We start from the raw sequence: 71,810 nt of genomic DNA, 5'->3' as shown, positions 1-71,810 counted from the left end.
GCAAAGTGGCACCCACACAGCAGCAGCACATGGCATGATTTTGGGAGGCAACCAGTGGGAACATTTTACAATCACATATCTGTTTTCAGGTACAGTCAAGAAATCGACAACCGGCACATTCGATAAATCTTCAGTTTGCCATGGAAGTGCCTGAGATGTCGCAATTACTGTCTGAAAATGTGAGCCAGCCCAGTGCTGCCTGCAGCAGCGAAGGGGTTTCTGCAGATCCCTCTGCAGGGGGCATTTCGACCAGGGCTCGTTGACCCCAGGCCCGTGGGAGAACAGTCGATAGAGTGACAGGGCAAGCAGGCGTCAGGGCCACGCTGCCTGAGTTCAAGTCCCTCTCCCACCAATTTACTAGCCGTGCAAAGGGGGCACATTGCATTGCCTCTGCGCCTCTTTTTTCTCACCTGTGAAATAAACATAAATGTCTACTTCAGTGGACTTTTTGGTGAGATTTAAATAAAATCAAGTGCAGGCATGCCTCACTTATGGCACTTTACAGGTGTTGCATTCTTTACAAATTAAAGGCAAGACCCTCCATCAGCAAAAGGGTGACTTGTGCGCTGGCCGGTACGGCTCAGTTGGTTGGGCGTCGTCCTACTAACTGGAAGGTCACCTGTTCGATTCCCTCTCAGGGCACATGGGCAGGTTTGGTCCTGCGTTGGGGCACCTACGAGACGCAACTAATCAATGTTTCTCTCGCACATCGATGTTTCTGCCCCTCACTTTCTCCCTCCCTCCCTCACCTTCTACAAATTAAAAAAATTAAAAACTATGGCTCACTGTATTGTGGTGGTTGGAAGCAAACTTTCAGTACCTCCACGGAGCCTCTGTGAGAAGCCTGCACCCCAAAGTCGGGCACATGGTTGGTGCTCAGTAAATGTGAGCCGTTGGAGGCGAGTGTGTATCAAGGACTTTTTCCCCCGAAAGAGAATGTTTCGGTGAGTCACTGCTGCGTAACAAACCAGCTTAATCAAAACGTCAAGGCTGGGGTGACGATAGTTTATTGTTTCTCCCACTTCTGTGGGTCAAGAATCCAGGGAGACCCTTGCCGGGTTGTTCTCCCACACTACACAGCGTTGCCTGGGTTCCTTCGTCGCGTCCACCGGGCAGTCAGGTTGCGCTGGAAAAACATTGTCCCACACGTGCAATCTCTCCAAGTAGCTGCTCACTCTTCACATGGCAGCTCCTCCTTCAGCAGTGAGTTTCCTTATAACAGGCAGCCAGGGCGACACTGGGTACCACGGGGTCTCTTAAGGCATAGCCCAAGACCAGGCATGGCAACGCTTCTGCTGTGTTCTGCTGGCCAAGGCCAGTCCCAAGCCCAGCTGGGATTCAACGTGTGGATGGAGGGGCAGGCGTGTTCAAAGATGACAGCCTCCTTGGTGGGTGCCCTTGGAGGCCATGTCCCTCGGTGATGCCAGAGCTTTCCTGCTGATCCAGGCTGTGCATGCGGTCCAGGCCCCTGTCACGCCATGCCTCCTCTTCTCCCAGAGCCCTGTGAATCCCACTCTGGGGCCACGCCCCTCCACAAGATGCTCTTTGCACAAGATGCTCTTTGCAGGCCTGACACGTCCTCATCCCCCTTTGGTCCTAACGGAGCCATTGCTGTCTCCAGGGAGCTTGGCATGGTCCCCTAGGTGGTGTGTTACTTACCGTCACTTAGTTCTCGTGCATCCAACACCCGTCCTTCTTAAAACCCATCACCCTGTAAACAACTATAAACGTGATGCCTGAGGTCCTTCCAGACAGGGTCCCGTAAGGGCAGAGACCCTGTGCACCACGTTAATCGCTTCATCACCAGCTCCTGGCCGTGCCTGGCACCTAAAAAGTTCTTGCAAACTGAGCAAGGATGTCCCCAGTGAGCAGAGGTTCTGGCACTTAAGTTCCAGCCTCACCTCGGTCCCTTTCACCCTGTGTGACCCTGGCCGTGCAGGTTCCCGGGGGGAGCAGACACAGGGATGAAGACATTCATTGGGGATGGGCAGGAAGGCAAGAAATCAGGGTTGCGTGGCAAGAGAGGTTGTGTTGTGATGGGCTCAGACCCCATGGGACTTGTGAAGAAGGGATGGGCATTCTACGGGGGCCGAGGGGCTAGGCCTTAGATCCCCTGTGTCACCAGTCTCGGGATACAGGCTGTCCTTGATCTTGAACAAGATCGAGCTCGGCCGTTGAATGCCATAGCCAGAGTGGGCAGGGAACGAAAGGCACGCAGCTGGCTGAACTTCCAAAAGCCGAGAGAAGTAAGACTTTCAGCCCTGCAGTGGATCGGAGGAAAACATCATGCGTCCACGGCACTTGGCCTTGACCTTTCTGCGTCTTTCCTTCATCAATCGAATAGAGGTAATGACACCCTCTTCTCAAACTCCAAGGAAGGACCTACAATAAATAACGGGTGTGGAACTGCTTGGAACAAGGGAGGAGAAGTCGAGGACAGGAAGAAAGAGCAATTCAGCAAATGTCACAAGCGAGCAAAGCAAGGAACATTCTCAAGTCTCTGATCAAAGTTTGTCAACAGTGAAGCTCACAGGCCTCCAACGCACCCCTAGGCTGTTCAAAGCCGAAAAGGCCTCGCTGTGAGCCAGGTCTCCAGGCCACCAACACCCAGTTCAACGCTTTGGAGAAGGACTTGGGCGCAGCCTTGGCCAACTCTCACCGGACCTCAGGCTCATCCTCCTCGTCCTCGGTGACTTTTCCCAAGGAGAAATTCCGATGCGGATTAGTTTGGCAACTGAATCAACGTTTATGTCAACAGGCCCCGTCTGGCCGGGGAGCCGTGACTTCTGGCCCAGGCCAGAACACCAGATGCTGGGGATATGCAGACAGGCATCTGGATTATATGGAGATTTATCTTGATGGGAAAGACCCCCCAGTGTGGTCTCAGCGGTTCCTCCAGGTGCCCCACTGGCAGCCAAGCCCCGTAGGAAGGAGCAAGGCATCGAATCTCAGACCTGCAAATGTTTTGCTGTTGTTCCCCCTCCCAAGCGAATGATGCAACCAGGAGGTTTATGTTTGGGTGTGTTTGTGGCAGGCATGAGATCTCTAAAGGAACCAAGCCACAGAATGGCATTGTTCCCCAGGAACCAAGATGCCCGTGGCTGTTGGCACAAATGGGGAGGCTACTCCCTGGCTCGTCCATTCTGGCCGCAAGGAGGGTGAGCGGTTCCAACTCTGGGGCGGGGCCTGGGTAGAGGGCGCACGAGTAAGAGGAAGAAGAGGGAACCACAGGTCTGAAAGGATGGTCAGGGTCCCAGACTCAGCTCTCACGTAGATTCGATTTTATGGATCGCTTACGATGCGCCAGGCACCAGGCGAAAGCACGCTGAGTAATTCACCTTGTCGGATCCTCCTGGCCACCTTTTCTGCCTGGTGAAGGAGGAGGAAACGGAGGTTCGGAGAGTGAGTGATTGCCGAAGGGTCGGAACTCAGGCTCCGAATCCCCAGCTACGTGGGGTCGCCTGGCCAATTTCCCCGGATTGAACAAGTTCTAAAGGAAACTGAATGTGATGCTGTGTCCGGCTGGCTGTCTTTGGGGCGTGAGGAGGACATTATTCGGTGAACAATGTAGCTCAAGAAGCCACTGTTCTTTCTGCAGCCGCTGGCTCCTATCTGTTGCTTTTTCCTTTCTTTTCTTTTTCTTTCTTTCCACCCTCACTGGCTGAGCCCCTATATCGTGTCGGCCATTGGGATGGGGAGAAATTATGCCACTGGTCCTGCCCTCTGTGCGTCTCCCAGAATCTTCTGTTTCCTTCTCTTAGGAAAGCCAGACACAAAAGCAAATGACGACGATACAGAGATTCAAAGAGAGGCCCATGGGAACATGGAGAGGTGCCTTAGATACCTGGAAAGAGTCCGCAAGGAGGAGCCATTTAAATGTTGACTTAAGGATGGGGGTGGGAGGGGGCAAAGCTGGAGGAAGGCACAGCCCCCACAAAGCTATGTAGAAGGAAACAGTGCGGGTGGGTGGAGGCCTAAGAAAGGAATGCCAGGTGACAAGCCTCCAGAGAAGGCCCGTTCGACTGTGAGAGGCCTCGAATGCCACGATCGGGTGGCCAGACTCATCGCAGAGACACCGGCTACTAGGACCCCCACCCGTGCATGGCCTGCGCATTTCAGAAAGATCACTAGGCAGGGGTGTACAATTTGGGCTAACAGACTGGAAGATGGAGAGACTGCATTGAGAGGGACCAGCCCAGAGATTGCCCGAATTGTCCTGGCAAAGAAGACAAGAGTCTTCTGGTCACAACTTCCTTTGGGGTGTCCCATGCATCTGGTAGGCTCGCAGCCTGCTGCCAGGGAGACGGCTTGCCTTCTCCACCACAAGCCCCAGCTTCTGGCTGGTTGACTCAGCCAGGACGATGCTCAGCTGAAAAGAGTGATTGAAGGGCAGAACTTCAAGCGGATGCCAGAGAGTTATTTCAAAAAGCTTTTAACACTCTCGGTGCCTGCCACTCTCCCTAACCTGACTTTTCCTTGGCTAAAGTCTCCCTGGTCACCCTAATTTCCGTCTGAAGCCTCCGTGGACCTTCAACAGCTCTTGGCCGAGATCTGGACCCGGCCTGTTTTTTCTCCGAACCACCCCCGACGGGTTTTCTCCCGAGACCCCAGAGCAGCGAGGAAAGGGTCTGCCCAGGCAGCGCTCCTGTCCCCCAGGCTGCAATAAAAGATGATTTGGCCGCTGCGCTCAGCTCTCAATCGCTGCAGCCTCGCTCGCCAGCAGCCCAGTCTCCATTAATACTATTACTTGGGATGACATTTCCTCCGACTCTCGTTGTCTCTTTTTTTTCCTCCTCCTTAATTCTCTAATTTGTCCTAATATGCCCATTGCCTGCGTATCAAGTCATCCGCGAAGCCGCCCCATTTCCAGGTTCCTTCCTCCCCATCGGCCGAGTCCCCCGTCTCCCACAGAAATTAGAGGGAGGCGGCTGCTAGCCCGCAAGGGCAGGAAATAGAATTAGGGGACGTATTAATTGGGACATCGAGTCGGATTTCGTTCCAGGCACTTCCTTCCGTGAACCACTTTGAAGCTTCCCTCTGTGGCTCTGTTTCTTATTAGATGGAGCTCTTAATGGTGAGCGGTGTTTGCGCCCGGCACAAATATGTCATGCCCCGGCCTTCGGACTGGCAGGCCCAGATGGGTGCCGGCCAGGGGGAGAACAGACCAGCTGGAGGAGACCAGGTGGTAACGGGTGAAAGGGTGACTTGGGGAGGATGCTGTACCAAAAAATAAAAAAAACATGTTGGTGGAGCGGGGGGAGGGCTAAAGAGAGAGATGCCACCCAAGTGCCATTCTCTTAAACTTTCCCTGATGTGGGACGCCCGTGGTCGGTGAGATCACTCGCAGGAGAAATTTCCTTCTTCTTGTTGTTCTCACTGTGCTTGCCCCAGGCAGCCCTGGGTTGGCTGCCGTCGGGATTCCCAGACACCTTTGCCAACACCTTGGAAGCCCACGGACGTCGAAGTAAGTGGCCCGGTGCAGAGAGAGGGGCCCGAGGCAGCTGGGCCCCTCTGGGCCCTCCCGGCTCTTGGTTTTGACAAAATTTCCATGAAGAGACACTCAGCGTCCCCTTGACCTCCAAACTGCTCCGCCCAACCCATCCAGCCCACCTCTCGGAGGCCCTCTCCCTTCAAAGGTGTGGTTGGCTTGCACCTCTGTGGAATCCCCACTCGGAGGTGTTTTTGCCAACACTAATTCAAGGCTGTGAGAAGAACTTATTTGTGGAAGGGTATTTGTTTTTCCACGGAGGCAGCCAAAACCGCCAGCCCTCCTCGCTGGAGAGAAGAGAGGAGGGAAGAAGCCATGCTTCCCAGGGTCCCGAGCGCTAGCCCCCCCAAAACAGAACACTCCTGGGAGACTCTGGCCAGGTGTGACCCACGGACACCAAATGGGGGGCAGCGCATCATTTTTTTCTCTTCCCCTGGGCAAGGCACCCCAGAAAGGAGCCTCCTTCTGCGCACCGAAGGCTGAGGTCAGGCCCTGCCACTAGCCCAGCGGCTCTCGCAGCCAATACAAATACCACAGGCCTGCCCTGGACACCCTTCAGTCCTCGGGAGCAACCCCACGCCAAGATAAAGCAACCGAAACCCTCGCTAAAGGCAGGGAGGACAAACCTCAGCCCTGAATGGAAACCAAATCAAACAGCCACCCCCCGCCTCCTTGCAACCAGCTTAAAGTGATGAGGGTAGAGGTGTTTCATTTGTCTTTCTTCTGTTTCTTTCTCTCTCTCTCTTTTTTAATCTTTAAACCCCAAGGGACGAAGAAGTGGGAAGGGAAGCGAGAGCAGTAGCCGGGATGCCGACAGACCCAGCCCTCGTCCTGCACAAAGGCGGTGACGCCCAAGCCGCTCGCCCTGCATCTGCGTGACGAGCGTTTGGGCTGTAAGGACACAGCTCAGTGTGTGTTAACTTGAGGGGAAGTGTCGGGGCTATTGTAAAACTTCGGGGCTGTATCTAGGCACTGGAAGAATCTTAGGAATCCGGGAATTTCTCTCTCCCCAGTTTCTCTCCTCCAGGCCTCTCTCTCTCTCCCCTCTCCAGTTCTGTCTTTCCTAGGGAAGATATTTTGATTTGTCCCATTGGGTAGAGAGAAAGTGCCCTGCGAACCAAGGAAACCGATAGTCACAAGAAGACACCGAGCAAGTCTCCCACACAGTTTGTCTCAGGCATGTGTGTCCTTTCATCCTCAGAAGCACTTTCCTTCATTTATTCATTTTCTTGCGTAGGCCTGCCTTTATCCATTCATCAATATTGGTAGAGGAGTGACTATACATCTATCATCATTTGTTCTTTTCCCTTTCATTTATGTTTCCCATTTATGCAATCCCTATTTGATAAATACACCTATAGTGTTCTTGAGGTTGCTATGATTTGCGCCACACACTAGTAAGACACTAGTCATTTATAACTTTTTTGTAGCAAAGCAGCTGTAATCATTGGACTGAGAAAGAAAGTTACTTTCTTGGGCAGGTTTCAAGCTGGAACACCGAGTCTTGTATCCCCTCCATCCAAAATGACTTGACCAGAGGAAAAAGAAACATTTTTTCCCATTTAATGTGTCTCCTCACTAAACCCCCAACTGCGGGGATTCTGTATGGTAACATGACGGGGTCAGCCGGGCGGCCCCGAGAATCCCGTGGACTCCGGAGCTGAAGAATGTTACACCAAGCCCATTCATCAGGCTAACGACAAAAACACCAGCCAACAAGAAGACAGACCCATCTCGGCGGAAACCAGAGACCATCAGCCACTCCTCCGATGATCCCCGTGGAAATGCATTCGGGGTCAAAGTCGAATAAATTCATAACCTCTTCCCGTGGGAGGGAGTGGTGGACGTGAGGCCCCCGCCTCCTTGTTCCTTAGCTCTCCCGGGGATCTGACAGGCCAGGCACCCGCACGAGGACTGGCATCTAACAGGTGCTCCTGCGGCGTTTAGTACCCGAGCCCCGCAATGTGTTTTTCCTCCTGGCGGATCAAAACCAGGCTCACGGACACAGGGAGACAGACAGACACCCCTTTCTTCCGAAAGTAAAATGAGTGAACAGGACAGAACCTGTAGAGAGTTAGGGTGGACCTGAGGTCTCCAGACACACACAGAAATGCATCCAGCCAACCTTGGTCAAGCATCTACTTCGCCTGTCCTCCTTTGGTCCAGAGAAATTTCTATTTCCCTGGGATAGGGAGGGTCACCGTGTCAACCTCCCAGCCACCACGCAAGGGACCCTCTGCTGGAATCGCGGCACCGCAGAGTGAGTCCTCGGCCACTTGCTTTTGGTTTGGGGATCTAAACTTCGCCTTACGATAAAACAACAAAAGAAAGCCAACAAAGGAGCCAAATCCATCCAAAAACTGTGCACCTTAAAGGGGGGAAAAATTCCACCGAGCGATGGGATTTTCAGCTGTGCTGTAGGAAAAACGACTTCCTCTCTTCCCCTCTGTAGGGCTTCTTTTTTTTCCATAAACCCAGAGTCATGGCAAAGTGACAGCGAGACTCCAGCCACCAGGGCAGCAGGCGGGGTTCGTTGCTGTTCACGTTTAACCCTTACCTGTCCTTACTGCTCTGGGTCCCCTGTCCTCTCCTGAAGCCCTCTCCACCCTGGAGACCTTTAAGGGGGGAAGTGGCGGGGCAATGGCGAAGGAAGGCCTGACCTGTGCAGTTGGTTGTGGTCTTATCACACACCCTAATCACAAGCGTAGCGTTTGGCTTAAAGTCTACTTCACGTCGTGTAAGGTCCACACAAGTCCTGACACAGGGCTGAACCTCGCGGGTCCACTCACACACGGGGCGCTTTGAATAAACGCTACAGACGCCGCGTTTTCCTCTTCCCTGTGATTTTCTTTTCCCCAACTTCCTTTACTGGGAGAATACAGGATATAATACACTAACACACAAAATGGATGTGGCTTGACTTTGTCCTTAGTAAGGCTTCTTGGCCAATAGGAGTTCGGTTTGGGGGGAGTCTGATGTTATACTCAGATTTTCCACGGTGCCAGGGGTGGAGGGGGTGGGTGCCCCAACCCCTGCCTTGGTCCAGGGTCAACTGTACTTGCCTTATGTACTGATGTGTTCTCAGAGCTCGGCACCGTCGCTGGCACCTAGCAGACAGACGCTCAGGAACCCTTTGTCGCAGGAGTGGATCTGTACGCGTCCAATCCTTGCCGCAAGACCACGTGGTTGTGTTCCCATGTTCCCGGTGATGGGACGAACTGACTCCTCATCTCGGGGGTGTGAATGGCCTCATGTTAGGGGCCAGGAAAGCCAGGCTCAGAGAAGTGAAACAACTTCCCCGGGGCCACACCGCGTGGAAGGAAAGCGACGGATTTGCGATGCTCTGCTTGCAGCGCCTAGGACACTGCCTGCCATGCAGAGGGGACTCACTGAGTAATTTTTGATGAACCGAATGAATAAATTCAGTGTCGTGGGAGTGTCGTTCCACCGCACCACACCGCCTCCCACCCTGGGTGCCATTTCTCTGCAAATACGCTGAGGGTGCCAAGAGCCACCGAGTGTGCGAGGGGCTCCACACCCCCTCAAGTGGTGGACGCTGCCCAGGGCTCAGGCTCTGGGAGCCAGCAGGTGTGGGTTCAAGTTTAGAGTCTACCACCAGACGACATTGGGCCTGTTGATTCTAACATCATCTCTGCTTCTGAATCGTTCCGTGTGATGGGAAGGAACCCAACTGGGATTTCCCTGAACTAGGTGGTGAGGCTGCCTCTGGCTTTGGAGACTCATCATGTCCCCAACGGTGAAGAGGGTTCCGGGGCTGGCAGGTTGACACGGTGACCCTCCCTATCACAGGGAAATAGAAATTTCTCTGGACCAAAGGAGGACAGGCGTTCTGGTTCCCAGCATGAGCGAAACCCTAGGGATGTCCTGAGTGTCTCTTACCGTCCCCCCCACCCCCACAGCCGGGTCCAGGAGAAAGAGTTCATGACCATCTAAGACCATACCCTATATGCAAGGAAACCAAGGCTTTAATTCCCCGAGAAACAGGTTCAGCTCCAACCACCTCCCCTAGAGCATACGGACTGGGTGCTGTAGGAGTAGTGAATATTAGCCACAACTTTAGGAATCATTACTGGAACCACTTGTGGTTTTTTTTGTATCAGATAGATATGTACATATCTTAAGTAATTTTGTTTCTCTTTATTCTCTCTTTCATGGCTCCCTCCCTGGGGCCCTGGTATACAATAGTGATGAAATTTACCGTTTCGTAGGTGGCAAGCTGCTGAACTAGAAGACTGACGTGATTCTGGAAGCATCCCCTTCTGGCTAAATGACAAGATACAGATTCAGTCCCTTCAGGCAGAAGGCACATTCGTCTGTTTGTACATGGGTGTTTACATCAAAAAGTGCACGTGTCGAAAAACCTCAAGTTGGGCCAGGAAGAGATGGACCGTATTAGTCATAGGTTTCTGACCACTTGGTATCCCCTATTCCTTTCTAGATGTGTTCCATCGGAGGTCAGTTTTCCTAACCTGGGGTGAGAATACTTGAGCAAGCTATGTATCCAGGGCGTCTCTCAACCCAGAAGGGAGGGAGGGAAGCGAGGTAGGGGAGGGGAGAAAGAGCAAAGATGTTTCCAAATGCAGCGTAGCCTCAGCAAGATCGTGTCGGGTGTTCTGGAGTATAAACTGAACCACAGAGTCAGCCCTTCTCTGAGATGAGGGAGGAGGACCTTTGGACCTGTGATCCCATCAAATCCGGGGCAGGCCACCCCGGGGGTGAGGGAACTGGGAAGGACAGACCTCCCCAGGCGCCGGTAAGAGCAGTGGCAACAGCCAGGTGTGGGGGACACTGTTCCATGTGCCTGTAACAAAACAACAATGTATCCAAAGCTCAGCCACCTAAAGCAGTGACAACCATTTACTTTGCTTCACAGTGTTGTGTATCTGGGAGGGGCTCAGCTGGGTGGCTCCGGTGTAGGGTCTCTTGGGAAGTTGCAGTCGGGATGTTGGCTGGGGCACTGGTCTCATCTGAAGGCTGGACCTGCCTCCTCTGTGGGTCACTCACATGGCTGTTGGTGAGATGGGGCTGGCTGTTGGCAGGAAACCTCAGCTACTCCTCGCATGCACCCCCCCACCCCCCACGCTGCCCAAGTATTCTCATGGCAGAACAGCTGCTTGCCCTATAGTAAGAGAGCCAGGGCACCAAGGAAGGAGCACAGTGCCCTTTATGACCGAACTTGGAAGCCAGACACAATTGCTTCTGGTACAATCTACTGGTCATCCCGACCGAGAGTGGTGGGGTATGGAAGGCGGGTATGGAGGACACAAGGGTGTGACCAGAAGGAGGGGCAGAGGACAGTTCACCATGGGCCCACTCGGAGCCTGGCTACCACAGGCATCAGTAAGTGTCCGCCCCAGCCCTGACCGGTGTGGCTCAGGGGGTTGGGTGTCAGCCCACAAAGTGAAAGGTGGCCAGTTTGATTCCCAGTCAGGGCAGGTGCCTGGGTTGTGGGTTCAGTCCCCAGGCAGGGCACATAGGGGAGTCAACTGATCAATGTTTCTCCCTCACATCGATGTTTCTCTCTCTCTCTTTCTCCCTCACTTCCCCTCTCTCTAAAAATAAATAACTAAAAATGTCTTTAAATGTGCTCCACTTCCACATTTGGTCCTGAAGGGTTATCTTGGCCTTGTTCTGGGTTCCGGCCAGGTAACTCTAGGTGTTCACCTTTCGCTACAGAAGCCAGGAGATACAACCGGGAACCGGCATGTGACATCGGCCCAGCCAACTGTCTGCGCGCTCCCGAGGCTTTGCATCCCCTGGGTATCGGTTTGTCGGCGTTACCCATAATGCAATAGGCTTGGGGCTTAAACAAGAGACCTTTATGTTCTCGCACTCCTGAAGGCCAGAAGTTCAAAAGCACGGTGCCTACAGGGTTGGCTTCCTCTCCTTGGATTGCGGATGGTCATCTTCATGCTGTGTCCTCACGTGGCTTTTCCTCCGTGTGCACGCGTCTCCCTGGTCTCTCCACGCGTGTCCGAATTTCCTTTCCAGAGATGTCCGATTGGATGAGGACCCACACTAGCCACCTCATTCCAACGTAATTGCCGCTTTCAAGGCCCGATCTCCACATACAATCATTGTCTAAGGTATTCGGGGCTTGGGTGCCGGCGTAGGAATTTGGGGGGGGCATTTGCTCAATCTATGACCCTTAGTGAATAATGCATTAGAAAGAGTATTTCCAGGTCATTTCAACACACACGTGCTGACCTGAATCTCCCGTCCACAACACCATCCGCAGTCCTGCTCCCCGCCCCCCGGCGCCCACAACCCCTCCCCACTCTGCAAATCCTGCCAATTCTGACGGGTCCAACGTACTCATCGAATACATGACCTTTTGTTTAAGCCAGTCAGAGTTGGCTTATGTGTCTTCACGGTCACGTGCCCTGGCTGATGGATAGATATACTTGCTTGTCCCATATTTTCTGAAATGAATGTATCCATTTCTTTTATTCTCAGGCGGGGGGGGGGGGGGGGCAGGGCGCGGAGACAAGCGATTTCTTAAGTACGAAAGTCCTCGGGCTAAATTAAAAATCTCCCTACGCACCTCTTTCTTCTTGCCTGAATAACATAGTTCTCACCTCATTCCGACACAGACATACACAAATCCACAAAGTTCAGAAGGAGGAGGAAGGCGCGAGAGCGGCCGGGGTGTTGGCAGGGAGTCAAATCACCATTCAGTCGGTCGACTGTTTCCCCCTCCTTTGCTCTTTCTGACCCCGGGCAGCACACGGCTCGCAGTTGGTCGGCTGAAGATGGAACGTAAGATCTGAGACACGCCAACGGCCTCTCACCTCAGCGACTCCCTCCCGCTTGGAGACGCCTTAAGGCTCAGGCCGGAACAAGATCATCCCAATGCAGCTGTAAAGCCCGATTCCGGCTGACACCTGGGTGATAAAGGATTCAGTGTAGTGACGTGGTCTGAGCTCTACAGGTAGGATAACACTCAGCTCCACGCTCTTGGACAAAGAGGGTCGGGGAAGGAGAGAGAACTAAAACATGAACACGCGCTCCCAAGGGAGAGTGAGAAGCGAGGCCCAGGTACAGCGCCCCGCCCCCCTCCCCCCAGGCACGTGGGCTCCCCGGAGTTGTCCTTCTGGGCCCTAGATGTAGATATTTTCATCCACTGTGCCCTTCAGCACAATCCGCTACTTTTTCTGGTTGTCAATAGGGAAAAAGATCTTCAGTAGTGAAAAAAAAATGGCTCTACTGAGTTCAGCTGAAAGAGATGATGCTGGAAAGAAGCGATGCTGGTTCTCTTTATTTTGAAAGACTTTATTTATTTTCCAAGAAAGGGAGGGAGAAGGAGAGGGAGAGAAATAATAATGTGTGGTTGTCTCTCGCACGCCCCCTATCGGGGACCTGGCCTGCAACCCAGGCATGTGCCCTGCCTGGGAATTGAACTGATGACCCTTTGCTTCGCAGGCTAGCGCTCAATCCACTGAGCCACCCCAGCCAGGGTGATACTGGTCCTGTAATAAAGCAGCATCCTAAGAAAGACTCAAGGATAGCTTTCCCTGCGGACATGTTGCCTTACGCCCTCTGCACACAGTTAGCCCATGGAAGAAGCAAACCCTCTATATGCTGGTTTTCTTTTTTCTTTTTTTCTGATCTGCCCCAAACTTGTAACATGACATTGCCAAGCCTTCGGAGACCACAGACCCAAAGAAGACTGCACGAGTATTGGGTTTCCCCCTCCTGTGCCCCCAGTTAATTTAGAGCGGTTTTTCCTCTTTTCTTTAGCAAGTTCACAATGGACCCCAAGAGGCAGGTGATCTTGAACCTGATAACAAGAGCCATTCTTGCCTGCTGGAACGACAGGCTACAAAAATTCAACAGTGATTGGTGTAAAGAGAGACAATAAAGTTCAATTTAAAGAGAGAGAGGGAGGGGAGGAGAGAAAGAGAGAGAGAGAGAATAAAAACATCCCAGGGCAACTGAAAACTGTCATCCAAACATATAAAAATGTTCCAGATAGTTTAGTGATAAGCAGGAAATTGCTGGAAAAACCAACAGTCCCAGAAGGAGAAAATTGCAGTTAGAAGGGGGGGATTGAATTGAGCTAAGTGTCTGTGTCATAAAGTTTATTATTTTATTAGTTTTAATAGTTGGGCAGATAAGCTAATAGCAATAGGATTTACTTTAAAGATCAACACCATAGACTCTGCTGTTTATTATTCGATAGTAATGTGTCTCCATTGAGGGAATATTCAGTCTCATTAAGAGCCCTCCCTGCGGTCAATCCGGGCCCTTTCGGAGCCGCAGGCACACGGGTTGGCCCCTATTCACTCACGTCCTTGGCAGGGTTCTGTTTGGGTAATGCTCCTGGGGACATAAGCTCCTTGGGAATCTGTGGGAGCCGTTTCGGCCCCCCATTCGGGCTCCAGGACCAGAGGAGGGGAACGGCGTTGCCTTTTGTCAGATTTCTGTTAGCAAGAGGTGATTAAGCCATCTGGATTCTGAACATATCGGGTCATGTAGGTGAGTGTGATCGATGGGGCCCGCACAGCTCCGAAAAATCACTGTGAGCGCTTAAAGAAAGAATGCACTTGAGTCAGCGCCATGCCTGGCGTATTCTGAAAAAACGCCAGCTCCACGGAGAGGTGGTAAGTGTCGCCTGTGACAATGAGGTCTGGAGTCAGACAGCTGGGTGGAAGTCCTGGCTCTGCCCTTCACCGAGTCTCAAAGCGTTTCCCCACAAGATACCGATGACAAAGGGAGAAACGGCGCCTGGACCCAATCGTCAGAGCCAATGTCCGCCCTCATCGGGCCGATCTCCAGGTCATGCGCCTCCGGCTAGGGTGCCCCGAGAAAGCACAGCCTCCCTTCTGCGGTGCCCCTCTGACCAGCACGTAACGTCAGTCTCACGGGCGAATCCAAATTGACGAACATTCTACCCAATCCCTGTCCGATTCATGAAACCCCAAGAAAGGTGGAAGGACTCTTCCAGATCGACAGAGACTCAAGAGGCATGGCTATTAAACGCCCTGAGCAATTCGGCATTTTTTCTCCTTTCTCTTTCTTTCTCTCTCTCTCCCCCCACCCCCCAAACTCTTTTCTTCTCTCTTATTGTTCTGCCATCAAGGACACGATTGACACAACTTGTCGATTGGTGAATCAGAAACCAAGTCTGAACAACAGGTAGTAACGCTGCGTCTGTACCAACATCAACTCCCTGGGTGTAATAGCTGGGCTGTGATTCTGTAAGAGACACCCTTGTTTGGGGGAAATAAACACCAAAGTATTTAGAGGGAAAGGGGCATGGAGTCTGCCACTGAATTGCAGATGGCTTTTGAAAAAGAGGTGGAGAGGGTAACGCAATCGTGACAAATTATTGACATTTGGGGCACTGGGTCAAGAGTATACAGGGATTCTTTGCTACTTCTGGGCAAGTCTGAAGTCATGTCAAAATAAAACATTTCTGGGGGGGGGGTGAGGAGGGAACAGCAACTCCCCGCTGCCAGTTTGGAACTCCACGTAGGTTGATTTCTCTGAGCCTCAGTTTCCTCATCTCAAAGTATGGGTTTTAATACCCGCAGGTAGGACAATTTCTCTGGGGCAAGATGAGCAAAGCAGGAAAATATTAAATCCTTACATTTCTCCTTGAGTAAGGAGGTGGGTACGGGAGCCAGGAAGAGGGTAGCGGTCTGGGGCAGGCACCACACGTTTCCTGGTAATGAGAAGCAGGATTTTACACTTGGCCATGGCTATTCCCTCAAATGAGCTGTGTCAAATCAGATACAGCAAAGGATCCTTCTTGAAACCAGGCTTCCCTTTCAAGGTTGTCGTGGGAATTAAATGAGATCATCTATAGAGGGGGCTCACGGCAGTGCCCGGTGCAGAGTGGGTTGAGCCGGGGGGTGCCAACATTGCCACCTCCATCGTTGCTTTCCTTCATTAACCCGCACCGCGCTTGTTTGATTGACGGTCCCTAGAGGGCGGGGAACTTCCGCTGCGCCTCACCTCTGCGCTTGGCTCTTGCCTGGTGGTCAAGTGGATGTGCTTTCCAGAAAGTCAGGTGTGCTCAGTGAATAACGCTCTGGCCCCAGTGTCGGCCGCAGGACACCGGCCACCACCAGCCTCATCAAAGCTTCCGATGGCTGGCTTCGGAAGCCCCGTCTAGAGCTCAAGGCAGTTTTCTTCCACCGATGCCCCTGGTGGAGGGGTCATGGTGAGCAAACAAGCCAAAGGAACTGGGAAAGGGAAATTGGTGTGAAATTAATAAGGTCATGATCTAGCTCTTCCACACCAGAGCTCCGCAATTTTCTGCCTTTTATAAGCATTCCCCACAGATTTCTTCCTGCCTCCCCTCCTCACCAGCTGTCTTCCTCCCCTGCTACACCATTCACACGAACACCCCAGCTTTCCGTGCTCTGAAAAAGCACTCGCTCGCTCAACTCATCCAAACCCTGATTTCTTTAGTTGCTATGTTTCCAAAACATCCTCTTAGATCTGCCCTCATTCACTGGTGGCCGTCCTCCCCAGGCCAGCCGGGAGGGTAGTTCAAGGCCTCAGTGACTTGGTCTGGGGCCGTCGGGAGTGCACATCCGATGGGCAGAATAAACGGTGTCTGCGAGGCCGGGCCCCTTGCTGAGACCAGGACTTCTGCAAGAGCCAGGAACTCAACACGGCTCCGGCTCCGGAGGCACCAGCGGAAAAGCAGCCGAGCGTTCAAGCAAAGGGAATGTCTGGCGGAAGCGCGCGGAGGCCCGCCGCTATCCTGCGCCCGGCCCCGTTGCCCCTGCCTGGAAAAGACCGGCCCCTTCCTCCCCTGGCTGCCCACGCTTCCCCCTGCAGGCTCTTCTTCCTCTGGAGAACTTTTTCTCCTACAGCCTGACGCGGGATGACCTCCCGCTGCGGGACACCGCCCCTCCCCCCGGCTACCCCATGGGGACACACCTTGTACTTCATTGCAATTGCTCATGTCCCTCATTGACCCAGGCTCACATTCACCCTGTGCCTGCCATGCGCCGCATTCAGCGCTCTCGGTCTGTATTAACCCGTTCCACCTCTCAGGCCCCCTGAAGTGGGTGCCGTTGTTACGGTCCCACTTTATGGATGAGGAAACTAAAGGCCAATAAGGTGACGGGCTCACTCAAAGTCACAGAGACAGGAAGGGTCCTGACGCCAGGGTCAAGGCCAGGCCGCCCCAGTACAGCGCTGAGTGGACACACCGCTGTGCCCTCTGTGTTCGTGCACCCCTAGGGAAGTTGCCCACCCCACGAATCGAGAAGCAAACAGCGACGTGAAAACACGTGAAAGAACCTCTCACTTCCTGGGCCCCTGCGTTTGGGTGGGGTCATGTGACTAGTTCTGGCCAATGGACAGTGAGTGGAAATTCCACGCAGCACGTCTGTGCCAGAATATTTAACAGCTCATGTTCAAAACTCCCTTGCTCTCTGCCAGGAGAGCCGGAGACTTTGCAGACAGGGACCGCTCGGCGGGCCTGCTTCTGAGTGACCCCAATGTTTGGAGCCCTTCCCCGCGCCCCCGAGACCCACGACAGACCGGGCGGATGAATATCCAGGAAGACTGTTGTTTTAGGGCCCTGAGTTGTTTTTTTCGGTCAACACAATCTAGCGTGCATCCTGTCTGACACATGATGAAAGCGAAACGATATAATTAAATGATAGCTAGATGCTTTTAATTATATTAAAGTTAATACAGTTATATTGATATGAATCTTAAGCTTATGAACCCAAGCTCTGCTCTCTCTTTGTCAGAAAGGGATATAGCAAGTTAGGACAGCCACCCCTAGCACAAAACTCCCTTGAGTTATCAGGATGATTCCATGAGCATAAAAAGGAAATAATTCTCCCACTTGGGATTATAGCTTAAATGGTATAGAGACTAAATCCCCACAGAGAGGGTCACACTGACTCATTACAATCAGGACCCGCCCCCAATTCAGTATCGCGTAACCCAGGCACTGAGGGTGACTCAGCCTGTGGGTAGAAACTGAGGAAACGAGGACATTCCTTGTATCTTCCTCACTCTTTTCCAAAGGTTCCCTCAAAACCACTCCAGCAAACCACGATGGGAAATCCAGATGGAATTTTCTCATTCCAAGAATTCAAAGGTAATCACAACACAGGAGCTTCTACGGTGCCATAACATGAAAACTCTGCCCTTTGGGAGCCCAAGCACTTCCCTGATGGCTGAGGGCCACTGCTTGAGTACTCCTGAGTTGTGGGACATCAGGTTTGCAAGTCCCTGAAAGGGTGACACTGGACCATGCAAAGTCAACATCGCCTGGGGAGGTTATAAAATATGCAGATTCTCTGACCTACCGAACCAGGCCCTTACAGAGACAGGAGAATAGGATGTTCATTTTTATCAGGTTTCTTGGGGGGTCTGGTGCAATTAATGGTCCAGAAGTCCTGCTCTGCCCTATGTTTGCTAGGGAACCGAAGAACCAAGCTCCTGGATATTTGTAGAAAAAGCCCAGGGTCCAGCCCATCATGAGGATATTCTGAGGATTCAAATAGACTCCCCCCACCCACACATAGGGTCCCATCTCAGCTCCTGGACTAGACTGTACAGTTCAGCCAATCAACACATGACTTCTTCTGTCTACTGATATCGGGCCAGAGGTGGACAGTCAACTCAGCTAAATGAACGAGAAAGATTTATAGTCAATGCCTGGAAGAGAAGTTTCAAGATTTTTAATTCTCTCTTTCTGGATGGAACAATAGGACACAAGGATCCCCTTGCTATTGGCAGCCTTGTTGTAACCAAGAGGAGTCAGAGGACTTGGAGATGGAGGGAGAGGAGAAGGGAGAGAGAAGGAAAAAAGGAAAGGAGGAAGGGAAGGATCTCGCTGGGCAAAAAGACAGAAACTGTCCAGATTCCTGATTATGTCAGGGCAACTGTCCTTTCTCTGATCTGTCTATGAAATATAAGAGTGTCATAGATTATTTACGTCCGTTTGAATCAGGATGTTCTGTTACTTGCTGCTCAATGCATTCCACCTGCTATTTATTATCACTGTCAGCAACAATAACATCATTATTAAGGGCTCGGGTACAATTTTCTTTTCTCCATGGAAAGCAGGAGGCTTAACCCATTCTTGGGACAGAAAGCTATTCAGTTCTGGAAAATGAACCCGGTGCCAGAATCCACATTGCAAAGTAAAGAAAGGCCGGACTTAGGCGCCACCCCATCTCTGCCGCCGACACTGTTGTGTGAACTGAGATAAACGCCGAGGTCCACTGTGTCACATCTGTAGAAGGAAGGGGTTGAATTAGGTGTCTTCTACCTACTCCAAGGGTCTGCAATCAGGGACCACCATAGCTAGTCCACGACCACCATGAGCGATCATCTTCATGAGGGGGCAGGAGAGTGTTCCCAGACTCCTTTTGAAACTGTATTATTTGACAATCTTTTTAAAAGTTGGACTGCTTGTGAAAATCAAGGTTTTTAGATTCTTTTGACAGATCAGAACATCTGTCAGCCCACATTTCCAGGTGGCAACAATTAACTAAGGGTCAGCAACTGCTGTCTTTAGTGGAGACATGCCCCCCAACTTCCCATAACTCCCCACTGCCCCCCCCAACACCGAGACTGAGCTCCAGCTGCCTTTCGGTATCTCACACGCGGTTCGCCTACCAACTTACATTTCCTGCCTGGTCTGGGTGGACATGGATTCTGCAACGCCAGGTCTGAGACAGTAGTCGAAGGTTCTGGGACCCCAACTGCCTGGGGCCTTTCAAAGGAGACAGCTTTTGTCTTGATGTCCCATTCCCATCCTGACGCAGGAGTCCAGTGAGCTGAGAATCCCCTCCCCCCCCACCCCGCCACCCGGGGAACACAACCTCAGACTCAACTCATCTGTGGTCCTTCTTGAGGGTCAGCTTGTTACGGGCTTGTGTTTTCCATTTCTGCTTTGGACACTTCTGTTTCTGTCCTGCTTGAGGTCTGTTTTCCAGCTCCCGGGTGGTCAGATCCTTGGGCTAAACGAAGCAGGATTTTCCGTGATCGCCAGCTCTCCCGAGCCAGTCTGGAGTTTGGGGTTTGCATTGGAGTCATTAAGTGATTCACTGCTGGGGAGCTGGCACTTGGCGAATTTGTGGAGTAAACAAACACATCCGCTTCTCAAGCACCCGGCTCGCAGCAAAAGTTCCGACTCCAACTATCGGCCACGTTGGTTTGCCCAACAACAACCGTCTTACATAATCAATGTCTTAGCTTGAGTTAGCTGAAGAATGCAATGTACAAAAACTGAACCGTGCCCTCCTGGTCTCGAGTTTGGGTGACTTGGTTCAAAGCAGCTGATGGTCTCCTTGGAGAGTCAAAGCATGAAGGACCGAAATGTGCAATGGGACGCTTTGTACATTTCTGTACATTACGTCCAGGCTTGAGCAAATCCAGCGTCTGGGCGCTGGCCTCAGTTTCCCCCCTTGTACAAGAAGGGCTAAACGAAAATGCACTTCATAAAATCCTGGACTTGTGCAAGGGGCCCTGGCGGAGGTGACCTGGAGATCTGGCGTGTAAGACACGGAACTACCCTTTCAACCACTGGTGCAGTCGGTGCTGAGTTTTACATGCAACAGTGATTTATTGGGGGGGGGGAGGGGATGCGGTATTCTGTGAAAGAAGAGAGGAAGGGAGGGAGAAAGGAAGGAGGGAAGGGAGGGAGGGAGGGAGGGAGGGAGGGAGGGAGGGAGGGAGGAAGGAAGGAAGGAAGGAAAGAAGGGGATTCAATGAAATGACTCTCCCAATAGCTGAGGATGTAGAGATCATTTTTTTCTTGAAAGTCAAAGATGAAAAAGCCCAATTCGATCTCTCTTTAAATTAAGGCACCTTCAATCCACACCCAAGCAGAGTCAGTCTGACCCGGTGACGGGGAGCATGGGTCTCGAAACCCTCTGGGTTCAAAGCCCAGTTCCCCCACTGGCATCCGCGTGGGTTTATCTCAGCAGCCTAGTTACCTTCCCTGAAAATCAGGATCATGATCATCATCGTATCTACTAATGATGAGGCAATGGTAGCTCACTTAAGAAACTTAGTACAGTACCTGGCGTACAGGCTGTCACGTCAGGCCAGCATTCGAGGACACTTTGTGGTCAGGTCTGGCTTCGTTGTCGGCGGTCTTCCACTCACTTATGCATTCGCACAAACAAGCCCCTAGTCCATTCCAGGCACTAGGCAGCCTTCTCGGAGCGCCAACATGGAAACCGCGGTCTTCAGGCCTCACAAGCTGGGGGAAGCAGGCAGGTAGCAAGCCGACTGCAAGAAGTATGCCAGCAGCCGCCACTGTCTTGCGCGGAGGTCAGGAAGGGAAGGAGGGAACCGACTGAGGCGGTCACATCGGCTGCAGGCTCCGTGGCAGGAACTCTGCACGCCTCTTCGCGATGGCCCGGTGAAATTGGCATCATTTTGATATCGTCCCTACTTTTCAAGTGAGAAAACGCAGAGCGTGATGTCTGTGTTTATTCTATGAGCCAGAAAGAGGGCTGGGATTCAGATCCAAGGCTTGCTGAGACCGGACCCCCTGCTGCCTAACTTTGTAAGAAGGAACCTCAGGCCTAGAAGGCTAGTTGTCTGCCCATGTCTATTCTCCCATTCCACTTAAGAACTCCAGTGCTGAGCTAGGCTCGTGGACACTGAGAACAAAGACTACATTACCCAGACTCCCTTGCAGCTGAGCCTGTCACAGGACTCCCATCTAACTCATGGTTATGGGAGACCTATAAGACCTGTTTAAGACCCTTAAACAGAAGGGTCTTCCCTGCTCCTTCTGGTCCTCTTTCTTCCACCTGGAGTGTGGAGGTGGGCACACACGCTCTCAGACTCTTAGAAGCGGCAGAGCAACAAGACAGCAGGAACTTGTGACTGTGTCTCCTCACAGCCCAGTGGGGTAGAAACTGCCCTGCATGGAGAAACCAATGTCTCCCTGGGTTAAGCTCGACCACAGAGGTGGATTTTTGTCCTAATGATACAGTTAAACAAGCGTTTTTCCCCTTTAGGTAAGTTATGGCTTTAAGGCATTAGCGATCCACGAATATCTTGGGGGTATCCAACAGGGCGGCTTTGGGCTCTAGGCGGTCGGCATTCAGCCAGCCCAGCGTCTACAGCATCTCAGTTCCAGGAGGGAGAGGCAGGTCACCATGAAGACAACCTCTTTTCAAGTGGTAAAACCACCGTGGCCACTCTGTGAAGTGTCCTGAGGCTTTGCAGCTGCCCTGAGCTGCGTCTAGGGTAAAAGAACAGAGAGAGAGTTGTGCTCACTGAACAAGAGATACCACACGCACTGCTCTCCCGCTGTCCAGCCCGGGGCAGCCAACCATCCTTCATTCAAATTCCTAGCAACATAATCATTACTATCCGCAGGAGGGCTATCACTTAAGGAGACTCCATTGTGCCTCAGGATACCTCTGCCTTATTACATTCTCAATATGAGGAGCTATCTTAATGCCCATTTCACAAGTGGTGAAACTGAGGCTCAGAGAGATTCATTAACTCTCCCCCAAGGGCACAGAGTTAGAAGCAAAACCAGGATTCCCAATGGTTCCGAGGCCAGAGCCTTGGCACTCTCCTCTAGGAATATAACCTGGAAGCTCAGAGGAGACCAGTTCTCTGCTTCTGACCACTCTCAGGGAAAAAAACAAAACAAAACAAAAAACCAGTCCAGTCTATTGGTAATTGGATCTTTCCTAAAGCAGCCCTATATTCTGGACTTCTTTCACAAAGATAATGTGTTTCTCCCGTTTGAAATCACGGGGTGTGTGCAAGATGGTCTCCCTCGAGTCTCAAAGCCAGGCAAGTCAGAGCCAAATTCTTTATCTTCCTGGCCTCCAGACATTAGTGGGCCAAACCCAGTTTGCTGGGCCTGTTCCAGGGTTGGCTTCTTTCGTCCCAAGCCTGGCTCTTTCCTGTGAAGACCAAGGCTCGGATGCCGTTTTGGAGACAAGCCTACGCAGAATCCAACCTCACTCTAGTTCTCCCAAGCCCTTGACCCGTGATGGACCCCACGCTGGCTTTCTCCAAGTAGCCCGAGCTCCCAGCAAAGACATTGAACTGCCACCCCCCCGCTCCCCGCTGCTCATCTTGCGTCTTGGCCAGCTCTCAGCCTATAATTCTTTCCAAACTCGCCTGTATAAAATAATCATGTACATGAAGTAAAACAGGAGTCTCATATACACACTTAATAACTCTTGCGTACTATACAAGAGGGAATTCCACTTTATAACCCCCAGAGCTTTCGAATGGTTCTCATTTAGCTTCGCATTCCTCGCACGAGCATCTGAAACTTCCCTCTCCCTGTCCCTGCCTGTTGCTGCCTTTCGAACCTGTCATGTCCCCAGACTCCTTGGGACCCTTTCATCCCATCTCTGCTTCTTATCAGGGGAGTTAAGCACTGGTGTTGAGCCCTGGAGCTACACGTCGGGGTCTTGCCAAACGTCCCGTGTTTTGGGAACTGCGAACTGTATGGTGGAGAAGCTTCAAGGGCAAGAATGTTAAGGAGGTTCAATGGATCAGCTCACCTCCTAGCCACCAGCGCGGTGGTCAGGCGGGATGGTGGGTTCTCACCTCTGCTAGTGCACAAGTGTCCTGTGTGACGGTGACCATGCCACTGGCCTTTCCTGGGTCTCTTCCCCCAAACGCAGTCCTTCCTCTCCGTTTCTGGACAGTTAATCAGGTGATACTTACTTAGCTTCTGACGTAAGACAGTCGATGTCAAATCACCACTTACCCCGACCCCACAGAGGTGGCCATGCTCACCAAAAAGGCACACGACTACGTCTTGTTTTATACAAATTAGCTTCAGTTGATAAAATATGGCCACATAATGCCACCAGTGATTGTGAGGGGCAAGAACTGAGAGACACAGTTAGTGAGTCGCATTAATCAGCACAGTCTGCAAACATCCATGGTACCCGGTCTTCGTGAGACGCAGAATTTAGCGGTGAGAAGGCGGATGGGCCAGACGCAGCTTCTGTGAGCATCTTCCACTTCATGTCACTCTCAGCCTCGCTACACTCCGGCCACACCGGCTGGCCTTATGATCTTCGAGCACACCAATTCTGTCCCTTGCCCCGCCACCCACCGCTCCACCCGGGATGTCGTCCCTGCTCGTCTTCAGGTGTCTTTCGGGTCTCAACAGGAATGGCTCCTCCCAGGAGAGACTGCCCTTTGCCACCCTTCCCTCAAACATTCTCACTTTTATATCATCTTCACAGTGTGTGTCTCTATGTGACATCATGCTCGTTAGCCACTGTTTACTGGTTAATTAACCAACACCCATTCCCCTACTCAAGATCAGAGGCCCTGTCTATCATATTTGCTGTGTCTTTAAAGTCTAATAGAATGCCTGCCATAAGAGACAGTCAATAAAAATGAATGAAAGAATGAATGAATAATGAAGTGAGTTTTCGAGTTACATCTTCTCCTAAAATATATCTAGCTGAATCCGTCGAGCCCAACCTCAACTGTCCCCTTCAAGAACAAAGATTGGTATAATTCCTGCCCTCACAGATCTTATCATCGAGAGATGAAAGAAAATTCTACTGGGTTAAAGGACATGCGTGGGATTCTTCCCCTGGGGACCATTCAGTGCCTTAACTCTAAGAGACACCGGGAATATCTCGCCCAAATTTCCTGAGCACGTCGTGAGTCTGGTGCTCCCCAAAACAGGATTCAGGAGGCGCCTGTCAAGACCCACTGCAGTGAGCGCCATCAGAAGATGCACTTGACACCATTCCAGATTTTTAAAGCAGTTCAACATAAAAAAAAAAATGTAGGTCACCCTGGATGGCGCTGCCCTCTTGATCTCTGAAGATTCATGTGAGAACCTCTATATCGTGGCTCATCCTCAGGACACTGGGTTATCCCTGCTCCGGGGCGTGTGCACACATCCGTTAGGAGAGCCCGGTGTCTGGCTGGTCAGCCGTGGGAGGGTCCTGTTCCGCATCACGATCTGGCTGTGGCTCTGTCTTTGTCACTATTTCTTATGGGAAAGTGAAGGCCTTAGAGCACAAGTGTCTGTAAGCGAGAGTTCAGCCACAAAATATACACCCTCCCCACACACAATTAAGCAGCAAAATCCAATTTTTTAAAAAAAGAGTCCTCTTGCCCTGGCGGGTGTGGACCAGTGGATTGAGCGTGGGCCTGTGAAGCAAGGGGTCGTTGGTTCGATTCCCAGTTGGAGCACATGCCTGGGTTGCAGACCAGGTCCCCAGTGGGGAGTATGTGAGAGGCAACCACACATTGATGTTTCTCTCCCACTTTCTCCTTCCCTTCCCCTCTCTCTAAAAATAAATAAATAAAATAGTTTTTAAAAAAGAGTCCTCTTTTTCTCATCTCTGCTTGCGGACATAAGTAACTGTTCCTCTCTGCGTATTTCCAGACCACTGTGCACGTGACTATCTATAGCATTTATCACTACAGTTATTATTCATGGTAACCATGAACCATTCCTTATTTCTATATATTTTTGCTTCCTTTCCCGAAACTCATGGGGGTTAGTCACTACACGCATGCCTGGTTTAAAGAAGAGAAAACCTTGGCTGAGGTAGGCTAAAGAACTTGCCTGAAAGAACATAGTGAGTGAATGAAGCATCAGAATTGGAATCTAAGCCCAGCTGATTCCCAGGCCTGCGCTCCCTCCACACTTCCCAAGTAGAGGCGTATGTGTCTGTTGCCTGTAGCTCAGTGACATCTCTGAGTTTCATACAGCAGCTAACACATGGTGCTTCGTGAGTGCTCGGCAAAGACTGATTGAATGAACTATGAGAGGTACCACGGCACAATGGAAAGAGCTCTGGGACAAAAAGCAAACAAAACAACACTGGGTCCTTCTTCAGCTCTTGTAACTAGTCCACTGGTGACCTTGAGCAAGCCCATTCCTCCCCTCTGAACCTTGGTCTTTCCATCTGTAAAATGGGAAGATTAGAAGAGATGGGATGATTTATAGTAGGACCCTTCCCTCTGAATCCATGTGATGTGATGTGGGAGCTGATGTCACCTAAGTATAGTTGTGTGTGCATATATATATATATATATATATATATATATAAACTCTCAGGAGGAGAGAAGAGCTGGGGTTGTCTTTTCCTGACATCCTCAGTGCTTGAGAGGCACAAAGTAGATGCTCATTTAGTGCCCACTGAATGAATGAATGGACACCAACGCCCATTCAAAGCTCTGTAGAGAACACCCACTTAACACACGCCAAGTCCCAGAGAGGTGCAAAAGCCATTTCATTGAGAGGGAACGTGGGAACACTGGTGAACCACAGTGCTGACCCAACCCTTCAAGAGTGAGAGTAGCTGAAGCCCAGCCAACAGGGGCAGATAGATGGAAGCTGGGGTTGGGAGGCCTCCCAGCTCCCCTCCCCACCCCACTTCTGAACTTCAAGTTCCTGGGTCAGCTCTTTCATCACCAGCATGTGGCCTCTTGAAAACATAAAGGAGAAAGGTCCAAGTCTAGTTTTGCAAGGTCTTGCCCCATCCCTCAACCCTCCCTAAAACACAGAAAGGAGAGCTCAGAAAGTCAAGAGACGCAGCATTAGAAAACCCCCCTTTGTGGGAAATAAATAAGTAATAACTACATAAAGATGATCCGAGACATTCTCTTTTCAGTTGTAAAAACATGTTTTCCCTGCTTCCTGACCCTCAAGCATATTGGAGTGTGGGGAGTTGACCCGGCGCTCAGTGTCTGCGATTGCTTGCAAGTTCATTGCCCTGACCTTCTTGGCTGTGAAATCTTAACACTGGCTGCTGACAAGTACTTTGGTTTCAAAAAAAAAAAAAGAAGAAGAAAGAAAGAAAAGAAAGGAAGGAAGAAAAAGAAAAAAAGAAAGAAGGGGGGGAAAAGGAAAGAAAGATAGAAAAGGAAAAAGAATCAATTCTTTTTTCCCCAAACATCCGCATCACTGAATCCACATTTGGGGATCTGTACAGGTTTTTCTCAGATAGCCTATAGATTTCCGAGAAAATAGCCAGTTTTCTCTTCCCAAAGACTCTGTGGAATTCACCTGAAAGCCTGGTGATTATTTATGTTCTAGCGAACTTTCGGTCAAGCCACCCAGGGCTTTATATCCACAGGAAAACTGACAGATCCAATCAACTCTCCAAATACAGTTCTGTAAAGTCTTATTCACTTGGATGCCATCAGCTCAGAATTTTTGGATAATTCAGACAGTCTGGATAGAAGTTTCCTCTTGCACAGCTCTATGCTCCCCCCCCAAAATGAGAGTTTCTTAACAAATTGATAATGCAAAGCAGACTGTTGGAGCTGAGAATGAGCTGTCTTCAATTTCTTCAGAATAGCGTTCACTGACAGGCAATCAATGATTAATTACAAATTATTTTTATCAAATAATTAAAGTGAATTCCAGGCAATTCACCATACCTTGGGAATAGTCTAGGATATATATGTGGGGGGGGCAGCTTTCCACCCATCGGACATGGGCTCAAATTCCAGTGATGCGACTCGTGGGTTTAAGTTACTATACACCAACTCCTTCACTTCTCTGAGCCTTGACTCTGACATATGGGGAAGTGTGTGCGATGGACATAAGAACTAGAAGTCACATAGGTTAAGACAGAGCTTCCAAACCAGTGCTTGGGAGGATTTCAGTCCATAGGATGGTGGCGCATGTTGCATGAAAAAGGAATCCATTGTTGAATAAGTTTGGGATAAACTAGGCTAAATACAATTAGATGTGTTTGCTTGCTTTTTTGGCTTGCTTGTTTATTTATAGGCCTTTTTATTTTAACTTATTTATCTTTAGAGGGGAAGGGAAGGAGAGAGGGGGAGAAATATCAATGTGTGGTTGCCTCTCATGCGTCCCCTGCTGGGCACTGGCCTGCAACCCAGGCATGTGCCCTGACTGGGAATTGAACCACAATCCTCTGGTTCGCAGGCTCACGCTCAATCCACTGAGCTATACCAGCCAGCGCTATTTGTAGGCCTTTACAGAGTCTTTAACATTGTAGTTTATGTTGTAAAGTTCTAAAGGGAGAATACACAAAGGTCTCCCCAAATGTCTTTCACCTGGGAATCCTTAACGTTTGATCACTTTTGACCTTGACTAGAGCTCCCACTGAACACAGTTTGGAAAAGGAAGAGGACACCTAGAATCTGTGGTTTAAGCTATGTCTCTCTTAGGGATGCTGAGACCTTGTGGAGGCACCGGCCCTCCATCCCCAAATCCTTTTGGGACCGAGGCCAAGTCTATAGGATGAAGTCCATGCCCAAGGTGCTAGATTTCGGCTTATGAAGTCAGACTCTTACAGATTCCCCGTGAACCATCCCAGGAAACGTAACGAGCGGCATTTTCCTGGAGGTGCCTGGAAGCCATTAGAGCTGGTTGCTGGGACCATCCGCATCGCGGCCTCAGGCCCAAAATCTTTCAAAAGACTAAAGTAGTGGACTGGAGACAGAAAGCATTGCAGGGAGGCAAGGAAACTAACTCTTAGCATGTAGTGAGGGTGTTAAGTAAAGGAACACTTGGAAAATTATTAAACTGGCAAAAAAAGAAAAGAAAAAATGTAGAGCATGAACTAGGAACTTATCAGGTTTCCTTCTGGGGCCCTGTGGTAAATACATCCACTTTTGTCCTCAGGGGACAGAGGAAAGGACATCTATGAGGAACCGGTGATGGTATTAGAGGGTGACCTGAAAGAATGACATCGGTCCCCCCCTCCCTAAATAAGACCAAAAATGGAATTAGCAAGTTAGGGTCCCAACCCTCATGGCAAACTTGACAGGGCAGCCCATTGTCAGAACAAAATAGAAGTTCCAGACACTAAGCTGTCCTCATTCGCGTCTTCACTTATTCATGCATCAAGACCACTGTGAGGCCCTGGCTGGCGTAGCTCAGTGGATTGAGCGCAGGCCTGTGAACCAGAGCATCACGGTTCGATTCCCAGTCAGGGCACATGCCTGGGTTGCAGGCCAGTTCCCAGCAGGGGACGCACGAGAGGCAACCATACATTGATATTTCTTTCCCTTTCTCCTTCCCTTCCCCTCTATAGATAAATAAATAAAATCTTTTTTTAAAAAAAGAAATGCTCTTAGAAAAAAAGAAAAAAACAGAGGCACGTGGGAGAGGAAGTGGCGGGAGAAGATGTGCCCTGACCAGATCCCCGCATGCTCCTCCCTATTTCCCAGTCACCCTCACCCTTGAAAGTAGGTGGGCATCACGTGACTTGGTTCTGCCCGATGGGAAAGTAGGCAGAAGTGGCGCCGCCTTGAAGGACATCCCCATGAGACCCTCCAGTCCTTTCTCCCCCTGCTGCGAAGACCTCGGGGGCTGCAGTAGAATAGCACTGAGACAGAGAAGGGCTGCCCAAGTGCATTGCACTAGGACATTAAAAAAAATACCTCAATGGAGTAGGCACTGAGGTTTGGGGGTCTGTCTGTTGCGACAGTTGGCGTCCACCCTCCTGACTAGTGGAAACAGAGAACACACACGCGCGTATATGAAGCTAGGAGGAGACATAAAGCGGGGGAGGGGCCAAGGACTGGGAGAAGGAGAGGGAGGCTGTGTTATTCAGGATCTCAACAGGAAAGAGCACCCTTGATGTCCAATCACATAAACAGGGTTTACTTACAAAGAAGCCATTGACAAAGGCCTGTGTGTGAGGGAATTAGGAGGGAGAGTCCGGTAACCCGGGCCGGCAGCAAATTTCTGTTACTACGTCTATGCTCGGAAGGGCTCAGGGGAGGGATGGATGGAAAGATCGTGTAGAGCAGGCAGGCTCGAGAGGAACAATGCCCTTCAGTGAAGGGGCGCATCCCGCTCGGGACATCTTCCAGTGACAGACCCAGGGGATAAATCCTCTGGTCTCCTTCTCTGCCTTCCCTCTGACCCCAACCAGGGCTTCCCATTGGCCAAACCCAAGCAGAACCCAGAGGGCAAACAAGTTCACTGAGGCTATTCATAGAAATCAGTTTCCAGAAGCACAGAGCAGGGGAGGGAAGGGTGGAAGGTGGTCTAGAGTGGTGGGGACACACAGGGGATTGGGGACTGAAACCCTGTTTTAGAAAGAGTTGTTTAGAAAGGTTTGGGGTGGTCATCCCAGGTCCTGAGCCTTGGGGGTCCTTTCTCTTGCCTTCTTCCACAAACCCCAGTACCTTCCAATGAATTCTACTTTTTGGTCTGATTTATGGTAAACTTTTGCTCTCAGCAACTGAAAATTCCTTGACTAACTCAGTGCATTATGGCTGGTACAATGAATGGGTAGAAGAGTGGAATAACCTTGCCTCTTAGACTAAAGCCCCAAAAAAAAAGGCATTTATATGTCATGATATACACATGACGTGTGTGTCCTGGCCTTCAAGTAGCACATAGTAGGGTCACCAAAGTTTTAGCAAACTGCTCGTAACAGAAGGGACAGAAAAGAATGCTGCAAGAAGAGTAATATTTTTTAATAAAAAGAGCTTCTTAAAATGTTGTTCAAGTAGGTTATTTCACAACTTAATAAAAACTAATAATAACATAGTGAACAACTGCCAAGACTGTGAAGTTCAGATTCATTACACTCTGAAAGAGCTTGAAATAAAAGACACTGTTAAGCACCAAGCCTTATTATGATTATGTGCCGCTCTGAAGAACCACAACCAATTCTCCTGCTCGCTAGTCTTGAGGCCCTGTCAGGAACTGGAGACAGAAAAGTCAGTCACGTGTTGGGTGCACTGTCAGCTTCTGAGGGCTGGCTTGTGGCTTCCTCTCCTGGGTTCCCCTAGGAGTCTGCCCGTGTGACAGCAAGGGCTTCCTTATAAATCTCTTCTCTGGCTCTTCCTAACCTTGGGAGGAAAAGGGGGGGCAGGGGAGAAAAAAGGCTTTGCTGTGGTGGCCAATTTCTCCTAGAACAGTGCCAGGTGCACAGTAGGTGTTTGATGACGACTTGTTGAATAAATGGATGAGTGAATGAATGAATGAATGAATGAATCCACTGAAAGCATTCTTTACTTCCTTGTTTCCAGGTTGCTGTCAACTCTGAGATCTTCTCAGTAGTTTGCTGATAGGACTAACAAGGCAATGGATGGGGAAGGATTCAGAGAGATGGGGGTTAGAAGCTTACATCTCAGTGAAGGGCGTCTGAAATGGTTTTTCTCATCTGAACTAGTTCTGTCCTGGCTGGTGTAGCTCAGTGGATTGAGCGCGGGCCTGCGAACCAAAGAATCACGGTTTGATTCCCAGTCAGGGCACATGCCTGGGTTGCAAGCCAGTCCCCAGCAGGAGACACATGAGAAGCAACCGTACATTGATATTTCTCCCCAACTCTCTTTCCCTTCCCTTCTAAAGATAAATAAAATCTAATAAAAAAACAACTAGATCTTCAGTTTGCATCTGGTTTGAATTCAAAGCGGGGGGAATCCATTTTCAAAATGGAACCCGAGGCTGTTCAACTCAATCCTTTCCGCACAATATTACAGGCCTCCCCAAATGAGGGTGGCAGTCCCCAGTAATACACAATTAATTCTGTGAACCATGCACATGTCAAAGGGACACAGCTGCCATCCCAGTTCTCGCCCTCAGTCACACACAATTGGAGGTTCCCAAGAGGGTCCCCAGGCTGAAACCCCTCCCGTGGGGCTCCACTTGTGGGCATAAATGATGCTAAGCCACCCTGGGTATCCCAGAAACATCGTGGCTTTCCAAGTCTTGGGCCGTGTTGGCCAAGGACCATTTATCTGTTTTGATTTTGCACTGTTCCCAAGTTGAGGACATCTGTGAGGTGTTTTCTTGATTGCAAATATGGACCCTATTGAGTGTGCTTTGCTTCATCTAAGAGAATCACCGAAAGAATGAAGGTCATCCAGAGAAAGGGAAGAGAAGCTCTCCGGACAGGAAGTCCAATGAGAAGAAAAAAATAGAAAAGCAGGAGTGATGTTGCAACCACAGCGATGCGCTCTGAACACCATTAAAGACCAGGTGTGCATTGCTGGGCGGTAGAACCTAGGGGAACGCTGAGAAAGAACACGCCCTGAAATCAGACTGAGCCGTGGTAGAATCCTGGCTCTGCTCTTGAGCTGGGTGACCTTGAACTAGTTACTTCACCTTTCTCAGCCTTGGCTGCCTTTCTGCAAACTGGCAAGAGAGTGGTAAGTAAAAATGACAGGTTATAGCTATTGAAGGTTTACTGTGTGCCATTCACTCACCTAATTATCACGATACATCTCTGAGCTGTCATTCCATTTGGTAGAACACCAAGGCTTGGCAATAAAATAACTTGCCCAAAGTCAGAGTAAACGGCTCTGGGAAGGAAGCTCCTGATCATGGAGTTAACACAAAGGTGGATGGGAGAATTCAGTGAGAAGATTAGAATAGCAGGCTCCCTCCAAAGCACAAGTAACAAAAAGCAAAAGTAGACAAGTGGGACCATGTCAAGCTGAAGCATTTCTGCACAGGAAAAAACACACAATCAAAAAAAAATAAAAAGGCAACCTCTAGAATGAGAAAAAATATTTGGAAACCATATATCTGATGAAGGGTTAATATCTAAAATATATAAGAAATTTCTACAACTCTATAGCCAAAAAAAAAAGGCAAAGGAACTGAACAGACATTCCTTCAAAACAGACACAAATGGCCAACAGGTACATGGAAAGGCGCTCATCATCCCTAGTCGTCAAGGGCTTGCAAATCAAAACCACAATGAGCTATCAGTTTACATCTGTTAAGCTGGCTGTCGCCCTGGCTGGTGTAGCTCAGTGGATGGAGCGCGGGCCTGCGAACCAAACAACCGCGGTTCGATTCCCAGTCAGGGCACATACCTGGGTTGCAGGCCAGTTCCCAGCACGGGACGCACGAGAGGCAACCATACATTGATATTTCTCTCCCTCTCTCCTTTCCTTCCCTTCTAAAGATAAATAATAAAATCTTTAAGAAAAAAGATGGCTCTTATTAAAAATCCAAGGGATAAATATTGCAGAGAATCTGGAGAGAAGGGAATCCATAATTAAAAAATAGAGCTACCACAGAATATAGCAATTCCACTTCCAGGTACATACCCAGAGGAACCAGAATCAGCATCTTAAAGAGATAGCTGCACCCTCCTCTTCTTGGCGGAGGTCGGGCTTGCGTTCCCGGTCCCCGTAATGTACGGAGGCAGAGGGAAGGGGCTCCGGCCCCCCTCGGCATCATGTCTTCGGTGCTGACGGTTTCCAGTCCGCCGGTTTTATCCTCAAGCGCCGGGACACTGGTAAAAAAATTAAAAATAAAAATAAAATAAATAAATAAATAAAAGAGATAGCTGCACTCCCAGGCTCATTGCAGCACTACTCCCAATGGCCAAGACATGGAAGAAAGTAAATGTCTATCAACACATGCATGAATGAAGAAAAATGGGGCCTAATCACAGAGTGCAATATTACTCAGTCTTTAAAAGAAGGCCGTGCTGCCATTTGTGGCGACATGGGGGGACCTGGAAGACATCACGCCAACTGCCAGACACAGAAAGACAAACTCTGAAAGATCTCGCTTCTCTGTGGAATCTAAGAGTCATCACCAGGGGCTTAGAGGGAGGTGGGAACAGGGGTGAATTATGCCAAAGGGTGCAAAGTTTCACTTTTGCAAAATGAATAGATCCTGGAGATCTACAGCACAGGAGTTAGCAGTACTGTACTGTGTCCAGTACTGTGTCTTCCTTACATATTTCCTAAGAGGGTAGTAAATCTTACGTTATCATTAGCTTATCGGAAATAAATAAATAAATAAATAAGGCAGGGAGAACTGCTGTAGTGATGGATGGCATTATGGTACAGGGTGTTTTTCAGTATATACTTACCTCCAATCTCACCAAGTTGTATACATTCAATATGGATAGCTTCTTGAGTATCAACCAAATGTCAATAAAGGTGTTTTTAAAAGGTTCCAACTATTTATACTTACCCTTCCCCCAAAGAGTACTACCCCTTAGGCTTGAAATAATTGCAATAAATCAATGAGTAGATAGGTAGATTCACTGAAATACACACACCTAAAAACTTCCACATTCAGAGCTTCAGGGAAAAAAGGAAGGTGAGCAGAAAGGAATTTGCGGACAATGAGAGCTTGCCACTACAATGAAACCATTGATATCCAACAGGAGGGATCTGAGGGGGGTAGAGATTTGATGGAAATGTGATAGATGTGAGAAAAGGCTAATAAAGCCCCTATTCTTTGTGACAGCCTGGCCCCCGAGACACCAGGATGTGGCATGGGAACATCAGCTCCCAGTGGGCCCACGGGTCAAGGCCAGCAGGAAATACCTGGGGGTCAAACTAACAGACAGGTACATGGAGAACGTTCCATGTTATTGACCGTGACAATGCACAACTGTAAAGCATCAATTAAACCCTTGGGGCTGAGGTTTGGACTTCATTCCAGGTTCCCAGAAGGCATTTCACCTGCAGCCATGTAGGTTCGACCCCATTTACAGAATTTCTGCCATTTCTGAGTTCCGGTTTAGGGGCTTGGGAAACAGGACACAGCCCTTCCTCCCTGGCCACCATGGCACTCAGAACACCCATGGGGATAATTCAGAACCCAGCGGGCAGAATCAAGAGTGACAATAAAATGAAGGTAAACAAAGCCCATGAATGCAAAACAGCATCCGCACATAAACACTATGTATGAGAAATGAAGAAGCCTTTGAGGAAAGTTCTTCCTGTCTGGAAGCTTCAATGAACTGGCATTTCGTTCTCCTGTGTCTCTTTCAGAATAAAAGAATGGATCCTGGGGGGGTGGGGGGTGGAGGATGAAGCTGGATCCAGAGACTGAGTCGAAAGAGGAGCCCAGAGGATATTCACCTGGGTTTCCACTACCTTCTGCGTGTCTTTCATCCACATCCACTAGACTGCAGGTCTCACGAGGACGGGGGACATTTTTCTGGTCACAGCTGCAGCCTTTTAATGCCCAGCAGGGTGCATTGCACTTGGTAGGACTGCAGGATATATTTATTTAATAAATGCCGATCCCCCAACACGTGTTTCATGGGTATTGAATCGCCCAAGGTCATCACCGACATTGGCCAAGGGCGAAAAAGAAGAGATTTTCAATGAGGAGGCGTGGCAGGTTAAAGATGGCCATCAGTCCTTTGCTGGTCTTCTCGCTGAGACGTGACACCTAACTCCTTTCCTCGGAATCTGTACTGAGTCCAGTGAACTTTTTAACCAATAGAATATAGCCATTTCCACACTTCGGAGGCTAGGTCACAAGAGGCCTTTTGAATTCCACCTGGGCCTCTTGGGACATTCTTTCTCTGGGCCCTCAGCTGCCAGGCCAGAAGCTCAAGTGCACCATGGTCTCTCTGCTGGAGAGAGGCTGCTTGCAGGCAGGCCGGCTGCCAGTCCCAGCTGAGCCAGCCTTCCAGCCAACCAGTCTCTCCAAGGCACCAGAGAAGGGAGTGAAACTGGTTCAGGTCTCCTAAACCGGGAGTCCAAACACTCTCTCCATGTCAACATCTGAGGCTTTGCAGGCTAGACAGTCTCTGTCACAGGCTGGTACAGCCTGAAAGCAGTCGTGGGTAGTGTGTAGGAAAGTGGGCGTGGCTGTGTTCCAATAAAACTTTATTTATAAAAGCCGGCGCCAGGCTGGGTCAGGTCTGCAGGCCACAGTTTTCAGACCAGCCCAAGTGACCTCTGCTAATGCTGCATGAAATAGGGCTGAGTGCTGCCCAAACTCTTACCCAGCAACATCATTTAGAAAAATAAAACAGTTTTTGTTTTAAGCCGCTAAGTATTGGGCAGTGTGTTATGCCCCTATCAATGGCTGGAGCCGCAGCAAGAAAATGGAAACAGAAAAATGGTTTTAGGGGATGAGGGAGAGGCAGGGATAACTCCCAGTCTGTTCCCCACAAGTGCACAGCTGCTGCCCTGAGTCTGAGGAGTAGAAAACAAAGACCTTACCATCCAGGCCTGGATTATTCTACCCGGAAGTGATGGGATTTGAACTAAGAAGGAAAGGGGGTGTTGAAGATCGGAAAGGACACTGTGGAGAAGGGGGTTGCGTGCTAGGCGCTTCCTTGCTGCACAGATCCAGGCGGCACCGCTTTTGTCTCAGTCTGTGTGAATGGTGCATGTTCCATCTGGGACATTCTCCATCCCGGGCTCAGGAAGAGCAGGTGCTCGTCCATTCAACAGGCCGACGAGTCAGACGGAGCTGGTGTCCCATCCAGCTCCGCCTCTCGCTGACGTCATCCTCTTGAGCCAGCTCCGTCACCCCCCTGAGGCTCACATTCCTCACTCTCTATGGGACTTAGCTCATAGGATGCTTGTGAGAATTAAATAGGACCATAAGTAAACTCTGGCACGTAATAACTCCTCAATAAACAGAGCTTCAATATATACCTGTGTGTATACCTGTGTATACCTGCGTGTGTGTGTACACATGCATGCACACACCGGTGTATTTATAAATAAAGAGAAAGCCTACAGGCATAATAAGAAGATGCTGCCCAGTGGAGTTAGAGTCACAGGCTTCGCAGAGACCGAGTGCATAGAAGTCTCTGGGGAGACAGAACCCTCACTCACCCACCTGGGAGCCCTTTATCACATTATCTGATGTCAGTGCGCTGAGGAGTCACCCTGGGGGTCCTTGTTGACCCTGGTTTCTCTCTTTCCTCACCAACAGTTCAGATTCACAAGATCTGGGCTGGCGTCCAGGGATTTCTGCTGTTATAACAAGCTCCCCCCCAGGGTCTGCGGACCCAAAAACCCATCTGGTAGCACTTGGAGAAGCTTGTCTCTGTAAGGCTCCTGACAGGAGGACCGACCCAGAGAGGCGAAGCGGCCTGCCTGAGGCCACCCTGCTGCACGGGGGCTGAGGCGGGTCGTGCACTCCAGGTCCCCCGTCCCCCTCCCCCCACCTTTACCCTGGGTTTCGGCCTCTGCGGTTTCAGTTACCGCAGTCAGCCACGATCCAAAAATATTAAACGACAAATTCCAGAAAGAAACAATTCATATGTCATAAATGGCACATCGTCTGAGCGGCACGATGGAACCTCACACGGTCCTACTCGGCCCCAACCAGGACGTGGCTCCTGCCTTTGTCCCGCGTCCCCACGCGGCAGAGGCTTCCCGCCCATTAGTTTCTGAGTAGCCACCTCGGTGTCAGACTGACGGTCACAGTATCACAATGCTTGTGTTCAAGTCACCTTTCTTGTACAAAGAGAAGCCAAAAGTTGCCCCCTTTAAGTGAAAAGGTGTGTGTGCATATAGGTACAGGAAAATTAGCACATGCAGGGTTCGGCACTATCGGAGGCCTCAGGCCTCTACTGGGGGTCTTGGCATGAAGGTGGGGCCCCCCCATACATCAACACCTGCCTGCCAACCAGGTGTGATGACAGTTCTGTTCTTTCCTGTGTCCCTGGGGCATCGGGCAGCTGCTCGGCGACCTTTGGTTCCCTAGAGCTGATGTAAAGTGAATCAAATGTCAGAGTTGAAAAGGGGTTGGGGAAACTTCGCACCCAAATCATCCCATTGCACAGACAGACAAACTGAGATTGTCACACAGATAAGCAGCTGCCCCCCTGTCCACGCAGAGAAGAAAAGGCCTGGATTCTCAGCCCAGCACACTTTCCTCTCCCCCGGTTCACTCTTGGTGCCAAAATGACGGGCTAGGTAAACCTGGCGTGGGCGCTGGTCATTGTAAGCAGGGGCCAGGAGTGATGAAATCCCAGCCAGCTCCTGCTATGTTTCACACCCCGGCGTGGTATTAACCGTGGCGAGGAAGCAGAATCACCAAAATCATTGTGAAATCGGTCCTTTCTTGGTCTGGAAAACTGCTCTCAACCTGTCATCACTCTATTATTCCGTGTTATGACCCTGAGATGGGTCTAAACAACCCCTTTCTATAATATATATATATATATATATATATATATATATATATATTCCATGGGTAACACCCCCAGGCCCCTCCAGTGAAGGGAGCAGTTGCCAGGTGGGATCACAGAACCCCAGACATGCAAGGGGACCGCAGCAAGGTCCGTTTATTTGATTTGGACAACACTTTGTACAGAGGGAATTCAAGACAGGAGTCTGCACCCTCTAGACTTTTCTGGACAATGCGCAGCCTATCCTTTTGTACAGCATGTTGTACAAAGGGTTGTTTTGTACAGAGAGTTGTTCCATAGTCTGGATACACATTCAACACACATGCACACACGGGTGGGATTTTGCCCACCAACCATATATATATGTGTAAGGCCAACTATTGTGTAACTGGAGAAGATATAGAAAAAACACTCTTCACCTTGATTTCTCAAGCCCTGAAATCAGTGGGGGGATCACATATCTACTTCATAAGGTTTTTATGAGGAGTCAGTAAGTATAAAGATTTTGTAGGATTTCAGGCCCCTAGTAGATGCTAAATAAACCAGGACAGGTCACAGCAGCAAGAGGGATGGGAGAGCATGGATTTGGGGTGTTCAGCGTCAGAACCTAGACTACTTGGGTTTGTCATCATCGCTCCCGCACTTATCAGCTCAAGAACTTGGGGGCAATGCCTTCGCCTCCACGTACCTCGATTTGCTCACACGTGAGATAATAGTAGCCATTGCCTTCCCGGATGGGGAGGTTGAAAGGGTCACCCGTGTCAAGAGTCTGGCCCGAACCAATAATCACTCAATAGATAGTCCCTATAGTGGTGCTATGTATAGTGAGTCTGGAATGGGGGGGTTCTCATTTAGTTCTTTAAACTATAAACCGATGTATAGATTTCTGGAGTATTTTCCACGCAGCTGGGGTGCAGAAAGCTGACTCTGGTCGTTTTGCTAACCAGCCCCGCACAACCACTGTGTGAAAAATGGAAAGCAACGTTCCGCCTGGAAACCAAAAACACTGGATTTCCTTGCCTTGATTTCCCTTCGGGACACCCATAAGGCTTTCCGCTTAAAGTGCGGGTGAGGCTGGGAAAAGTTATATGAGCAACGGAGGCCGAGCCAAGAAGTCAACAAGGGAATTGCCTCTCTTCCAACAGCAAACAGAAAACCCAGTAATTTGTCCCCAAATCATTCTCACAGGGGGCTAAGACTGAACGGGACCATGGGCTGAGCTAGGCTGGTGATTTCCAAATCTGGCTTTGATTAAGAATCACCCTGGGCCCTGAGCAGTGTAGCTGAGCTGGTTGGGGACCATCATCCCTCAAGGCGAGGGGTGGCTGGTCCAATTCCCAGTCAGGGTACATGCCTGAGTTGCGGGTTCGATCCCCAGTTGGGGGAGTGTACAATGCTTCTCTCTAACACTGATGTTTCTCTCCCTCTCTTTCTCCCTCTCTTCCCCTCTTTCTAAAAATAAATAATTAAAATCTTTTTTGTAAAAAAAGAGTCCCTTTGGGAAGCCTGTTAAAAATACAGATTTATGGGCCTTGGTGTGGAGATCCTGGTCCAAGAAGGCTGGAGCCTGTGAGTCGGCATCTTAACATCTTTTGCCCCAGGTGAGTCCAAGGTGGGAGCTCTGGGGTGGCCTTTTGGAGTCACTGGTGCAGCTTGGTTGCAACACATGGGGAAACTGAGGCTCAGGGAAAGAAAATGACTGCGTGCAAGGCCAACTGGTGACATAGGTGAGCCTCTTCAGCCAGGTGTCCTGACTCATCCACACTTGACACCCTGGGAGTGTCTGTGGAGAAAGCTACAGTATTTTTTTCTCAGGTTGGCTTTGTCCTTAGAACAAACATAGGGGATTCTTTCCTTCAATCTCTGGGTGACAGAACACTGTGTGGCCTCCTTCGAGAGACCAACTGGGCCATCACTTCCCCATTTTCCCCAGAGGTACCCCCCCCCCCACACACACACACACGCACTTATTGCCCATGCAGAATTCATAAAATAGCTAAAACCAAATTGAGAAATAGAAGCTTTTTCTTTTCTTTTTTGCACATTTGTAGAAGTGGCCATTAAAAGTATTAGCAGACAATTAACACTGAGTTGACTGGGAACTTTTTTGGGGGGGTTGGTCTGTACTGGGGCAGCTTTAACATCTCTGATTACAACGACCGATTTGGGGTGTACCCTGGTATTTAACGCTGCATCAGCCAGTGCAATCGCTCAGTTAAGGGGCTGTTAGAACTTCAATAGCTGGGCACCACCCAATGCCATCAAAATCTCCGACCTGGAAAAGCCACAAGACAGGGCTCTTTTGCCCCTTTTCGCACAAGGCTCTCCAGGATTTGGAGCAGACGGGATTCATGTTTCAAAGCTTCAGGAGATATTTGGGTAAGTACACCTGATAGTCTAGGTACTGGGGTCTCGGGAGACAGAGGGTTTATGTGTATATAGTTTATGGGGCCGCCTTTGTTACGGCCCTCGTCATGAGGTCCCCGCCGGGACAGGGAAATAAGATAGTACACAGAAACCCTGAGAAGGAGCGAGGATCTGGTGACAGGCACTTCTCCAAGCCAGGATGGCCCTCTAACAACACAGACAGGGAGAGAACAGCTCACAGCTCAGAGTGAGGGCGTGGCCTTTCTCTTGTCTGTTTACTGACCTTCCCGAACTCCACCTTGGTAATGAAGTGACTCTGCAGATGCTCGGGGGTTGGTTAGCAAAGTTCAACTCCTATCGCTCTGTCTGTCCAGCTCCAATTCCTGAGGCGGGAGCAGTGGGAAGCTGACGCTGACCGTGCAGAGTCAGGAGACAGGCCTGAATCTGGGGGCTAGTAGCTCCCCAGCTGTGTGGCTTTGGGCAAATTGCATTCCTTCTCTGAGCCTCGATTTCCTCTTCTATAAAATGGAGTCACTGGTAGTGCCGAGGGATGTAGCTAACGATACACTGTAAGAAGGCACTGGATAAACTGTCGAAGTTGTAGTCGTTAGGATTTTGGGCTTTATTAATACTTTCATATGGACTTTTCTTTTTTATTTTTAAAAAGAAATTATACTTTCTTTTTTTAAATTTATTTATTTATCTTTAGAGGGGAAGGAGAGAGGGAGAGAAACATCAATGTATGGTTGCCTTCCGTGCGTCCCCTGCTGGGAGTTGGCCTGCAGGGAACCGGCCTGCAACCCAGGCATGTGCCCTGACTGGGAATCGAACCGAGATCCTCTGGTTCGCAGGCCCGTGCTCAATCCACTGAGCTATACCAGCCAGGGCTTAATATAGACTTTTCTGTTTCCGAGAGAGAAGCCCAACTCCAGTGGATTTAAGGAAATAAAGATAATTTATTGATTCACACAATTAAAATGTCTAGGGATAGAGCTGTCTGCTTTCAGACGTGATTGGATCCAGGCACTCAAATGACATCATCAACTTTTAGTCTCTCTCCCCGTCTCTCGGTTTTCTTTTCTTCTGGATCGAATTTACTCTCAAGATGGCAGCTTCATTCCGACACCCCACCCGCCTGGCAAGCCCAGAAGAAAGCAAACTCTGGTTGTCCAAGAGTCCCAGTAAAAACCCTCCTTTCATGGGCTCTGACTCTGGCAGCCTGGCTCCCCAGTGACCATGACCAAAGGCAAGTGGGACTCGCCTGGGCTAGGCTAGGTCACGTGCCTGATTATGGAGTCTGCGCTTGAAATCACATGACCTACAGGTGGAGGAAGGAGAGTCCGGGAAGGAAAATCGAGGAGGGGAGACTGGATTCAGAAGAGGCAAGGAGGCGAGTTCAGCTTTCTACACTGAGTTGGCGGCGGGGCCGGGGTGGAACAGGCCTGACCCCAAAACGGAGGCAGTTCTGGAATTTTAGGAGCAGCTGCAGAAGCAGCATCTGAGGCAAGACCAGGTTAGCCGAGCCTCCTCCCCATTCAAAGCTGGATGCCAATGGCACTAGGAGACAACACCGAGGAAATGCCACCCAGAGCATAGGAACTCTCGGAATTCACCAGGTTCTTAAGAGGAACAGAACCCACGAAATATATTTACAAAGAAATTAATATGAGGCTTACTATAAGGACTTGGCTCACGTAAACATGGAGGCTGACAAGTCCAGAGTTCTACAGGGTGGTTGGCAAGCTGGAGGCCTGGATGTTCTGGCAGTTTAGTTCCAAGTCCGAGTCCAAAGGCCTGAGAACCAGGAGCATTGAGGGCACAGCTCCCGGCTGAAGATGAGCAGGTTCAGGGTCCTGGAGGAGCCAGCTGTTTCAGTCCAAAGAAAAAAGCTGACGTCCTAGTTCAAGGACAGCCAGGCAGGAAGAACTCTGCCACACTAGAGGGAGCGCCGACCCGGTTGTTTTATTCAGACCTTCAACTGATTGGACGAGGCCCACCCACATTCAAGAGGGCAATCTGCTTTACGTAGTCTCCTCACCTAAACGGTACTCTCATCCCCAAACACCCTCAGAATAACTTTTGACCAAATATCTGGGCCCACTGTGGCCTCATCAAGGTGACACATTAAATCAACCATCATACCTCCTAGAAGGAGTCTGTATCTGTCTGTCAAGGTGTGAGCAGAGAATCACAACCAGTAAGAAATATATATTAAGGAATTTGTTGCAAAAAAGAGATTGGTTCACATGGTCGTAGGTGCTGGCTGGGTCAGTCTGAGATCCACAGGGCAGGCTGTCTGGAAGGGTGGGCTGGAACTCTTGGGCAGAAATACAAGGTGCTGCCCGTGGGCCGAATTTCTTCTTCATCTGGGCAGGCTCCAATCTGCCTGTGAGCCCTCTTTATCAGCATAAACTGAGCACATCCAGAGAACCCAGGATAATCCCCCTCACTGAGAGCCAGCTGATGGCGGACCTTGTGTGTGTCCACAGAATACCCTCATGGCAGCCCCCAGAGTAGTGCTTGAAGGTGTCCTGAGGACGGCGGCCCAGCTGAGCTGACACGGGTAAGTGACCCCCATAGACCACCTCTTTTACAAGGACAGGGTAACCCGGGTCAGTGGGGCGGGGGAAAGGTAGAGAGCGGAGGAGCAGGGAAAGGATGAAGTAAGCGCCATTCTAGAAAGGATATACGAGTGGGTGCCACCAGGCTCCCCAGGCTTTGGGACTGTCCCAGGCACTCCTCAGAAGAATTGGTGACCCTCTCCCCTCGATCTCTACTGTGGCTGCCCCAATTCAGGCCTCAATTATGTCTTCTCTGGCCACCCTGCCTCTGGTCTCACACCTCCCCCTCTGACCCCGTGGCAGCCCCAGCTGGCACTCTGCCCGCCTCCCCACAGCCCAGCTCTGAGCTTGGCTGAAGCTTCAGTGACAGTCCATATGCCTGGTCCCCTGCTTCAGCCATGTCGCCTCTCTGTCTAGGAGTGTTTTCCGGAGCGTGGTGGGGACACAGAGGCACGACAGGCAGTGTATGCCCCAGGAGCACCCCTCAACCAGTGATGGGGGGAGCCAGCCACTAAACGCCCGGCTTCCTCATCCATCATGGCAAAAGCCTGGAACGTCCACCATGCCCCCTAGACACCTGGAGGAGTGGAGCCCCGCTTGCCCTGGGCACCCCCACTGCTCCCTCCTCTCCCCTATTCTCTCCCCGGCTCCCCCCCACCAGAACTTCTGGGAGCACTTCCCCAAATGACTCATTTCAACCCAGCTCCTTGTGTCAGGGTCAGCCTTTTGGAGAATACAGGCCAAGTCACCAGCTCCCACCTCGACATCCAGAAGCACACCCCTCCCGGCCCTGAGGAGGGCCAGACTCCTCAGTGGGGACAAAGGGTCCCCAGGCTCCAGCCCCTGCAGACTGCTTTGCTTCGTCCCCTACTCCCCACACAGTTGTTCTGTAGACTTCTCAGGGTGACTTGAAAACACCAGAACAGTCCGGCCTTTCAGCCTGGGAAGTAGGCCCATCCATGTCCACCCCTCAGCCCACTGCTCGCTTCCTAACAAAGAGAAATAGAAAGATTCCAAGAGGCTCCGGGTTGGATAGCGTGTCGGCGTATTAAATGTGCATTTATACACCTCCACCCACTGGCTGGGAAGTCCATGCAGAACCACGGCTGTGAAAGACACTTCGTCAACAGCCAATTGCCGAGGAGAGATTCTGAGTCGTTGTGACAATGGTACCGACAGTTTAGAAATAAGAAAAGTGAGAGGCTGAGTGCCTCGTCCGAGGTCATTCTGGCAGGAAATGGAAAAGGCAGGAGTAAAGGTTTTTATTCTAATCTCCATATGTTCCACCTGTACATGAGCATCTTCTGCGGGCAAGGAAGCCCAGGGGACATGGCCATAGGTGTGGAAATAGCGGACAGTTCCCGTCTATCCTAGAGTTTGAGGACACAAGGGTTGGAACCTAGAGACCCCTAAAAAGAGCGACCATTCAAAAGCCCCAGACTAGGCCCTTAGTCTGGATTATCTGAAATGCAAGACAATTTCTGATGGGTCTTTCAGCTCCAACTTACCGATGAGGAAATGAAAACGCATAAGGGTAAGTCACTCGTCTGAGCAGTGGCTGAGCCAGAGTCAAGCCCAGATATGGCTGATTCCAGAACCTGCCATCATTACATTCAACACCTCTCAGAAAAATAAGAAAGAAACTGAAATTATGAAGCAGCTACGGTGTGTACTAGTTTTCATAATAACCCTGTCAGGCTGCTTCAATCATAATTTCCCCAACACAGGCAAAGAGAGTGCTTTAGACAAGTTAAATTCCTTCCCCAAGGTAAAATGAGATCTTGGCCCGTTTGGACATCAGGGGTCATTTCTTTCCATGTTTCTTGGTTCTGGCTGGACATCAGAACACAAGAGAGCTTTTCAGAAACTATAAATCTCCAGACACCATCCCTCGAAAGCCTCAGGCAATAATCACCACCATGAAGAAACAAATGTGGAAAGATACTCAGTGGATAAGGTGAGAAGGAGAAGACTGGTGTGTCCAAGCTCAAGGGTAACAGAGAAGTGCCGGTGGGTTCCCACGTGGGCTTATCCTTGATCCAGGCTTCCCTGCTCTCCCGGGGCCACCGGGGCTGCACTTGAGGAAGCAGAAAGCCAGGGCCTAAGTCTGTGGGGCCTGGAGACAGCAGAGAGGGAGAGCCACACGGGAGCCAAGGCAGCCTGAGCCTCCCTGAAGGTGGGGGGTCTCGAACCCGGCTCTCTGGGAATGGTTAAGTAGGTGACAGCACCCTATGCCAATGGCTGCTTGGCAGCCATGAAGGGCGGCAATTTGGTTCTAAACTTATAGGCGTGGTGAGCAAAAGCAGTGAGTGGAAGCGCCAGAAAGAGTCTGACCCGTTCGCATGTATAGGAGGCACACACTATTGTGCCTTTTCTAGCACATCGGTATGTCCTTGGTGCAGCACAGCGTGGCGTAGGAGCTGACACAGATCTAACGTACGGGTTCACGTATACGCACATACACTGTGTGTGCGCGCGCACGTGTGTGTGTGTGTACGTTGTGAGTGTATCGGGTGTGGATATAGAAGTACGTAGAATAGTCTTTATTATGCTTATATAGAAAGCACGAATGTATTATGTATGAACACAGTGTGATCCTGTTGTAAATGTCATTTGAATATGCATAAATATACAAATGAATGTTTGCCAAAATATTGACACCTGTGGGGCCTGGGGGGCTTTGTCTTCCTTCCTTCCTTCCTTCCTTCCTCAAATGTTTATCGAGGTCCTACTTCATACCAGACACCATCTTTCTCCCTCAACCCTGCCTTTCACATCTTGGAAATTCTAAAAGCATGTATTTCTTGGTACTTTGATCAGCAGATAATTTCAAAATAAAAGGGTCCCCTGTCCATACTCCCAATAACCAGAGATGGGGACATCGGTGACCTTCGAGACAGAGACAGCGAGAGGCGAGCCAAAGATAGAATCGCCTGCCCCACCGCCTCCACACACACCGGCCGGTCGGCGTTTTTTGTTTTGATATTTTGGTCAGGGGCCACCATCGGCAGATTTGTCCTGCAATAAAAATAAAGCCATTCATCTCCCTTACTGCTGTGTCACATGGGTGCAGGAAAAGCCTCAGCACTCAAGGGGGGCCGGCGTGGTCAGAACACTTATATCTGCCTCGGCCGGGGCAGAGCTTCCCGAAGGCATCCTTCCCCAGACTTGGGGGTGGGTCCTGTTTATCCCCTGGCACACAGTGAAATGTCGGGACACATGCTCTGGGCGAGGTGGGGCCCAGGGAAGGCTAAAAATGGAACGGCGGCTTTGATCCCCAGCCAACACCAATGACGCTCGGGGTCGGGGCCAGAGTGAGACGTCATGTTCCCTTGCTGTCTCCGCAGAAGGCACAGGCAGTCGCCTTCTGACTCCAAACACTGACGGGGCCCCAGCCTGCGACACCAGGGAAGGCCCCAGGCTGAGAGTCGGGCCTGGGGAGCAGGGAAAAGTGGGCCTCTCATGGAAAGGCTGGGGGACTTTGTCCACGTCCACTGGGGAACCTCCGGGAGTCAGGTCATTGCCATGGCACCGGGACCAGAAATGGAACCCTCCCCAGAAGACCCACTGGAGAGAAGACTGATGTCAGCTCGCCGAGGGACTCAGTCCCCCTCCCAGCTGACCTGGGGCCCCCCTTTTGCCCTTACTTCCCCGGGTGTTTTCACTGTGGTCCTCAGAAACTCCACCCACCTGCACGTGCTCCCCTCCAACAGCAATTCGGGTGGAGAGCCTGGCTCGTGCCCACACACGGGTGGGTGCGGGCGACCCAGCAGTGAAGAACCCCCTGACTGCCCTTCTGAACCACGAGGTCTCATGGAAAAGGGAGGCACGGAAGACACCCCTGAAGGGTGACAGGTGAAGAATTCTGAGGTGGGTGAGTACTGGGTGCAGGAGACCACAGTGGGGGCGGGAACCCAGTCTTGGTCAGAGACAATGTGGTTAATAGACTTTACTGTAGTGATCACGGAGTAGTGAAGATCTGAAATACAGAAGGAAAAAAGGACACGTGTTTCCCGCCATGACCGAATACTCACCCGTCACACAGAAGAGTGGATCTAAACTCGACAATCGCGTCTCGACAGAAAACAAACTTCAAAGGAGATCTGTTATCAGAGCTGTCGCATCACCTCTGAGTGCCAGGATAGAATGGGTGGTCCAGGGCTCCCTGGGTGTAGCAGCCCCGAAGTGGTTAGAGAATTATGTTTTCAGAAGATACCACCCTCTGAGCTCGGGCCCAGCAGAATGGAGAGAGAGAGCATGCTTCAGAGGGGTCTTTAAATGGGGCATTTTTCTTTTTTTAGATCCCCAAGGGTGACCTCTCTTCTTAGGATCTCCCTTCCTGCAAAAGACTCTAAATACTGTCCCGATGTCTGTCCTCCTCACCGGCCTATCAACTTCCTGAGAAACCCCATCTGTCTGCCTTGCTCTTGAATGGCCGCTGCCTGTCCCAGTGCCTGCTAGGTACTAGGTGCTCAATAAACGCTTGTAGCGTGCAGTACGGAACGCAGGATTATACACGAAGTGGCGGGTGTCACCAAGGAGGGCTCTAGACTTTTCTTCTCAACCATTAATAGTGGTCATTCTTTAATCATTCGGATTAAAAAAAACACTTTATCATGTTTCTCATAATTAATAGCGTTTGCTTGCTTTCAACAAAACCAGTTCTTATTTATTCAAGGGCTCGTGGAATGCCGGTAGATAAATGAAAAGCCGGGACCCTCTTTCTTCGCACCCGAAGTTCTGGTGCAGGTGGCAAGAGCAGAGAAAAGACGTCTCCTGCCTCACTCTGGTGACTCTCGCTATGGAAGCTGCTGGGCAGAGTCACAAATGGCCCCAGTGAGTGAAGCCCTGTTGACTCGGGAGCAACAGACAGAAGGGTGAAACCGTGGAAGCTACCAGAAATGAGTGTCCTAAAACCCCACCTCTCCACCGTGGAGAGTGGTGCTCACAGAAGAATTCTGGAAAAGAGCCTAAAAAGCCCCCCACCCTGGCAGACAAGAGGCAGGGTTTGAGCAAACGAGGTCAGAGACTCGACAGAGGCGCCATTCAAAGGGTGACCAAACACGACTTTCTTTGTCTCCCACTGACAGGTGACACCCTCCCACGGCAACGCCTCCCAAAGCGTCACATTCGTCCTCTTGTGGCTGAACCACCATCACGCAAGTTTCACACCCAAAGAATTTGGCTTTAGGGGAAAATCTCATCTCCCTCCTGTTCTCAGAGGAGCTGGGTGACAAGGAAGCAGGCCAAGGGCTACGTGTGAGTGAGAAAACAAAGACAAATGAAAAAGGGGTGTTGATTACCCAAGAACAAGGATTCGCAGCCAAATTGGGAAGCAGGAAATGACTGCTCTGTGACTGCTCCTTGGCTGGGCACTTTCGGCATTTATACATTTTGGTCTCTGTCTCTGAAGGGGGCTCTGGTGGTCTGTAGCCACGGCAGGGGCTGTGGCGTCCACGTTACCGAATGGATCATGGCACCGCACCCCGCACATCCCCTGGGTCTTCGTGTGCCGCCATCTTTCCCAGGTGGAACGAGACATTTCTTTTATTTGTTCTGTTTCTTACTTTCCTTCCCGGGAAGAGGGAACTCTTGGGCTGGCTCCCGCAGCCTGGCATGCGCTGACACTTTCTGGCTGTGCCACAGAAGACCAGAAACTGTCCTCCTCTGGAACACTGGCTTGCTTATCTGCGACCTGATAATCTAGACACAAGTGGGTTGTTCCAAAGATTTAATGAAATAAGTCATGTAAAGGGTCTGGCAGCAAAGCAGCCCAAATCATTTCCTTCTCTTTTTCTGTTCCCTCCCAAATCCGAAGGCTTACGGACGGCCAGAAACTACTGAGTCAAAATTATCTTCATCAGCCAAGCCTGAAAGACTAATGAAGAGAGGAAGTTCTCTCCTTGCAATGGAAGGAGACCTTAGATCTGGGAGTTCACAACGTAACTGCCATTCTTGCATTACGCGGGGTGTATTACCTTCTCGGCAATCACATCAGTAACGGAAATGAGAGCCTGTAATTGAGAAGCTGCTGTGCTTGGAAACCGCTCGTGAAACTATCCGGAGACTTTTACAGAAAATCTCAGAATTCTGGAAACATGAAAACAAAAAGAGGGACAAAAAATACAGACAGAGGGAAGGATTTCCGCCCTATGGGAAATTTTTGGTTTTGTATGACAGCCATATAATTGGATAATAAAAATAGAAATAATCAGAATAATAATAATAGATTCCATTTCTTAAATGCTAAGTATGTGCTGGCCATTCTACTGAATACCTGATGTGTATTATCTCATGTAATCTCCACGCAAGCCTCTGGGGAAGGTATTAGTGTATTTTACTGGAGAGTAAGTGGTACCTTAAAGAGATCTAGGTCTCCCCGTAAACCACGGGCTGGTAGGCGGTACCTGTGGGGTAATGACAGGTTCACACACACACACACACCAAGACCCCCACACCACAAGCACGGATACACGTATTTGTCCACACTACATACATACAAACATGTCACACACATGCATGCATCTCACATTTTCACACTCAGAGATTACATGCACACAAATATACCCACTGTGCCCATGCATGCACAGCACACACACTCACACACACAGCACACACACATTCCACACAGACACACATGCCCTACATATACTCACAAACGCAACACACACTCCTCACACATACCACACCCCCCATAGACATATATACCATATACACACTCCTTCCGTACGTGTATCGCACACACACATTCCGCCCACATCCATCCTCTGCAAAGGGACCATGTGCACACTAACTAACACCTACCGTACAGGCACACATACACACCCGCCGCCCACATGCGCACACACTCACACACACTGCACCGGCCAGCTGTCTGGCCAGCACACTTGTCCTGTATTTTAATGTCCCTGATGGGCAGGTCGACCCTGATCAGGTAAATGAGGAGATAACCGAAATTCCTCAAATGTCTACGAGTCATTCTGCATTTGAAATCTTTGTACGGCACAATTCTTGGAGCGAACCTCTACTCTCCGAAGTTCTATCTCTCAGCTTCCGAGGCTGCATTTCTGGAGCAATTCTCTCCACTCCGAAGGTTAGAGACGTTTCCTTTCTCGCAGAACCAGGAGATTAGTGTTCTAGTTCCAGCCTTCACCCTAAGGGCCCTGGACGTTCTGTCTGCCTGGGGCTCCGCTTTGTGCTCTGTGCGATGGGAGACCCGCACCCCCATGGGGTGCCTCCCTTCCTCCTGCGGGCTCCTCTCCAGTCTGAGGGTCGTGAGACTAACGAATCTCCCCCAATTCCTTCTACCCCAATAATTCTGCAATACTATCACTTTACATAAAATGAATACTGGTGATAATGTTGAATATGGAAAATCTGATGTCAAAAGCAGCAGTCATAGCGTATCGCCCCAAACCAAAGATAAATGACACCTCAGGTATTCATTTTTTTTAAAGATTTTGTGTATGTACCTATAGAGGGAAAGGGAAGGAGAGAGGGAGAGAAATGTCAATGTATGGTTGCCTCTTGTGGGCCCCCTACTGGGAACTGCCCTGCAACCCAGGCATGTGCCCTGACTAGGAATTGAACCGTGATCCTCTGGTTCACAGGCCCGTGCTCAAGCCACTGAGCTACGCCAGCCAGGGCAGGTATTCATTTTTGTACTAACTGTGCTGAAGTGCTGTGCAGTAGACATGGGGAATGAGGGGTCTTGTGCTGTGGTTTGGGCCAGCCTTCAGTGTGTGGTACCGTTGCATCCTCCAACCCAACCAGGGGAACGTCCCAGATCCCAGGCCCCTGACCCCACGCCTTAAATGGAAGTTAATGGCCAGAGCACTGAGAGACAGGCCCTATGAAAGTACACCGTCGTGTCTGGTTTATTCATTACTAGCTAATGTAATGCACCTGAAGTAGTCTTTTTCTGGTTCCATCACACGCCGGTTCATCTTCCAAACCCAGCTACTTGCATTAGTGTCTGGCTTGAGAAGATTAAAAACAAAGCAAAACAATTCTGTGGGATCTTGTACAAATAAACAGATTTGCATTGGACTAGACTCCGGGTAGCTGGTGGCATCCAAAAGGATGAAGCAAGACAGGGAGCCAGACGACATGTTTCCGGTTTGGTCCTTCAGGCCTGGAGGATGCTACCTCATTCTCCGGTCTGGCTGAAACTGGGGAGAAGCAAACGTTCCACCGGAGCCATTACGGAAAACTCGGTTGGTTACAAGCTACGTATGTTGTGACTGCAGATAAGGCGGGAACTCTCCGACTCAGAATCCCAATGGCAGGGCTCGGAGTAATCAATCAGAAGAACTGCGAGACATATGCTCAACGAAGCACCTCAAAGTGAAAACAGATGGACTAATGTGTATTGATCTCCTACTGCTTGTTGACACCCTTTTGAAACAGAGGCAAGAAAGGGCATGGGGGTGGGGGGAGTGCTTTAAGTGGAGAGGGTTAAAATCGTGAGACTGAAGAGACCCGGGGCAAGGACTCTCGGGTGAACTCTGAGACTCGTTTCAGAGCGTCACACTGAAGCCTTCTGTGCCAACAGCTGGAACGAAGGGGAGAGGCTGGGGGCAAGGGGCAGGGGACTGTCCTTTGCCACCTTCCTGATTTCTCTCCTCTCACGTGTTTACTTTTATTCTTTCATTATCTCGGCTTCTCCAGCCTCTGGAGAGACCAACAGTAATAACACAACAACACGGGCTGTTCAGGCAGGATCTCTGTCCTCCCCCCCACATACAAAATGCACTTCATCTCGTCTTACGGGGGCCTCTGACTTTTGTCCCAGTTGGGATTAGGGACCCCGCAGTTCAGGGACCTCACAGTGCAGGCCCCACAATTTCCCCGCCCCAGGTATTCCCCCCACGCACTTTTCATCCTATCCAAGGGGTACTGCTACCTCCCTCCTCTCCGATGTTCTGTACCCCTCAAAATGCTAATATAAAGTGGGGGGCTACAGAGAAGCAAGGGACATGTGCCTGGGTCCTTTTTTATGATTCGTCCACACACGGTGCCTCTGGTTCAGGCCGGGTGGCTACAGATGGCGTGGGATCCTAAGCCACCCAGGAGAGAGCAAGGGTTTTGGATGAGAGCTTCCTTCTCCTAGAAAAGGCACTAACAACAGAAAGAACCCTGGCGACAATCACTTATCCTTAGGGGGAACCTTGAAGGGTACGAATCTCAAATCAAATCTGTCATGGCCAAAGTCAGCTTGAGGATGACTCTGTTTCCACGCCCTCCTGCTGTTTTTTCCTCACCCGTTGCATGACGGGTGTCACAGGAAGACAGTTTCTTTGGTCTTTTGTCCAATGTCATTCCTAATATGGTCACGTGGTCACAAACAGCACCAACAGATACTTCCAGGTAGATTAAAGGGTCTCATAAGAGGGCCAATGAACCGGTGGCGGATTGGGCACAGCTGAGAGCTGGGTGGTTAACAAAAACAAGAAACGGACCAGCTTGGGCAGAAAGCGAAGAGGAAATCTTGGAACTTTCCACAACGATGGTATCTGCTAACTGAACCCGAACCACCCAGCTGCCTCCCCCTGCCCCAGACCCCGGAGCTTGTTTTACCATTTGCTAAATGGACAGAATAACCACTCAATATTTGGGGACAAGGGGTCTCTCTGAGCTTTCCTCCCTCCTCATCCTTCACTCAAGGAATTTTCCAGATAAATCACCGTGCTAATCCCCTGGCCTGAGAGTTATGGGCTGTAGGGAAGCAGGAGAATGGTGAAATGGGACTTGGGTCCAGAAGGAAGCCCTACATGAAAAATGAGGGGTGAATGCACAGTCAACATGGGTCTTCCAGAGAGAGGAGAGGGCTGGGCTTGGAGACGTGGGGACAGGAGGGACCTGCTGAACAGGCAGAGAGGGGAGAGCACTCAGGGAGGTGGGAAAGGGAAAGAACAGGGCCATGGCTTAAGGGGAAAAAGAGAAAGGAGAGAGAAATCACTGTTCCAATTAGGGGTGATGTTGCGGAGGCAGCTTTAGCAGATCTAATATGGAGGCTTCAACACCTACAAAGTCATTGTCACCCGGATAAGAGGAAACTGGCAATTACTACTGTGGCCTGCGCGGAGACTGGTCATCTCCTTCCACACTCTCGTCACACTGACAGTGACACTTCTGGACTCCGCGCCCACTGTGTGGGTGGGGAGGACAGCCACACGCCACAGCCTTCACTCCCGGGCTGTGGGCATCTCTCCACTGGTCCGGGGACTAGGTGCTTGGATGGAGGGATGCCAGAGAGGAGAGGCGGCAACGCCTGGCTTTCCGTCTTCACAGGCACGTGAAGTTTCAATGGGCACGTGTGTTGTATGTGCACACATGTGTATAGATAGTGTATGTACTCACTAGTGTGTATGCAAATGGACTGCTGTCTGTATGTAGGCGTGCAACGTGGTGGGTATTGGTTGTGAATCTATATATATATTGTTGTGTCTCGTGCCATGAACGAAGGTAGCCTGCCCGCTGGTCAGGCGTGTCCGTCTGTGCCGAGGGCAGAAGCAGGAGGTTTAACACTGAGAATGTGGACAGTTCCGAGGAAAGAAATTCCCCTATAACTCTCAAAAGTATTTTCTCCCTTCCTCTGAACGCTCAGGTAGGTCTTTGGGCTGGATTTACTCTCTGGTGCTGCCAGGAGCTGCCGGTTACGGGTGCAGGTGCACACGGTACCTGTCTACATGGGCACCTGGGAGCCTGTGAGTGTGCAAGACTTCCCTCCTTACACGGCAAAGTGACACAGGGTGCCGCGATGGGCCTCCCATATCTGTCTTCACAGATGAGGGATTTCTCATCGTGGGTGGAGGTGCTGTTGAAAGACAGGCTTCAAGGCTCGGCTCTCGGGGGAGGGGGTTCCGAGTCCGAAGGAACCAAGATGCGTGAGGTCCAAACTCATCGACTGATCGGCGTGAGGGTATAAGAGACTTCTCTCCCACTGGGACATCTTAGCTCAACTAATAAACGTCCTGCATGCTGATTTCCACCTCAGAGTCAGCTGCCCGAGAGCCTCACCTGCAAACGACAGAGAAGGACCAAGTCTGAAATCGCTGAGTCACTATGTGCAATGGATACTAGGGGTCAGCGGTTCTACCTGCCCCAGAGGGGGACCCTCCACAGAAGCGGGCTGCACCTCCGGGAGCTGGAGTCCCCGTGGAGGAAAATTCTGAGAAGAGGCTCACCTTTTCTCGGCCAGGTCTGGAGGCAAGCAGCGGGTCTCTGGCAGCCCTCCCCACAGCTCTCCTCTGCTTCCCTGGTCTCGGGGTGCTGCCTCTTACAAGGCCCCTAGTTCAGTGAGACTCTGAGTCCCATGAGGAAGTGCCAAGTCGTCTTGCGGCAGACAATTAGAGAAATTGGCTCACGGAGCCTGGACACAGCGCTCCACCCTGCGAAGCCCCAAAGGGTCCCTGGTGGACCATTTGCCGGCTTGCGTTTCTCAGGGGCTGCTTCAGCAGGTGGCCACGACAGGTAGTCAATAGGGACCTTCTGGCTGAGGACTGGGGGCTCTTTGGAAAGGTCACATCCAGAGGCCGGAGGGCATGGCTCAAGAGGTCACAGGGTCGGGACCCGTCACTGTGACAGATGAATCTAAGCATGTCTCTCTCTCTCTCTCTGGAAGCAGGGCCAAGCCTCTTGAGACACAGGAGAGATGGGAGGGGGTGGTGTTGGGGGCTCACAAAGAAAGCAAGTCTGGTGTCTGGCCGGCACCTCTCAACTGGTCTTCATTAGGCGGCCCGACAGCCCTCTCTTCTGCCGCCCTCTGTCCCTAGCTGATGGGGTGCTGTCTCCAGGCCTCTCAACTGTTCCTCATTAGGTGAAACAGTGCGCTTTTGTCCTGTATGAAGCCTTCTTTGTTCCGCCAGCCCCGCCAAGCTAGAAAGCCAGAAACTGATACAAAACAATGCCACTCTATCCTGAGGGGACCCCTCCCTCCTCCCTCTTCCTCCCCCTGGCCGGACAAGGGTGACTCCCCCCCACCCCGACCCCCCCAGTCACATCCCTGAATGTCTAGCTGAGAACGCGTTTGCTGGAGCGGAAGAAACACATCTAGGATTGACCCGCGGTTCCCAAATTGGGTGACATGCGGGGGGTCACCTAGAGATCCTCCAGAAAGGCCTGTGCCTCACCCCCATTCACAGGCATTCGCATTTGATTGGTCTGGGGAGCGATCCGAGCATCGGGATTTGTCCAGCATCTCCCTGGACGCAAAGGCGCAGAAAAGTATGGGAACCGCTGGCGAAGACAGAGACCTGGTTTCAAAGATTCGTGCCTTTGCGCAGGTTAAAATCAGGCACGGTACGCAAACTATTTCACATCTGGCAGGGCATGGTGCCACCCGTCACAACACGTGCCCGTGGGAACCACCTGGAAGGCCACACCTGCGTGAGGGCCAGGTGAGGACCAGCCTTCTCTGAAAAAGGAATGCAAACTCAGACAGCGCGAAGGCAGAGGGGTGTCCTGCTCTTGGCTTTCAGCATTTTAAATGGTGCAGGAGGGTTTTCAGACCCTCTGGGGCTCTGCCTCTCTTCTCTCACTCTGATTTTGTCCCCCCTCCTGCCACCCCCAGCAAAACTCCACACCCACAACAACAAGACTGGTGATAACAGGAAGACTCGGCTGGCCAGAGACAGGTTGGCTTGCCAGTTCCCGTTCCCCAAGCAGTGCCGAAAGGGTTATTCATGCAAACGCTATTAAGCTTTGTGAACCCAATGCATCTCCCTGCAGTACCTGCCGCTGTTCTTATAGGCTGAGTAGGAAGATGGGGTGTCATTTCCAGACAAAGGAAGGCTCTCTTCCCCCATCACAGTGGGCCCCCATCTATTGCCCCTCCCATGATCTGCTGGTGAAAGTCTCACCTCTTTCTCGCCCAGGCCTGGAATGACAATACTGGAGATTTATATGGGCCACAGCCTCTTCCAAACTGTTTTTAAAAGCGGATGTTAGGTAGTAGCGCCAGATTTCACAAGTAAAAATACAGAACTCCTCATTCAATTTGGATTTCAGATGAACAATGAATCTTTTTTTTTTTCATATAGGTATGTCCTATGCAATGTTTGGGACACACTCACACTAAGAACTCTTAGCTGTTTACCGGAGACTCCTGCATTTTATCCAGCAACTCTAAAGTGGGGAAAATATTAAGAGCTGTTCACACCTCGGTGTGAATTTATCCCATTGGTTTGCCCATTGCCTGGCCCCAGGATGGACACTTCCAGTGGGGACAAGGAGCTAACGTTTTAGACTTTGGAGCTGCAGTTCTGAGGAGGATCATTGGGGTGTTGAGCTCAGGATCCATTTTTTTTCATGAGGACGAAGAGACAGAGAAGCAGGGTTTGTCGATGACGTTAAAGAAATGGCCATGTGGCTGAGTCTTAAAAGTGACCGTACTCCCGTGGTCACTGCATAGAGACCGTGCTTTCTCCTTCCGGCTTGTCCCTCAAAGATGCACGCCTGGTGCTAGGCACCTAGTAGGTGCTTGACAGATGAGCACCCGCCCAACACTTTGAATGAGAAGTCACAGAGAGGGACTCGGGGCATCAGAACAGATTTTGACCATTGCCACCCTTCTCCCACCAGGCAGGGAGCGAGTGACCCAAGGCCATGTGATCGCAAAACTCTTGGGCTTGTAGAAAAAAAGTCTCTTGGAAGCACTCACGTCATAGAGTTTTCCTGTTCACCCCCAAAGCTGAAGTCAACAAACTCCCCCAAACATCACCATTCTCCTGCAGTACTGAGGACCCACGGCTCCTTCCAGGCTGCAGACGTTGACCGGGGAGGAAGTCAAGAGCCACCCCTGCATGGGAATGCCCACCTCTGTGCATGTTCCCGATAGCAGAAGGAACCCATTCATCAAACGACGAAAACTCCCCCAGCCCTCCAGGAAGAATGACCATGATGTGCTTGTAAATACATGTCTTTAGGTTTAAACAAATTGCATCATTATTTTTATACTTTGAGGGGCGTCCATGTGATGGGAACAAGAGGCGTGCTTTGGTATTTGTCCTGCAGACAATACATGCCTGGGTCTCACGCTGTTTCCGCATCTTCTGCCCAAGCCAACTGCCCAACCCCATGGCCTCCCAATGGGAGAGGGTGCCAACTCCTACCATTCTATTTTCATACTGTTTGATGATAAAAATCGCTCCAGCGGGACGAATGGCAGCGAACAAAAACAGGAAGCAGCCCCCTGATTAGATAGGGACAGGGTAGCTTGTGGAGTGAAAAACAAGATGACTCAAGTGATAAATGAGGGGACCGTGGATGCTGCCATCCTCTTCCCAAACAGGCCAAAAATATACGGCAAGAAGAAGTCAGGGACGAAGTCATGACTTGGCCGTGTCTTCCTTGAGTTCCCTCTCCTGTTCAGGCCACTGGGGTGACCATTTGGTGTGGAGCCACTTCTTTGGAAAATCCTGCCTAGCAGAGTTAGGCCTTTTCTCTGAAATGTGGAGGTATGTTGAAATCTGTGCTCTCCGAGCTTTAACGAAAACTGTGTCAGCACCTCCTATGTCATCCTACCACTCTAGGGTGCTGATTCTCAGTTGGGGGAGGTCATTTTGCTCCCCAGGGGACATATGACAATGTCTAGAGACATTTGGGTTTTACCTAGCTGGTGGGGGAGTATTTGGCATCTCAAGGGTACAGCCAGGAATGCTGCCAAACATCCTACAATCCCAGGAGAGCCCCCACAACAAAGAATTATCCAGCCCAGAATGTCAGTAGTAGCAAAGGTGAGACACCTGGGTTTAGAATAAGTCAAAATATGTAGATGCAGACACAGATATAGATAGTAGAGATGTAGATGTCGGTATAGGTATAAATATAGCTACAGGTACAGGTACGGGTAGGGACGTGAACATGGACATCCATGCAGACCTAAGCACATTGAATTCATTCTACAAAGAAGGCAGAGAGAGAAGGGTAGAACGTCATTTCTGGTAGCAAAGGCTTCCCAGGGATAAATCATTAGAACAATGGAACTTAGACACTTCCCCCTATGGACCCAGCAGCTCCAGGCCCACTCCAAGCGTGGTCCTCACCTGCTCCCCCCAGCCACGGCCTCAGGAAGTGAACGTGTATTCAAGTCCAACCTGTAACACTTCCTGCCTGCCTGGCCTGTGGCAAGTTCCTTATTCTCTCTGCGTCTCAGCTCCACATCTATGAAATAGGCATAACAAATGCTACCTCATAGAGCCGTGATGACCATTACAAAGGCATGTCATGAGTAGTGGCCAGTGCATTGCCTGAAATCTGGTCAAAGGAGGGACATCCAATAAATTGTGTTCCTTAGGAACGTTATCATTATCGTTGTCGTCGTCATCACCATCACCTTCAGCCATCTTTGGGTGTAATGTGTCTTTCAGATACGTATCCGCAAAATCCAAAGGGTTCTTTGCAATTGGGAAGCACAGCTAAAGGTACTGAGATGCTAAAATAGGACTCTCTCCCCATCTGTTCCAACCGAGGCTCCGAGGAAGTAAGGACCAATAGATATGCTCTTGAATTGGTTTAAGTCCTTAAAGTGCCCTTACCAGGAGAGGCTGTGACTGAGAGGGAGCCAGAAGACGTTACCGCTCTGGAGAAAGGGCTGCATTTCCCACAGTCAGGGGCCAAAGCTGGGGTGAATGCTGCCCGTGGTGCCAAGCAGATCGTGTGGAGGGAGAGTCAACCCAGAGCCTTCAGATATCCTCTTGGGCAACGTGTCTGCTATTTGATTCCACCCCGTCTTTTGGAAATCCCGTGCAAGTAGTCAAAGCTTTAGCACCTCCATTTGGAAGGTGGGGATGGTTGGACTGATTGCTTTTGGCCCTTCGTCACAACTCAGAAAGTCCCGTTTTATCACTTATTACACTGGACTGAGTGAAGGAGAATCGGCAGGAATGCCTGTGGTTTAACAACCCAGAAATACAGTAACCCATCAGATGACAAATAATACATAGATACAGGGCTGGTCTAGTGTTCACCACCTGTCCCTTGTCACCACTGCTGTGGTGAGGGCTAGAACAAACCAGAAATGCAAAAGACTAGGTTGCTTTCTCAAGCTGATGCCCATAGGCTGGGTTCTCTGAGCAGGCTGGACAACCTCTCTGGTCCTTGATTTCTCAGGCACAGCTGCCTTGCCAGGTGACTGTGAGCACAGCAGCATGAGAATGAGCTCCGTAAAATAACAGATCCCTGTGGATAAATCCCTGTGCAAAGGTGAGTCGCTCTACTTTAGCGCGTTGTGTCCAAAACCGCTGTTGCTGAAGACCTGGCCATTGCAAGAGTCTCAGAAGGCACTGCTCTCCTGAGTACATCCTTCCTATGCAAATGAATGAAAACACCTGCTCTGGGAAGGGTTTCTACAGAAGGGGTTAGAGACCTCTGAGGTCTGAGAAGGAGGGAAGAATTTACCCTTGACTAGTCTCCGTGCTGGACAGACGCTCGCCTCATCACTGACCCTGTACACGTTTACCGAACTGAATGAGCACCCGTATTCACCGGCTGAACTAGAAACACGCTCCCTCTCTGTTTTACTAGACATGTGGGTCACACTAGCCCAGAGCTCCCTGTCCACAGCCCCCAGTGAGTAGGCTGCAGGTCACGCTCTCTCAGCCCCAGGCTGATCTGGGGAGGAAACCCCGGGAGACCATCCAGATGCCAGCCAGGCACCCATGTGTCACACCGGGCTCTGTCCAACGAGACCTGGTTCGGACCGTAAATCCTGTTCTGAGAACTCAGAACCGAGAGGCCAAGCTGCCAGTGGAGGTGGACCACTGGGTGTAGAGAGGTCATGGTGCGGAGTGATGAGGTCACGGCCACGGCCACCCAGAGCAGGGACAGTGCAGGTGCCATGAGGAGAGTCAAGTGGACTCCCGAGGGGGACAAAGATGAGAGGGGCCACAGGGCCCCAGCAGAGGAGAAGGGGAGTGTTTGCTCCCTGTTCCCAATCTAGATCTCTCAAGGTATCTTCCTTCTCGCCCTGGGGCTCTAAGACCATCCTATTTATAATAATAATTAATAATGAAATATTACTATTCTCCATTATTGAGAATACTCTTCCAATACAATTCCTTTTAACTTGAACTAGTTTACGTAGACACGTATTCCTCCAACTCCAAAGAGCCTCGATGAGAGCAGCTGCCTACGTGAGCACCACCTCAAACGAGAATCATCCAGTCTTCAGAGAAGGGCATTGTGGGAATGATGACCAGCCGAGGTACCCAGGCCGGGCACCCTCGAGGTGGGTAAACCAGTCAGCCAAGCCGAGCGCCATTTCCACAGAGAAGAACCAACACCTCCACTGGATAGACTCTGGAAAGCCTGATAGAACGATTTCCTGGAGGACAGCATTGTCTTTGGCCCCTTACGCTGACACATGGATGTTCTTCTCCAAATGGAGCTCCATTCTCTGAGAGGGTTGGGCTTCAGATGCAAACAATATCGACTCATTTCATGTCCCCAGAGGAAATGCAATGGACTCGCTATCTTAGCACGGCCCAGCTAGAGACCGAATGACCATTTCTGTCCTCTTGCATAATGTCGGTTTCTTAATGGCCACTGCACAAAAGCCGGAAGTGGCAAGAAGGCAGCGTAAGAAGGTATAATGGGACCTGTTGTTACTGCCTGCCGAGCATCTCATGCCTAACCTGTCTTCTAGAAGCTACGTTCCTTTTCTGTGGGAAACCTATTGCATGAGGTTTGCATGGGCTGAAAATCACGGATGTTCACAGCCTTCTATCCACTGGTGCAGGTGCACCACCAACACCGGGTATTATTACAGAATCTCATCCCAGTGGCCAATGGAGCAGGGGAGGGGGAGGGATTAACACGAACCAGCCAATCTTGTTCCTTGCCTGGAAGTTTTACAAAGATACCAGAGAAAACGTAGCTTTTTATTCTGGAGTGATTCAATTAGGATAATATAAACTTGAAATTGCCTGTGACCATGACTGTCTCCTTCTGCACTCTTTCACTGTAGGAGGGAACTCATTTGCTACAGAAGAACACAATACCAAAATGGAGAGAGACAGGCAGACAAAAGGAGAGAGGGAAACTGAGTCTTTATACCACATCTTTGAAGCATCTCATCCATCTCAATCCATCTTTGAACCGAACTGTTAGAGGAGCCAATAAATTACTCTTTGCTTCTTTTTTTCCCTATAGTCGGGTTTCTGCCACTTGCAACCCAAACACCCTCAAAGGGAGACCCTGAGAGCACTTGAATGAGAGAAGCCAGGGATGCAGGGATGACTAGGCACGACATTCTTACTGAGAGCACAGTAAAGATTTCAGATCGGTCCCCCTCCCGAGACCTGTCACGCAGCCCTCCCCATAAAACGAGGAGTGTGGGCTAATACTTTCCATGGCACTTTGTTAAACAGGGTAACATGAAAAAAATACTCTCATGGTCAGAATAATTGTTGAGTGAAATATTGAGTTCAAGAAAAGTATTCTATCCCTGGCTGGTGTAGCTCAGTGGATTGAGCACAGGCCTGTGAAGCAAAGGGTCTTTGGTTCGATTCCCAGTCAGGGCACACGCCTGGGTTGCAGGCCAGGTCCCCAGTAGGGGACATATGAGAGGCAACCACACACTGATGTTTCTCTCCCTCTCTTTCTCCTTCCCTTCCCCTCTCTCTAAAAATAAATAAATAAAATACTTTTTAAAAATAAAAGTATTCTACTTTGTTTAAATTATCACAGGGATTCTCAGAGCCTTCAGTGTGTTCGCTGTACCACTAGCCCCTCCAAAAGAAAATTATCATATTAAGGGTCTCACTTAAAAAACTAAAAAGAAGAAGAACGCTTTGAACATGTTGATCAGGGGCTTGTATCTGGGCCAGTTCTGACTGCCATTCACAGCCCATCTCAATTCTGACACACTAACTTCATTATTTATGACAATCTGTGCTGTACCCTATGTGTTAGTGAGGAAGAGGAGGCAAGCGAACGGGGGAGGGAAGGCATGGCATCGGGGTGGAGGGCGATGTTCTTCCACTCCTTCCTTTTCAGTGACTTCCAGGCTAACAACTCAGGAACCTCTCTGCGTCTGCCATGTGCCAAGCACCGTGTGACATGCTGGTGATACAGAACAAATAAGACGCCGCGCCCGTGTTCAGGAAGGTAAACATACAAGTGGCCACTCTCAGGAGGAACAGCGGAAGCTCCTTGGAGAAGAAGATTCCCCCCAATGTCGGGAAAGGGGAGGAGGGCACGTGGAGTTTACGTGAAAGACAGCCCAGCCCACCCCCAGGCTATCCTACATTTGGGAGTGACCAGTCACGCTGTTCTGAGGACCCTCCTCTGAGTGTGGCGGCTGCTGCCCCTTCCGTTGGCCTTCGAAAAGCCACGTGGTTCAATTCCGCTACGAACAGCGATCAGCGGAAGTAATTGACATAGATTAAGCTATGGGCAGGCTGTATAGACCATGGGCCCCGAACTAATTCCTGTCTGGTCCACTCAATTACGCAGGGGCTCCTTACGGGAGAGGCAGGTGTAGTTACTGTAAATAAGTTCAAGTTTGGGCACAGATGTCATTGGGTAACTGCATTTGCCCTGCCTGGGTGATGCATAAGGAAGCCATCAGCAGTCTGATGGTTGCGTGAGCAGAGGCATGGCAAGCCTCTTCTGGACAGCTGGTACCTAGGGGACCTAAGGGTGGCCTCACGGAGAAAACCCATTTAGTGTGCCCTTGCTTCACAGTGCTAAATTTTAAATGGATAGGGAAATATGCAAGAAAAAAATAGGTGGTTGCGTCCCCACCAACGGGGCTGTAAGACAGGCATTGGCAGGCTTACAATGACTGTGAGGCAGTGAGCCAGGCTGGGCACAGGGAACACAAGTTTGGGGTCAGTTAGTGCCACGAGGGAAGATGGTTTCTAGCTGTGCAACCTTAGGCCAGTCGTTTAACCTCTCTGAGCCTCCCTTTCCACATCTGCAAACGGGATTAACAACACATTCCCATGCCACAGAGCCACGGTGGGTCTGAAGAGGGAGAAAAGATGTGAGATCCTTTGTATTTGGCAAAGTACAGTACATTGGCGAGTTGGTACTGTGAGCAAGATTTGGGAAAGGTGGTGTGAGATGGGGAGATTTGGCTGGATTCGGTCATGAGACGGTGAGGGGGAAAAAAATCATCAAATCATCAAGACTATTGTGACCCAGAGAGCAAACTTCCAGTTCTCAGACGAGTAAGCTGTGAGGATCCAACGCATGGCGTGGTGGCCGGAGTTAATACTATGGTACCGGGTACCTGAAAACTGTGAAGAGCGTGGCGCTTCGCTGTTTTCAACTCGACGGCATGAAGATGGTGATTAGGGGTATAGGCTGTCACTTTCCCAAGGTTTGTAGCAAGTAAGCCGCACACTAAGCTGTAAATACTGATGGGTTTGGATCTCAGATCCATGCTCCAGGGTCTCCCAATTCCTCTTCTGTGTTTTGTCAACGTGCCACAATCAAAAGGGAATTTAGCGTAAAGAAAATATGTCGCATACACAGAAGGAAATATTACTCAGCCTTAAACAGGGAAATCCTGCTGTATGTGGCAACATGGGTGAACCTGGAGGACACTGTGCTAAATGAAACAGCCGAGTCACAGAAGGACAAATATAACATGATTCTCTTTATACGTGGAATCTAAAATAGCCGAGCTCACAGAGGCAGACAGCACAGTGGCTGCCAGGGGCCAGGGGTACAGGGAGGGAGGATCATTGCTCCAGGTGTATGAAGTTCCAGTTGTGCAAGATGAATAAGTTCTAGAGGTCTCCTGCACAATATCCAGCCTGTAGGACCTGCCTATAGACACTTCAAAATGCGATACAAGTCATGCTAGATGTTCTCATCTAAAATTTTAAAAGAGCCCTGGCTGGCGTAGCTCAGTGGATTGAGCGTGGGCCTGCGAACCAGACGATCTCGGTTCGATTCCCAGTCAGGGCACATGCCTGGGTTGCAGGCTGGTTCCTTGCAGGCTAACTCCCAGCAGGGGACGCACGAAAGGCAACCATACATTGATGTTTCTCTCCTTCTCTCCTTCCCCTCTAAAGATAAATAAATAAATAAAATCTTTAAAAATAAATAAATAAATAAATAAATAAAATTTTAAAAGAGGGATTGAGTCTCCCAAAGGAATAAATGTTGAACCTAGTGGCACAGTATTTAACTTTGCTAAACCTTCATACCTTCCACTGTTAAATGAGTAGTTACCTTAGCGGGTCACGTGAGGATGGAATGATATAACCCATGCAAAGTGTCTGGCATCGTGCCTGGAACATACTAAAAGCCCAATTAATGTTTGTTGTTATTGTTGTCTTAGTCATCAGCAGCCGCATCCTTATTCCTCCAGCACTGGCCAGGGCTGCCAAGAATCGATGCTCTCTCATCACCTCCACCCTTGCACAGCAAACCCTGCCAGCCAGCTAAAGCTAGAAGTCTGATGGGCAAGTCCAGTTCTCCATTCCCACCTTGGGAGAAAAAAAATATTCCACAAACTTCACAATCTAATAAAACGTTCAGGGGACCCCAGGGGTTTGAAAACCCTTCAAACTGGAAATCATGAAAGTGAGTGATTTTTTTATCATCTCCAACAACAGTCCAGGGATCGCGTCAACCCTGTTCTAATGCTTAGAATGAACAAAAGTCGCATCAAGTTTCGGCAAGTCTGCTGGGACTATCTCTATTGATAGATATGTAGATAGATAGATACTCGGATACCGTAATATGACACATTCCCTTCACATTTGACAGTTTGCTGTGGGATCACAGAAAGGGTACTTTTTCAGAAATCCTGGAGGGCTTCACCAGTTTCCCTTAGGGCCCCTCTTAATCCTTTGATACACAAATCACTCTCGTTTGAAGCACCTGTCGTGTCAGCCGGCCCAGTGCTACCACATTCTCATCCATCAAATGCTTTGCTTGTAATGAGAGCTGCTCGCCAGCTAAATTTCCATCCACTCTATGACGTGCTGCATCCTTTGCAAGTTGTGCAATTCCACTTTGCACCCGTTTGCGTTGCGTTTGCATAGCACGGTCAGACGCCTGGCACATCTGGCAATACAGGAGGGAGTGTCCAGCAAAGGTGTTCATGCCCTGCTGGGCAGTTACACTTTTGTAAAGTGGGTGGGGCGAGCGGTCCGGGGAGGGAAAGTGTGCCTAAGTGGTGACTGATGGGTAATTATTTTCATATCCTGACAACGGTGGCTTCTCCACCTAACTCTTCACCACGTAGGCCCAGACAATGCATTCCCAATGAATGGGATCTCCTGGATTCCGGTTCTAACCCTTGGGTTAAACCCGGGATATCATCTGGTGTTTGCTGCGGCTAATCCTCTCGTCCTGAGCTGCACGGAGGGAGTTTCACAAAAACAAAGATTTCTTAACTAAACCCTTCAGACCCTTGAGCTCTCATACATACTTTTTATTTCAAACGAATTACTTAGTTCAGACTTGCTTGAAGGGTGTAAATGTCAAAAAACGGTTTTAGTAATCATCTCAGTAATAATCCCTTCTAGAGTCATGCACCACATAATGATGTTTCGGCCAATGACAGACTACATAGACGATGGTGGTATGCCATATAGACTAGATGTGTCGTAGGCTATACCGCCTAGGCTGTACACATACACTCTATACTGTTCACACAGCAAAATCACCTCCCGATGCATTTTTCACCCACAAATGCATTTCTCAGAACATGTCTTCACCTTTAAGGGCCATGACTATAGTTGATGAGCACTACGCACAATACAGAGTGTTTACAGGCACGGGGTCTTCATGACATAAGAATTCCTTATTCATTTCTAACATAATAATGAAATTACCTGAAAGCAAACACTTATTTATAATATAAAAATTCATAACTGAATGGTCACGTATAAAATGAATTCCCCTTCAAACCTCATTCCCCACATAACTGACTCATTTGGGTGACTTGGAGCAAATCTTTTTGGTGTCTCTCGCTTAAATTGAACACAAAATTAGCTCAAATTGAAATCTGCACGTTAGCTGAGGTGAAACATGGTAAAGATTTTCAAGAAGAACCAGACAATTCTCACTCGATATTAGTTTCCCTTTTCTATTGTATTGGTAGAATAATTGGATTATAGCTACACTGCCTCTTTCCAGCCTCCCTTGCAGCTAGGTGGGACTATATGATTATGTTCTGACCAATGGGGCAGATAAAAATGTGTCCAATTTCCTGGTCTTGCCCTTAGAATGGAGGGACATGTCTTTCCTGCCTACCTTTTCCTTTTCCCACCAGCTAGACTTGGTGGTGAAACACCTAGAAAAGTGTTGACAAGGAAAACACACTAAGGATGATGAAGACAAAAGACAGAAGAAACCTGGGCTGCTAAAAATGCCAAGGTTCACAGCTGCCACACAAGCCAGAATGGGCTCTTATGTGCAAGGGGAATGAGTATCCACCTCATTTAAGGTACAGTTATTTAGAGTTTGTTCCTCAAGCATTGAACTATATACCCTCCATAACATAGAGTCACTTTCCTTTCATCTGCTACACGATTAAATATACTTTGATTATGCAACTCCCATGCACAAGACAAGTAAATTAGAGGCAGTAACAAGGAGTGGCTAGAGACACGGGTTCTGAAACCAGATTAACTTTCTCCAAATCTGGCTCCACCACTTCCGGGTAATGCGTTAAGAGAAAATAACAGGGGATGACTTATCCAAACCTTAGATTTCTAATCTATAAACTGGGCATAATAAGAATAGATACTTCGTGGGATTAATGTAAGCTCTAATGATATAAGGCTTCATCACATAATCTGTGGAAAGCATGTAGCACATTTTACCAAACATTCAATACCTGCTAGTTCTTCTTATTAAAGAAAAGCATTTTTAGGGCTGGGAGAAGACCAGCGCTGAGTCCATGTTGGGGATCTGAAGCTAAAGTGATGCGGCCGGGAGCTCGTTCGTCCAAGTCTTTACTCATCCACTAAGTGAATTTCCTTCTGAAGTGGAAACTTGCTTTCTTTTCCTCTTAGAAAGTTCCCAGATTTTCAAATAAAGGAAAAAAATGGAAAGACCATGATCTCTCACGCGTTTGGATGCGCTTTTGATTCGGGCAATGGGTAACAACGGTAGGGGGTAGGGCCAGGCAATAGTTGGTGACCGCATCTTTCCAAGAAAGCAGAATGGTGCTGGTCTCTCACCAGTTGTGCCAGCCCTGTGCCAAATCACAGGGAACTACATTTCCCAAGCTCCTTTGCCGTCTAGCTTCCTGTCAGGCTCAGCCAATGGGAGGCACTGGTAGAAGACTGAAGGGAGACAACAGGAAGCAGCTAAGATTTTTCCCATCCTACCCACCTTTCAGCTGTGGCAGCAGCTACAGCTACTCTAGGACTTAGGTTCCACCTGGAGGCCCTGGCCCCTGGGCTGTAGTAATTAAAGTCCCCCTTTTTGTTCCTTTTCCCAGGGGTAGTAGTGACTCCTGCTATTGGAATCTCTGTTTCCTCACTTTCCCCTGTTCGCCTTCTTGGCTCTTCCATCACCTGTGAATTCAATTCCCAGCATTAAATTCTCTCTGCTTAAAGGACCTTAATGAGGTCTGCCTTCGGCCTGGACCCTGACCGGCACAACACAAGAACGCCGATGCCAAATCCTCGGCCTTCCTGTGCTGGGGATTCAGTGCACCTCTGTTGAACGAATACACACTTGGAAGATGCTCACTTAATCCTCTGAACTCAGGCCTCTGCCCACTCTGATCAGCTGGGAGGCTAAAAACACCCAAAGCTCTCGGCTGGCTAAACCACTGGATGTATCAAGACATCCAACTCTCAAAACCCCATTTCTGGTCTGGTCCCTAGTAAATCTCAAGCCCTCAGTTCCTGAGCCCCTTAAAGGCAGTGAAGAATTCCTGCTGGAGACCTTGTGATAGGCAGATTCGGAGGAGAGCAGGAGAGATGAGGGGCCGGAGAAGGAGCACGGGTCGAATAAAAGCACAACTTCTCTGAGAAGCTGTGTATCTCCCATCGGTCCCCGGGACGTGGCTGGGATTAGAGTAGCGCTTTTAATATTTGTAAATATCTGTTTGGCCCCAAGACTTCTCTCCCATGGAAACAGCTAATAAACCAAGCTGCCTGAGTTTACTCCCCCGGCCAAGGCGCATTCCAGGGTCTGATTACGTTGCTGTGATTTTATGAAAAAAGAAGAGAGGCAAGAAAGAGCAGGGAGTCGGGGACGTGCTGGGGGAGTCTGAGCTGAAAGCAGGGAAGTTCGTTTGCCAGGGTGCGGGGCCAGAACTGGGCCTGACATGGGGGTCAGAGCCAGCTCTCCCCCTGGGACAGCTACTGCCCTCCACCGGGGGTTCCAAATTTTTAGGCACATCCGACTAAGCGAGTGGCCACTTTACCAGGCCGCCACACAAAACCTGGAAGTGGTAACTAGGTGGGAAAGGACCTAACTCTCTCGAAGGAAAAGAACTGCCAGGCACCGTCGGTCCTGCTGACCGAGGACCGCACTCGGATTAGCAAGGCGAGCTTTTCGTCAGGTTGCTGTTTGGCAGTTAAGAAGCCCAGGGCCAGGCACTGAGGGGGTTTCCCCAAGGTCACACAGTTAACGCCTGTCCGAGGTCCCACCCATGTTCATGCCACCCTTCCAAGATGACGCATTTCCTTCAGGTATGGGTGCCCTGGAGTTTTCCTTGGAGATCATTTGACTTGTCTTATTACTTGATTTCAGGTTTATTTGTTTGTTTGTTTGATTGATTGATTTCTTCCAGGCCAACAAGCCCACATCACTTTTTTTTGTGATGACGTCACAATTACAATCATAGATTTTTCGCCTTGGAGGGGAAAGTGAAGTTCAACCCACTCTGTGCTAATGATAGCAACGTTTGCTATTTACCAAGCACTGACTACGTGCTGGGTGCATTGCTCTAGACATTGTACCTCTCTCACTTTGTATGGTAGCCTTGACCCAAGGGCTCCCCCAAAAGCTAACCTCACAATTTACTCACTCCATAAATTCAAGATCCTACGTTCCAAGTGTTTGCAAAAAAAAAAAACAAAAAAACCCACAAGATCTTTTTCAGGGCAGAAAAAAAATCACAGTATAAACATGAGCCTATAATAGACCCTGGGAGATCCTGCCGTTAAGAAAAGCAGTGCATTTTTTTTTAAACAAGCTGTTTCCCGAACTTTTGTCCATAGAATCCTTATTTCCTGAAACCCAGTTAGCATCCTGCTCCCTTTATAATTAATGAGAATCTCAGTCTTGTGTTAATTAATATTCCCTGGCAAAGTGAACTCAGATGAAGAAGGCCTCTAGCGTCATAGAGTTTTTAACAGACGAATTTATAAGAAGCTGCGCGATGCTTTCTCAGCTGGAGAAAGGACAGGTGAGAAGCATCTGTTGTGTTAAGAGATTTAAGACTATAATGAAGTTTCGAGGGGGTAGGTGGCATATCTTCAAAGACATCCCTAACTCCTCGCCTGAGCCCCGGTCAGCCTCAGATGGCTCGTGGTCAATATTTAAACAACTACAAAGGTGAAGGTTGACCCTGAACATCCTCCCCATCCTTCTCCCCAGTCCGCTGGAGATGTTATCTGCAAGGAGTAAACAGGCCCGTCCCCGAAGTCTCGGCCACCCCAGCGTGATGTCAACCAGCTGCCCAGGGCCCTCCGGGCAGCTCCCATCTTTCTCCCCCAACACTTATAACAAGCTGAGCTTCCTGGCGGGGTGGGGGGTGCAGGGGTGCAGGGGTGCAGGGGGCGCCTTCCCTTTGAAGTTCAAGGGAGCGTCTGATATGGTTATGTGTGGGAAGGGACACTGAAATCCGTGTGTCTTGGAGGCCTCTTTTCTGCGAGATCTGAATGTTTCGGGAGGAGAAGTAGAGATCCGCAATTCCAATAATAACAATAGTAACCATAGTAACCCCCATGATATTTATACAGTGCTCAGTAGCATCAAACGTAAGCACCGCATACGTACCCTCGTTTAAGTGTTTACCAGAAGGTAAGAACTACACTGGGCCCCTCGTACAGATGGGGGACCGAGGCCCAAGGAGGCTGAGTGACACGCCCCAGGTCATGATGCAGGGGAAGGATGGGGGCGGGCTTCCGTTCAGTTCAGGACTGATTTCTTAGTTCCCAAGGTGGGGCGAGAGCAGGTTTCTTTGCTGACCAAGAGGCAAAGAGTGGGCTCTCCAAGGGTTCTCCTGACCCTGGAGACACAGAGTTGGTGGTTATGAGGGGAAGGACAGAAGCTCCCATGTCACTCGTACCCGTCCAAGTGGCAAAGGGGACGAGAGAGCACATGTGACGGCAAGGAGGCTGGAGCTGTGTCCTGGCAGCTAGAAGTCCCCACGAAGTGTGATGTTTCTTCATCTGCTCATGGAGGGGAAGCCAGGTATGACAGGTGCCTTAACCATAGCACCCAACACCAGGACAAGCCCTGGGAAAGGGGGCGGGACCTCCAAAAGTCCAGCAGAGAGAGCCAGACATGGTCACTGCATGTTTGCTGTCTGTGGGACTGCCCCTCTTCCTTGTGTCCCAACATGGGCCACCTGAGGTGGCCCAGGAGAAAACAAGGTGACAGCTGCAATGTCTTTTATGGTGCACCCCATTCTTTCCACAGCACCCTATTAGAAGCACAGGTCAGCCCCATTCAGTAAGGGAGGGGGCCGCAGAGAGGCGCACGGGCACCAAGAGCAATGGTCATCGAGTGCCATCTCAGAGGGAGCCTGCAACAAGCACCCACTCTGTGCCACACACAGTGTTGGGTTTCTGAACAATACAGAGAGTCCCCAGCCTAGTGGGGGGATGGGCACGTCTTATATAATCACAGAAAGAAATGTGTCATTATGCACAGGACTCGAGGCTAGGCGACAACTCACACGACTCTCTCAGAGTGTGGAGCAGAGAAAAGGCCGAGCCCTGCTGGGAAGCGGTGCCCAGGGTTCTGATCTCTTGTCGTTTGTTTTCTATGTGTCTGAGTCCCACCTGAAAAGTGGAGACACTGCCCCAAGGATGTAAGATATTGGACACACACCAAGAGATGGCTGCTTCCTGAAGGACTGGACCCAAAAAGCCAACACCTCCGAACATTTCAAGAGAGCATTTGGGTATAGGCAGATTCCTGAGGCTGCCTTTGCTTATGTTGGCACCAGCTGTGACACACCCTCTATAAATTCATTCAACCAACATTTGTTGAGCATCTACTATGTGCTCCAGCCCTTACTCCCCTGCGCTAGGCACTGGCAATACATCAGGGAGAAGGGCAGACACACATGCCTGCCCACACGGACTTTATGATCCACTGCGTGGCCAGCATGTGGGAGAAGGTGGCACCCGTCCCACTGGTCCCACCTGTCACGGAGGGTGTCCTGGTGTTGTGGTGGGACCCCCTTTACTACTCAGCAAGTTGACCAAAGCCGGGCGGGAATTCCAGGAATGCAAGAAATCTGAACAAATCACCTGGCCCCCACGGTGGCCCAGGGCTAGGAGAGTGCATGGGCAGGGACACCTCAGGGCGGTAGGCAGACCCCTGATATTCAACAGCCTGTAAACTGGAACTGCCTCCCAGCTTAATGTCGGCCCTGGCTGCACTTCCCACTGGGCCCTCCTCTTGTTTTCCCCATTTCTTCTCCACGGATGCCCAGCCATAGAACATCTCCAACCTCAAATTAAAAGAACGAATGTCCTGAAATCTCCTTATAGGGAAAGTGCTCAATGATCCCTGTAATGGGCCGAATTATGTCCTTCCAAAAAATACATTGGAGTCCGAACTCCCAGTACCTGTGAACATGACCTTCTTCAGAAAGAGGGTCATTGCAGATGTCATCAAGTTCAGATGAGGTCATTCTGGGGTGGGACCGGACCTAAGGCAGTATGGCTTGGTGTCCTTATAAGAAGAAGGAACACAGACAGAGGTACCCATGCAGGGGAGCAGACCATGTGGGGAGGGAGACCGAGACCGGAGTGATGAATCTACAAGCCAAGGGACAACCAGGATTGCCGGCCACCCCTGGAAGCTGGATGAGGCAAGGACAGGATTTTCCTCTGGAAACTTCAGCAGGCGCAGGGCCCTGCCAACACCTGGGTTTCAGACTTTCGGCCTCCAGAGGTGTGGGAGCATCCAGCTCCGAGGTCTCCAGCCACACAGTTTGCAGGCCTTCGTTTCAGCAGGCCCGGGAAACTAATACACAAACTGGGGGTGGGGAGGAACTTTGGGTGCATTTCTCTCTCTCCCACCATTCCCATTTTACTGATGAGCAAACAGAGGAGACCAGAGAGAGGAAGTCATCAGCCCAAGGTCACCAAGAAAATGGGGCCAAGCTGGGCCCCATCTCTTAACCCAGGGCTTGGAAGAGAAGGCATTTTCTTCGTTGTCACCAGGCCACCATCTGTCTAGATGCTGTTGTCATGTATTATTTCTTCAAGAAAGGAGAGGCTCAGGAGTGCGTGAGTCTTCCAACGCCGGCGGGCGGTCTGTGCTTCCTGGCTTTGCAAGAGAAAGACCAGGCTGCGGGCGCTGTGAAGTGAGCTGTGAGCACAGTGACAAATGGCTCCGGGAACAAGGCTGGCATGGTCTAGGGAGGTGGACCAGAAAACCACAGCCTGTCGAGAACATCCACAAGCACCATGCGGTTTCTTAATGCAT

General features: G+C 50.1%; 1 non-coding gene across 1 annotated transcript; it reads left to right on the top strand.

Annotated features, from left to right (window-relative positions):
* The first annotated feature begins 32,514 nt into the window (after positions 1 to 32,514).
* LOC118991378 (small nucleolar RNA SNORA57) lies at positions 32,515 to 32,664 on the top strand. The gene has a single exon (XR_005067405.1). It is a non-coding gene; the product is annotated as a small nucleolar RNA SNORA57 (small nucleolar RNA).
* Positions 32,665 to 71,810: the final 39,146 nt, after the last annotated feature.

Source organism: Sturnira hondurensis, unplaced genomic scaffold (genome assembly GCF_014824575.4).
Source record: "Sturnira hondurensis isolate 20B ecotype Veracruz unplaced genomic scaffold, ASM1482457v3 Scaffold0007406, whole genome shotgun sequence".
Classification (NCBI taxonomy): domain Eukaryota; kingdom Metazoa; phylum Chordata; class Mammalia; order Chiroptera; family Phyllostomidae; genus Sturnira; species Sturnira hondurensis.
This window is presented reverse-complemented; position numbering and strand designations above follow the sequence as displayed.